The 72,089-nt window shown below is 36.1% G+C and overlaps 1 protein-coding gene across 1 annotated transcript; it reads left to right on the forward strand.

The window, feature by feature from the left end:
• Nucleotides 1-21,904: 21,904 nt before the first annotated feature.
• On the forward strand, nt 21,905-50,129 carry LOC129728574 (innexin inx1). The gene is made up of 6 exons (XM_055687022.1): nt 21,905-22,083; nt 40,921-41,249; nt 41,307-41,414; nt 42,319-42,474; nt 49,287-49,639; nt 49,699-50,129. The coding sequence occupies exons 2-6, from the start codon at nt 41,001-41,003 to the stop codon at nt 49,958-49,960; spliced, it is 1,128 nt and encodes a 375-aa protein (XP_055542997.1). The 5' UTR covers nt 21,905-22,083; nt 40,921-41,000; the 3' UTR covers nt 49,961-50,129.
• Nucleotides 50,130-72,089: the final 21,960 nt, after the last annotated feature.

The following is a 72,089-nucleotide window of genomic DNA, read 5'->3' on the forward strand; positions in this document are numbered from 1 at the left end:
TATATTTACTTTCAGGTCCCATTCTACCAAAACTTAAAGTTTGATATGTCGCAAGCTAGGTTTCAGAACCATTGTGCGTATAGTCAGGTTCACCGGAGCACCCGATTTTTGCTTTAATAACCTCGGCAAGAGTGAAAAACTTGGCTGTAGAGCGTGCTCATAGCGGTTATCAGGAATGTCTGATGGTACGCTTAATTTTAAATGATGCGCCGATAATTCTTGATTCTTTCGGAAAGCTTCATGTTTGAGAACTAAACATTCGTACACATTATTATCATTTTTCGGATGGCAGCACCGTACAGCCGTCCACATGGATACTGAAAAAATTGATTCACCTTTCAGCAGTCATGTCTTAGCCTTGTCGTCAGTTGATTTTGACGTTAAGTATACATCATATTAACAGTGTATAAATTAGTTCGACTTTTGCTCACGCGCAGCGATAATCATGTCCGATGAATTCTGCAAGAATCAGGTATCTTGTTCTAGTCATCTTTGAAAAAATGTAATAGTGATGTGCGGTTTTCACAGTCGAGCAAGCGTGGACTAGGCTTCAAGATTCTTATATCTTGTTCGAACTGCGGTGATGCCGGTATTTTTAACTGTCCTCTAATACATAATCATGCTCTTGGGTTAACCGTTGGACCGAACATGTACGAGTTTTGCGTGGGATTGAACGCCAACCGCGTCCAAGTTACTGAGCATCGCATGTCCGATATCGCGAAAGAGTCTAGGCGCAGCCTTACATCAGAAAAAAATGGAAGAAGAGGCAAATAAGGCCCACGAAGGACCACTTTACGACGCAGGGATAGCCGACTAATGGTAAAAAAATTATTAGGGGCTTTATTATTGCGATTCTTAAGATTTAAAGCATTTTGAACTTTAAACGCGTTTTTCTCAAAATCATGTTTTGAAAATCGGCGAGCAGTCGAACTGAAAAAGTTTACGTCCGATTGACTTGAAATTTTAACTGTAGCTTAGCTTCATTAGATTATCTAGTGAAGTACACACAATTTTAGCGATTGATTAACAACAACAAAAGTTATAAGCAATTGAAGTCGATTTTTTTTGTCGAAAAAGAATTTGTTCTTCTAAACCGTTGCCATTTTGCGAAGAAAAATTCTAGAAATATAACCATGTGTACTTCACTAGCGACACTTATGTAGATAGTGAGAAATTTTTTGTTTTGGTGATAGGTGGAGTTGGGCTCGCCGCGGAACAACTTAAAAAAAAGCGGTTCACGGCAATCGCTGCAAAGCCGCCATTTTGTAAAAAAAAACATAGCAACAACAATTTTTTTCCAACTCTGCAAGAGTTGCTTAATCCAATGATATATCATTTATATACCTTACATCTCAAATTTTCTTTAAAAAAAATGGAAAAAGCCTTAATTTTTGAGCGTTTGGTGGAAATTACCCCTCAATCGGCCAGAACCGGCTAAACCCCCATGTTTAAAATATTCCTAACTATCCTATGCTGCCTATGTCATTGAAAACTATCGTTTTCTGAAGTTTTAAACTTTATAACATTACTTTGCTGTTGAGAGTGAACTTATTTTTGTATTTCTCAAATAACTAACTATTATTGTTGTTTTTATATATCTCAAAATTCACAGAATTCGGTTGGTATGCGACTGGCATGAATAATTTGGGTGAATTTCAATAGTTTATGTAGAAATGGTTCATCTTGCCCGCCCTGTCCGTATTCCCCGTTGTTCAAAACACGTTTTTTTAAGAAACATGTTTTTTTACATTTAACAAATTCGTAGATAATAAGGAAAAGAACAACTTAGCCAATTTAGTTTATATCAAGTTAAAGTAAAAAAAAAATCTATCGTGATAATTTCTCCAATCCCCCCGCGCTCACTTCACAAGCATTCGAATTACTTTCTGGATACCAATAAAGAAATTTCGAAAGAAATTTACACACTAATGAAAATAGTAAATATTTTCCACCTGAACCCTTACTTGATTTGTAAATAACCCTTCAGTTATTGTCGAATTGTAATACAAACAGCGTACTGTCACTTGTCAATAAATTAAATAATTTGAATGTCTTAAAAAGTATGATTTTAATGGATTTTTAACACGGTTTACTTCTTAACTTTCGAACCACACCACATCAAGACTTCAAACTAGGATGAAATGTTTTGCAGGCTTGTGCTTTAACATACGCAAAATCTGATAATCCGACGGGTTACGGTCCGGACTGCTAGGAAGACACAAGTTTTTCTGTCAAACCTGAATGATTTCCATCAGCCATCGTTGGGTTCAATTTGAGGTGTAACATAGCGCTTCATCCTGTTGTAAAAGAACGTATCCTAAGATTGACCTTCGCCCTGCTTCTCTGGGTTTAATAATAATAGTGGATATTTCACACTTAAACCCTTACGTGATTTGTAAATAACTCTTTAGTTCAGTAATAAAAAAGTGTACTGTCACTTTTTAATAATTTAAATAATTTGAATGTCTTGGAATATATGATTTTTGAAGGGTTTTTAACACTGTTTATTTCGTAGCTTAGGCCAATACAAATACAATCGATCCTTATCACCCACCTCTTTGCTTCACTGTGATTTGTGAGCCTTCTGTTTTATTTCACCGAGATAGCGATCTTACTGAACGTGACTTTCGTTGAGGCGACTACGACACTCTGAACGAGTTGCTGTCCGAGGTTGATTGGGAGTTGATTCAAAATTCTGACGTCGACTGTGTCGTTACCTTTTTAATCGGACTATTCAGAATTGCATTGTTCAAGCTGTACCGCTAGAAAGACCGCCGAAAAATCCTTTATGTTCGGAAAAGCACCTCCGCACCCTACGTCGACGGCGTTCCAACTTGCTGAAACAGTATTGCCAGCATAGAAGCCTGTATGCGAAGCGTCATTTTGACGAGGCGAGTCGAACCTCCCATGGTTATTACCGTTTCCTATACAAAAGGTACGTGAGGCGAAGAGAGGAGGATCTCCGGTGAAACCCTAAACGTTTTTGGAGCTTTGTAAACTCGAAGCGTCTCAGATGGTCTTGAGGTACGATGCTGGCCTAACAAGCCAGTTGTCGTAGGTTCGAGTCTCGGCTCGGGAGAGACTGTTAGCGCCAATAGGACCGTAGCGCTAGCCCTGCAATTGTCCCGTACACTAAACAGTTGGCTGCGAAGTCCTTGTATAATTAAACAGAAGGTCAAGTTCCGAATCACATTCGTTGTTTTGCTTTCGTCTCGATTAGACGCAAATTGTTTATCTCCGTTTGAGTTCGCAAAATAACAATACACGAGTTATCGTACGGGTGTTTTTTTGTCGATTAGTTCTTGTGCTGCGCGATAACAATAGCCTGTTATATATCGGCAGAAACATCTGCACACTGGTAGGGGCAGGCTACCCCGCCAGTGGTTCGATACGCAGCTGATATATCAGCAAGAATAATTCTCCCGCACCGCTGTTACCCCGCTAGCAGCACGGACCACCATACGATCGAGCGAGTGGAAGTCAACTACAAGTGGCATCTACAAGGTCGCGTGTAGGACACGGCCACTGCGTCTCAACACGAAGCTGGATCGTCATTGTTTGTTCTGCGGAGACGCTCGATTAATTCTACTATCAGCCGTGAGGTCGTGACTTAGACGTTCGGTGAAGTATTACCTTTAGAATTTTTACTATTATTATCAATATTATTACTATGTTATAATATTATTATTAATATTATTATTAATATTATTATTGTTATTATTAATATTATTACTATAATTATTATTATTATTATTATTACTATTGTTATTAGAATTAGTATTACTGTCTTTTTTTTATTTGATCCATTGTAGATTGAAAAATTGTTTTTAAAATTTAACATCAACTACTTGAACCCCCCCCCCCCCCCCCCCCCCCATATTCGAATATTTATCGTTTGTGTGCGGTAGAGCGTAACGCTCCCGCAAAATGGACGACATGCAGGTGCAACTTTTCCTGGAGGTGGAAACAAACGGGGAAGAAATTGAAATTCCTCCCATCAGCTCACCCCTACCTTCCCTGTGCCCTTCCCTTTGCCAAGTCCTGTACCAAGAGTACCAGAAGTACGGGTAAAAGCTTACCCAGATGCCGCTGGCGGTCCCTACGTTGTTTTTTTCCGGCCCATAAAGAAGCCATTGAATATTATTCAAATTGGCAAAGACCTGGCAAAACATTTTTCGGCCGTAACCGAGATTACGAAGGTGAGGCCGAACAAACTGCGAGTTGTCGTGAGTAGCTTGAAGCAAGCAAACGAAATTGCTGGCTACGAGCTCTTCACGAGAGAGTATCGCGTGTACATCCCTGCCAAGGATGTAGAAATCGACGGTGTGGTTACCGAGGGGAATCTCACTGTCGATGACATTTTGCGTCATGGAGTTGGCTGTTTTAAAAACCCCTTGATGCAAAGTGTAAAGATACTGGATTGCAAGCAATTGCATTCAGTATCCATCGAAGAAGGGAAGAAGAAATTCCTCCCTTCGGATTCCTTCCGAGTAACATTCGCCGGATCCGCGCTGCCGAACTACGTCCGCTTGGACAGGGTTCGTCTACCTGTACGCCTGTTCGTACCGCGGGTCATGCATTGCCAAAACTGTAAGCAGTTAGGTCACACAGCCACCTACTGCTGCAACAAGGCACGCTGTAGCAAGTGCGGAGGCAATCATGCTGAGAACGCTTGCAGTGGGGATACTGAAAAGTGTCTTTATTGCGAGGGAACTCGGCATGACCTTCCGGCATGTCCCGCGTACAAACAGCGCGAGGAAAAAATTGAGCGTTCCCTTAAGGAACGATCAAAGCGCTCTTTTGCAGAAATGCTTAAGAGGGCTGAGCCACCCTCGACAGGAAACATCTTTTCCTTTTTGCCAACCGATGAGGGTACATCTGACGATCCCGTCGAAGGGTGTTCCTATGCCTTGCCAGAGGGATCTAGGAAGAGGAGAATGCTCAACTCTCCTAATCTTTCTCGTAAAGGTCGTAAGATAACCCCTAGCGGAATGACCAATAAGACAACACAAAAAGGAAGCGGTGAAGAAAAACCGAAGCAAGTACCCCCTGGTTTTAATTTCAAATCAAACCAGGAGTACCCACCGCTTCCTGGGGCACCAAAACCCCTCGTGCACCCATTTCTCGATCAGAAGACATAAAAGAAACAGGGTTCATAAAATTCTCTGATATTGTGGACTGGATATTTAAAACATTCAACATACCAGATCCCCTTCAAAACATTCTTCTTGCCCTTCTCCCAACAGTGAAAACCTTTTTGAAGCAACTCACAGCAACTTGGCCCCTCATTTCAGCTATCGTATCTTTCGATGACTAATACGTTGAAAGAGGTTAGGAATTTTGTCACTGTGTTACAGTGGAACTGCAGAAGTATCATCCCCAAATTTGATTTATTTTCACATTTGATAAACACATACAATTGTGATGCGTTCGCGCTTTGTGAAACTTTTCTTAATTCAAATGACCAACTTAATTTCCAGGATTTTAACATCATTCGTCGAGATCGAGACTCACACGGTGGAGGGGTACTTTTAGGGATCAAAAAGTGCTATTCTTTTTTCAGAATCGACCTCCCCTCGATCTCGAATATTGAAGTTGTTGCCATTCAAACGAATATGAATGGAAAAGACCTTTGCCTTGTTCCGTTATATATTCCCCCATCCGTGCGGATTGAACAGAAGCAACTCCTTGATATAGCAGAATTGCTTCCCGCACCTTTTTTGATTTTGGGAGAATTTAACTCTCACTGTTCGCTATGGGGGTCGCTGTACGACGACAACCGATCTTCTTTAATTTGTAACTTGATCGACGACTTCAATATGACACTTTTGAATACTGGGGAAGCGACACGTGTACCTAATCCTCCAGCACGTGAAAGCGTGCTTGACCTATCCCTCTGCTCGACATCACTTGCGTTAGATTGCCAGTGGAAAGTAATCAACGATCCCCACGGTAGTGATCATCTTCCAATCGTTATATCAATTGCTAATGGTTCAACTCCCCCGAACCCAATCAATATTTCCTACGACCTTACACGTAATGTTGATTGGAGGCGTTATGAGTCTATTATAGCGGAATCTATCGAGACTCACGAGGAACTTCCTCCGGAGGAAGAATACGCGTTCTTAGCTGGCTTGATAATCGACGCCGCGACGCAAGCTCAGACGAAACCGATACCCGGGGTAACGATTAGACAACGCCCTCCCAACAAATGGTGGGACAAAGAGTGCTCTGAGCTGTACGCGCGAAGGTCCGCGGCGTATAAGGACTACCGGGAGTACGGCACTGTCAACCTACTACGAAAGTACGAGGCACTGGGCAGGCAGATGAAGAGCTTAGTAAAGGCGAAAAAACGCGGGTACTGGCGGCGGTTCGTAAACGCGTTGTCGAGGGAAACAGCGATGAGCACTCTTTGGGATACCGCCAGGCGCATGCGGAACCGTGACGTTTCGAATGAGAGTGAGGAGTATTCAGATCGCTGGATACTCGATTTTGCCAAAAAGGTCTGTCCGGATTCTGTACCGGAACAGAAAACCTTTCGCGACGCGTTTATAGTAACTACGGAAGAGCCTCCATTTTCGATGTTGGAATTTTCAATGGCTCTCCTCTCGTGCAACAATAAGGCTCCAGGGTTAGATAGAATAAAATTCAACCTGTTGAAGAATTTACCCGACTCTGCAAAAAGACGCTTGTTGGACTTGTTCAACAAGTTTCTTGAGCTGAATATTGTTCCGCATGACTGGAGGGAGGTAAAAGTCATTGCTATTCGGAAACCCGGGAAACCTGCCTCTGATCACAATTCATATAGGCCGATTGCGATGCTCTCTTGCCTTCGGAAATTAATGGAGAAAATGATCCTCTTACGGTTAGACAAATGGGTCGAAACAAACGGTTTACTTTCAGATACTCAATTTGGCTTTCGCCGGGGCAAAGGGACGAACGATTGCCTAGCGTTGCTTTCTACTGAAATTCAACTCACATTTGCTCGAAAAGAGCAAATGGCTTCTGCGTTCTTGGATATTAAGGGGGCTTTTGACTCTGTCTCTGTAGAAGTTTTAAGCGCGAAACTTCATTCGCAGGGACTTTCACCAAATCTGAATAACTTTTTGCTCAATTTGTTGTCAGAAAAGCATATGTATTTCTCACATGGCGATTCGACAACTTCCCGAATTAGTTACATGGGCCTTCCCCAGGGCTCATGTTTAAGTCCTCTCTTATATAATTTTTACGTCAATGACATCGATGAATGTCTTGCAAATTCATGCACGCTAAGGCAACTTGCAGACGATAGCGTTGTATCCATTACTGGTAGCGAGGCTAGCGATCTGCAAGGACCATTGCAAGATACCTTAGACAATTTATCTGAATGGGCTCTTAAGCTGGGTATCGAATTCTCTCCGGAGAAAACTGAGTTGGTCGTTTTTTCTAGGAAGCATAACCCAGCTCAGCTGCAGCTCCTACTAACGGGTAAAACGATCTCTCAGGTTTTAGTCGCTAAATATCTCGGGGTCTGGTTCGACTCTAAATGCACCTGGGCTTGTCATATTAGGTATCTGACACGAAAATGCCAACAGAGGATTAATTTTCTTCGTACGATTACCGGAACCTGGTGGGGAGCCCACCCAGGAGACCTTCTAAGGATTTACCAAACAACGATATTGTCAGTTCTTGAGTACGGCTGTTTCTGCTTTCGCTCCGCCGCGAACACGCACATTATAAAATTAGAGAGAATACAATATCGTTGTTTGCGTATTGCCTTGGGTTGCATGCAGTCGACCCATACGATGAGTCTTGAAGTGTTAGCGGGTATTCTTCCGTTGAAACATCGTTTTTGGAATCTCTCTTACCGGTTGCTAATTCGATGCACAGTTATGAACCCATTAGTAATTGAAAATTTCGAGAGGTTGGTCGACCTTCAATCTCAATCCAGATTTATGACTTTATATTTTGACTATATGGCTCAAGATATTAATCCTTCTTCATACGATTCCTCCAATGTCGCACTTTTAGATACTTCTAATAATGCTATATTCTTCGACACCACCATGAAACAAGACATTTCTGGTATCCCGGATCAATTGCGACCCCAAGAGATCCCTAAGATTTTTTCCAATAAGTTTAAACATGTTAGTTATGATAAAAGGTTTTACACTGACGGATCTAATCTAGATGAGTCCACTGGCTTCGGTGTTTTCCACGAAAATTTTACCGCCTCCTACAAACTCGATGCTCCTGCTTCCGTGTACGTCGCAGAACTTGCTGCTATTCAGTACGCTCTTGGAATCATCGAAACCCTACCCACAGACCACTACTTCATCTTCACAGATAGTCTCAGTGCCATTGAGGCTCTGCGATCGATGAAGCCTGTGAAGCACACCCCGTATTTCCTGGGGAAAATACGGCGGTTTTTAAGTGCTTTAACAGATAAAAATTACCGGGTTACCTTAGCGTGGGTCCCTTCTCATTGCTCGATTCCGGGTAATGAAAAGGCTGACTCTTTTGCTAAGGTGGGTGCTATTGATGGCGATATTTATGAAAGACCAATTGCTTATGATGAATTTTATAGCATTTTGCGTCAGCACTCAACAGTTGGCAATCATCATGGAACTCAGATGAACTGGGACGGTGGCTACATTCCATTTTTCCTAAGGTATCGACGAAAGCATGGTTCAAGGGGTTGGATGTAGGTCGGGACTTCATTCGCGTGATGTCCAGACTTATGTCCAATCACTACACGTTAAACACGCATCTCTTTCGTATAGGGCTTGTAGACAGTAATCACTGCGTTTGTGGCGATGGCTACCATGACATCGAGCATGTTGTTTGGTCGTGTACCGAATTCTGTGGTGTTAGGTCTGAGCTTATAGATTTCCTTCGGGCCCGAGGAAAACAACCGAACGTACCCGTTAGAGACATTCTGGGAAGCGGTGATCTCCAGTACATGACACAGCTATACTGCTTTCTGAAAAACGCTGACATTAAAATTTAAAATTTTCTTTGTCTATTTGTCAGATTAAGGATACAAATATGCTATGCTGAAGACACGGAAACGAAGAGCCCGCATCTATGCTTACACAAATATTTTGAACCCACAACAAACAAGAATACAATTGCTCTACCAGTTGAAAAACAAAGTTCCAAAATAGTTTTAAGTCAAAATTGTATCTCCCCTCCTCTCACCTTAAATCCCCACTAGCTCGTAGTCGGCCGCGAGAATAAAGAAAAGGCCTCCCTCTTTTCCCTGCTAACGTAAAATTAATACGAATTGTACTTAGCTCAGTAAAACAGAAAATGTATCGTGCCGTGTCAAATAAACTAATTTAAACCAAGTTCCGAATCGGAATGTAGCACCAAGGCTTTGCTTTTAAACTCGAAGCGTAAAGAGAATGGTCTCCCATTTTGATGCACCTAGAGAATGTTCATGCCGCTTCCACGGATACCAAACGGGGTGCCCACTGCGGAGGAAATAGACATCGCTGTCAGTCTAGTACCTAGAGACGTGATAGATCTCGACGTGTTAAATATAAACGCTACGATGGTTGAAGCTGCATTAAAGAAACTGAAACAGTTCTATAAGCCAGGCCCCGGGGAAATTGCATCTTCAAAAAGTGCAGCGCTTCCTTGACTGCTCCCCACCAGCCGATTTTTAATACATCACTTCAACATTAAATATTTTCCTCGGAATGGAAGATTTTCCATATGCTGCCGGTGCAGAAGAAAGGCGATAAGACATCTCTAATTATCGTGGCATAACTTCCTTATCAGCTGGATCAAAATGCTTCGAAATCATCATGAAGAATATGCCGTTCATCTCTTGTCGGAGTTGTAGTCAGGGATCTTGGAGTATTGCTTGATTACCAACTCACATTCAAGCTGCATTATTCCGCTATAGCTTAGCTTAGCTTAGTTCTGACTGTACATATTAATGGTTGCTACTCCGTGATGGGTCCGAGCCACTCAAGATGCACAATGAATCAACTGAGAGAACGACTGGGAGTGGTAATTCCTTCTCACTGTGCATCATTCAATAACCCGATTTTTTATAGACCAATAACGGCGCCGCACAGTGGTCCAATAAAGCAAAAAGTGGCACCTAATTCCTTAGCGCCTTTCACCTTCATCCTAGCTTAAGGGGTATACCTTTTTGGTCGAGAAAAATTAGGGAAGTTTGAATTTATTTTAAAGTGCATAGCACCATTTTCATTGCATCAAAGTGGTATTTTTTTTGAAAGTACAGTTTATCAACAACAAAAGAATACGTTTGATTTTGAGATAATCCAATAATTACTGGAGTAATGGCCGTTTCCCCGAAACGCTATTTTTTGCAAAGGCTTGCGGTGATCCTGATAGAGACTCAGCGGGTCAACCGAAATCAAACAACTCATATTATTTCATTAGTTTAGAAATGTGCCGGGTCCTTGAACGATCGCTTTTATAAGTATTTTGTTTTCAGTGCAAACGGGAGCATTTTCCCCAAAACATGCACATTTTGAGCGCTAAAAATTGCATTAAAAAATTTTTTTTTGCGGCCAAATGTAACAGTATGTTTCAAAAAGCAATCGTTCAAGGACCGGCAAATTTAATAACGAAAATTTAAAAAAAAAAGCTGAAGGAAATCGCTTCAGTAGTTTTTCCGCAATCAGGATCACGGCAAAGTCATTTTTCGAAAAACGCTATTTCGAGATAATCGCGTGTAAAGTTTCAAGTTAGCTTCTGCGGCCGTGGCGAGGTGCACTGCAAATTGCTCTAACTTTCTTCCTATTGCTCAGATCTTTATGAAAATTTGTGAAAATATTCTCAAGATGTTGTATTTGAAGATAATGCAATAATTTTTTTTTCGGTTTTTTGAAAACTAAAAAGGTATTTTACCCCTTTAAAAGTGTTTTCGGAACAATTGATTGTATGACGCATAATCGCAAATTGTCAAACGCATAATCGCAAATTGTCAAAAAGTATGAAAAGTTTACTATACTAAAAATAAAAAAATTACTTTTTTGTGTTAAGAGGTAGAAGAATAATTAATTTAGCAAAGTTGTAGAAGATTCAAAATCATGAAACTTTGTTGAACAAATGAAAATCCTATCTTCTTTCGGTACAAAGTTATGAGGTATATTACATGGAACTTACTTGCAAGTTAGTATTTTGTACTTAACTTTTGTTAGTCACAATTTACACGAAAGTATTTTTCGGAGGAATTGTTTGGGCACACAAAACACACATTTTTGCCAAAGGTCATATATCTTCAGAACTTTTCCTTACAAAGTTATATAATATTTTAGCTTATTTTTTTCGATTTTCGACCTAGCTTTTAGTATTTTTTACAGAAAATACCCTGTAACTCTGTACCGAATTTTGTTTGTTCAGCAAAGTTTCATATTTTTGCACGTTTTGAAACTTTGCTGAATTAACTATTCCTCTATCTCTTAACACAATAAAGTTAGTATTTTGGATATATGAAAACCTACTGTAACATATGCTCGCCGTACTCTAATATGGGTGGATTGGGACAAATGGAACCTTGAAGAGTTTATAGCACTTCAGCTTAACTTCAAGAAAAAGTATTGACATCATGATTCCACTTGCCCCTTTTTAACCCATACGTTTTTGAAATTATTGAAAAAAATAGCTAAAATATGATATAACTTTGTAAGGAAAAGTCCTGGAGATATATGACCTGTGGCAAAAATAAGTGTTTTGTGTGCCCTAACAATTCCTCCGAACAACACTTTCGTGTTAATTGCAAATAACAAAAGTTAAGTACAAAAAACTAACTTTTAAGTAAGTTCCATGTAATATACATTATAACTTTGTACCGAAAGAAGATAGGATTTTCATTTGTTCAACAAAGTTTCATGATTTTGAATCTTCTACAACTTTGCTAAATTAATTTATTCTTCTACCTCTTAACACAAAAAAATTATTTATTTTTGCCTTTCTCCTAGAAAAGTATAGCAATCACTGGAAAACAGAAGGTATAAAAGTGGTCCCAATGGCCGAATGTCATATACCACTCGACTTCTTTCGACGAACTGAGCATTTTCTGTATGTATGTGTGTATGTGTGTATGTGTGTGTGTGTGTGTATGTGCAACTTTTTTTTCTCACTCACTTTTCTCAGAGATGGCTGGACCGATTTTCATAAAATTAATTGCAAATGAAAGGTCTAGTTGTCCCATAGGTTGCTATTGAATTTCACTGCACTCGGATTGTAACTGTGTCCGTTGTTCATAAAAATGTGAAATCACATAATGAAAGTAAATATGTTGACTTTCTTCTAACGGTCACTGGCTAATTAAAGGGTAGAAAAGTGATCCAAATGGCCGAATTTTATATACTACTCGACTTAGTTCGACGAATCGAGCATTTTTTACATATATGCATGTATAGGTGTATATGTTTGTGCGTGGGTTTGTACGTGTGTATGTGCACTTTTTTTTCGCACTCACTTATCTCAGAGATGGTCTGACCGATTCTTTCTATCTTGGTGTCAACTGAAGGGCCTATTTGCCGCTTAGGTTGCTGCAATGAAATTAATTGCAAATGAAAGGTCTAGTTGCCCTATAAGACCCTATTGAATTTTATTGTAATCTGATTTCTAGTTTAGAGGTTATGTATCAAAATGTAAAAATCACCGACCGATTTCCATAAAATTAGTGTCATATGGAAGGTCTTGTTGCCCCATAAGACCCTATTGATTTTTTTGCAAACGAATTATTACTTTGCCTGTTATGTTTAAAAATGTTAAGTCCAGCTATGAAGAGAAACATATTACGAAGACTACTTGGACTCACTCACTTTTCTCAGAGATGGTTGAACCGATTTCCACAGAATAGGTATCAAATGAAAGGTCTAGCTGCCTCATAACACCCAATTGAATTTTGCTGTAATCGGACTGTAACTTCGTCTGTAATGTATCGAAATGTGAAAATCACGAAACTTCATTATCTTAGAAACTACACAACCGATTTGAACAATATTGGTATCAGATGAACGTGCTAGTTAAGGGTTAGCTGATGAATTATGTTTGAACACTTGGTTTCAAAGTTTGGCTGCCCTATACGTTACCTTTTCATTTGATTGTAATAAAACTTGAGCAACCGTTATGTTTGAATTGGTAAAACAATGAAAGTCTATTATCTCAAGTATTACACGACTTATTTGAACATAACTAGTGTCATACAAACGAGTCATCTCTCAAACTTACAAATAACAAACTTTGCTTTGATCAATATCTATGGCCTCAACATGATTTAAATGCGGTATCGTACTATCTAAACGTTCCCGCATCGCTCGTGATTAAATTGTTCAAAATTTAGAGTCGTTTCTTTTATTTCGCTATTTCTTAAGCACTAACATTACGTCAAATTTCATATTTTATACTTTAATAACAACTTCAATATTTTAGAATCCAAAGAGTGAATATACCTTTATTGGATTTAAGCATTCATGTAAATCTATTTTTACAAATAATAAGTTTGAATGAGAAAGGCTGAGTTTGACCGCTAGGTGGATTAATTTAGGTTTTTTATTTTTAGTATAGTCAACTTTTCATACTTTTTGACAATTCGCGATTATGCGGGTTATTTATACAAACAATTGTTCCGAAGACCTTTTTGAGCTAGGATTAAGGTGAAAGGTGCTATGGAATTAAGTTCCACTTTTTGTCTTATTGGACCACTGTGCGCCGGCCACGTCCTTACAGTCAGGTGGGGATATCGTCGGTTACGAGGAACACCGGCACAACTGAAGATTTAACCATTTCGAAATTTTGATGTCAAACGATGCCAAATGCGATTGAGTTTTTTCAAAAGACTTTTTTTAAAATTCACAAAAAAGCTTGAGTTGTAAGCTGATGTGTCCTTGGAATTCAAATCAAAAGCATGCACCAAAGAAGGTAAAAAAGATATTTCAACTTGTTCATAGTTGTTGTGGATGTGATAAAGGTAGTTTTAAAAGCTAATTTTTCAATCCCGTTTCTCTTGAAGCTATGAATTTCGAGTTGTGCCAGTACCGCACGAAACCTACAATAAGGAAGGAATGTTAGAATGCAGTCTTTGCTTTGTTAGAGACCGAGTATACCTCTGCATCCCTAATCATATCAATCATATATCATAATATCATATAATATAATATAATATAATATAATATAATATAATATAACAATATAATTGGATTAATGTAATAATAAAGATATGATTCATATAATGTGAGATTATTGAAAATGAATTATAACAATGAGAAGTATTTATTTATTTATTTCGTCAAGCAAATGTAGAGTACAGTTATAATAATACAATGTTTTCTTATATTCTATATATTATTTCCAGTAGTTAGTCGTTTCACCTTTGTTATACTGAACAAAGGTTATAAAATCGGTCGAAAAACGCAAAATACATCCATGATCCGGAGGGCCGAATCGTATATACCATTCGACTCAGCTCGACGAACTGAGCAATGTCTGTTCGTGTGTATGTGTGTGTATGTGTCTGTGTGTATGTATGTTGTCTGTATGTATGTGCCGCAAAATACTAACGCATCTTTCTTACAGAACGCAATATCCGATTTTAATGATCTTATACGCAAACGAAAGCGACTGTGCTCCCACAGAATGCTACCGAGTGGATTTTTGATTAGTGTTGTATACCAATTTACTCAGATCGACGAATTGAACAATTTATGTTTGTTTGTGTATGTGTGCCTGTACGTATGTATGTGTAAAAATGTTGTTTATATGTGTAGTATATCAAAATAGACCCAAAAAAGAAAAATAACAAAAAACACTTTCAACAGAACGCTTATTCCGATTCTGATGTTCGCATGCTCAAATGAAAGCCCCAGAGATCTTTGAAAATCATACTGAGCGCGATCTTTTATTGGTTGCTTGAACTGTCGAGTTTTGACCAAAGTATATTTTAGACATGGGATATTTTACTTTCTGGATAATTTCTCTCTCTCACTGCTTTTTCCTCTTCTCTATTGGTTGCTTGAACTGTCGAGTTTTGACCAAAGTATATTTTAGACATGGGATATTTTACTTTCTGGATAATTTCTCTCTCTCACTGCCTTTTCCTCTTCTCTATCCCTCTCTTTTCGTATCGCTATTTATTTCTCAAAGGAAATCAACAATCATGAACAACTTTTTATAATCTTTATAAATACTCTTCGTAGTGCGTCTTAACTGGTGTTAATAAATTACCCTTAAGCTTTTTCTTGGAAATTTGAACCAGATTTTAGAAGAAACTGCAATGCTTACTTAGTTCCTTTCGTATTTTTTATAAAGTTGATAATTTTGTTGGAGATGGAAGTTTTGTATTAACATTGCAGCAGTATGAGAGCAGACCGTAAGAACTTGGAAGAGTTGGATCTTATAGACCTGCTAGCTAAAGCCCGTTCTTTCTTCCCTGCGACTGAGAAAGCCGTTAAAATTGCACTTGCTCTACCATGGAAACATGCACGATTGAGCGCTCGTTCAGCATATTACGTCGGCTGAAAACCTGGCTGAGGTCAACAATATTTGAACAGCGGTTGAGTGCTCTCTGCTTACTGAGTGTTCATCAGCAGATGGTCAACAACAATCGTGAAAATACACATGAACCGCTTCCGGAACGTTTGACGTTTGATGCCCGAAGATTTCATTGAGAATCTTGACTGTGTCTTCAATCTTCACGTCCTTGGGAAGCTTTGACAGGATGTAGTTGAGATAGCGGCTGTGCGAATGGGTGTCCAGCTTCCGGAGAAGTAAACGTACCTTCGGCGCATCATTCAGCTGGCCTGCATCGTTCTCGAAGAGGTCCTGGTAGCGGTTAAACAACAACGTCCGAAAGTAACTCCGTTTTCTTCGTCGAAGACAAACTCGATAATGTTCCACTCTAATGTCAAGGACAACTTTTCACTGGTTGCCTTGATGTAACAATCACTAAAGACTAGTATTTATTTCTATTTTTCAAAACACACTAAAGTCGCTTTTTTCGCGGGGTATACGTGCCGCTTAAAAAACGCGTAAATTCCGGAATCCGCGTAAAAAACTGCGTAAATTTCGGAATCCACGTAAAAAAAAGCCGCATAAAAAACCCGCGTAAAAAGCGACCTTAGTGTACCATTTTTTTTACTTATAAAATGTTGATGAGCTTACCCCCCCCCCCTATTTGAAATCTGGCTACGCCCATGTACTAAATTATACGTTGAACCTAGATTTGCGAAGAGTAAGAAACATTTATAGCTTTCGGGAACCAAGCATTGTAGCAAAATCTGATCCCACAGTTTGCACATGTAACACAATTAGCGATGCAGATGTTTTGAAAAGCTTTTCCAAAAATTCATACCCGCCACCCGTTGAAAAAAACACAAATAAATCGCTGTTTTGTTTGCAATGCTACGTTTTGAACAGCTGGAAATTTTTTCAGTTGTATTAAATTTGTGACCATGAATCTAAAGTAGCTGGTGAACGTAATCGGCAAAATTAGGAAAAGTTGTTGAAGCAACTCTTCATGGCTATACACGTTTACTAGTGTGCGCAGGTGGAAAGTCACTTATCTCTATGAATGATACAGTATGCTCATGTAAGATATAAATATTGCTTTCTAATTTAAGACTAAGTGCAAACAGAGTATCCATGTTATTCCACTTCCCGTTATCGCAGCAAGATTTAAAAAAGATCGGATTTTTTTATACAGCCTAGGCCTTCGAAAAGAATAATGTTCTCGCCTACACTCTGAAAATCTAAAATTCTCAAAGATCGTGGAGAACCTTCATTTTCAGATAATGCATTTGAGATAGAATTAAATTGACAACACTCATCAAAAGCTTTATTTTTTCCCTGTATAATTCTAAACTATATTTCGAGAGCAGTTTTGTACAAGTTTGCTTCAATTCGTAAAAAAATTTTATTCTGATTCATAAATCAAGGTCCTGCAATTTCTGAAAATAAAGCGAATAAGTAGAACCGCATTAAACTAACATACATGTTTGCTGTTCTAGTATGAAATCAGCATCATTGTTATCTATTACTTTTTCCCCACGTTCGATTATCTCAAAAAAGAAACAAATACTTCTAGCCAGCATTTAAAAATTGGTTTGTGATCGAAAAAATAAGACTCATGTACTCCAGTGATAACATTCATATTATTTGCAAAAACCACGTCAAGCTTTAATTCAATAATCGTCTTTGGTTAACTCTCTGAAAACTATTTTTCAAATCCATTTCATTCATTATCGAAATTGGACTTATGGTGGTATACGATTTGTAAGTGACTGGTCAAATATGTATAAAGTAATAGTTAGTATAACAAAGGTTTCTGCACCACTAGGTGGATTAATTTAGGTTTTTTGATTTGACTTCTGCCCAAGGTGATGTCGATATTTTCGCAGTGCTGATTATAGTGACGCATCATGTGATTTATTGGGCCATTTTTTGAGTAGTTACTTCTGTGAGAGTTTTCCGAAAATATTTTACGATATCCTAATTGACGACTGGGTGCATAAAAATTTAGTTGTGATAATAATTTAGTACATTGCACGCGTTGAGAAATAATGTCATTGATAAAATAAAGCATTGAAAGTTCGCGGCGTTCTTTAAGTGCTTGTATGTCTATAAGCATGCAGCGTGCTTCATATGATGGTGAGGGAAATGAAATTTAACTTACGAAGCGCGTACAAATGAAATTGTTTTTGGACGGATTCAATGCGTTCTTCATGTGTGACAATATAGGGATTCCATACAATGCTACAATATTCCACAATTGGTCGGACGTATGTAATATTGATTGTGTATGGGTCTTGAAAATTATGGCCGAAGCGTTTTATAAAACCCAGCATACGATTTGCTTTGGTGATTATTGTGTTATAATGTTCTATGAATGTATGTTTGGAGTCTAAGACTACGCCTAGGTCCCTTACGATTTTGCATTTTTCTACTGGTTGGTTTCCTAAGAAAATGTCTGTTGGTGGTGTTACTGTTTTTCTGATAAAGGCTATTGAATTACATTTTTTAATGTTGAGTTGTAATAGACTTTTGTTGCACCAAGTGTAGAATACATTGATTTCATTTTGGAATATTTCGAAGTCTTCTGCATTGATTATTTCTATAAAGAGCTTCATGTCGTCAGCATATACAAGCACATGTATTGACTTAAGAAGAAAGGAAATGTCATTGTCGTATAATATAAACGTATAACGTATTAAGTATAATATTAGGGCATGTAAAGAAGATCTCGGTTGGCTGCCTTCCATAGCTGAAATATTAAATTTTTGAACGTGCATAAGATGCAAGAATAATAATAATAATATTTGAAAAACATATGGAAATTGTCCGTTATGTTGTGCTAAAATAAAATAGTTGAATTTATATTAGTCTAATTCACGACATATCAATAGTTGTTATTGTGCTGCTTTCTGCGGCTGAAAACATAAATTGAAATGAGTTATTACAGCAATATTGCAGCGCTACCATTCACCGTGTAAAGTCATCCAAACAAAATAGATATTATTATTTAATCAATGATGTACATATAGTGTGAGAATAATAAAAATAAATTATAAAATACAATAAGAAGTATTAAGGCATGTAACGAAGGTCTCGATCGGCTGTCTTCCGAAGCTGAAACTTTCAAATTTTCAAAGTAGAAAACGCAAAATATAATAAAAATAGATTCGATAAAATATGGAAAGTGTCCGTTACATTGAGTTCGCAAACAAACACATGACATATCCATAGTTGTCCTGAAAGATATTTAGTCTGAAAAAAAGCACGTCGCAACCCTTCTTGAGCAACTCTACCGTTAGCTGTTCTATTCGAAGGTAGATGGCGCACAAAATCTCTTCAATCAGCACAAGACACAATCCCATAAACGATATTTTTCGATCTGTCTGTCTTCAATATTTTGAAGTGCGACTCAAGAACAAACAAAACACAACGAATAAAAATGCCATTTATCTGTTTCACGAAGATACACTGGCACATTTCTTTACTTTTCCGGATAGCAGTAGAACCTAAACTTAACACTTTGACCAATTACACTATTTTTTTCGCGAAAAAAACAAGTTTTTCACTAAAATTATACAAAAAGCAAAACCGCGCACGTCATCCTGTTGGCCTTGTTGCCCGTCTTCGAGCTGCATTATTCCGTATAATTAACAAAGTCAATCGTCAACTAGGTTTTTTTTTTGAAAATAACAAACGACTTCATTAACCCCATCTGCTTACGTGCTCTCTATTGTTCCCTAGTTCATTTGATACTCGAGTTCGCATCGGTCGTTTGGTCACCATATGAAGCTGTGTGAAATCCAGAATCGAATCTGTTCAGCATAAATTTGTCCGTCATGCGCTAAGAAGACTTCCATAGCTCAATCCTAACGACCTGCCCCTTTACGAACATCGATGTGCCCTATTGAGTATAGAGCCGCTGGAGTCGAGATTATTCTGCCAGAACCAAGGAACACCGTATACGGTAATAACGATCCGTCAACACTATACACACACGTTTTCAAGAAGGCTATCACGTCTTCGACTTTAATATTTCTTGTGTTCTTCTTTTTAAACAACGCTTGCGAACTGTATTTTTAATTTTAGACCAGTTTTAAAATCATATCATTAAGACCACGATGTTAGATGAAATTTAAAATAAATAAATAAATAAACTAACTTCGGATAACATTCACCTGCTCAGCCCCGCTAATGATCTATGGAATTAGACGTAGTTGAAAGTTTAGAAATTCATAATCAACATTAATCTACGCTTCTTAACAAAAATGTAGGTAACCACTCTTCATGGTTCTTCAATCTCCTTCCAAAAAACTTCAGAAACGGTATACAACCAACCACCTAATGTACTACCTAACCTTAATCCCTCTATTGTTCAGAATCATTCGCTTACTTTTTTTGTACCAAGTTCATCTTCTTAGCTAATAAGAGTAGGTTTCTCGCTATGCTCTTTATCAGTCCATATATGCACTGAACAAGAATATATCGTCAGTTGAAATCAATACGGCACAACTCAAAATTCACAGTTTCGAGAAAAACATGTTTGAAAATTTTGGTTTTCATTTTCGTGAAAAAATCGAATTTTAAGACTTTCCATTTTTATTGACCTTGTTTGGGTCTATCATGTGTATGAAATAAGCAAGTTATAAGAGTTGTAACCTCATTTTTCCGTCTTTTTAGGGATATTTTAGATTTGTGCTTTAATGTGTCCACATTTACTTATATTTTTAGAGAGATTGTGAATTTTGAAACGGGTCTTTGTGAGATGAAATTTTATAGTATTTGGCATCGTTTGCCATAAATAACTCAAAACTCTAAAATTTTGAGTTGTGCCAGTATTAAATCCAACTAACGAAATGTCGCAATTGAAATACGTATGTGCGGACGAATAAACATGGGACTTGGAAATGTTTCAGATGGAAAACTCCCTCATCTCAAAAATTTCCAAATCCTAGAAAGTCGATTTTTTGCAGTTATTTTTTATAACACAAGATCTCGACGATATATGTATTTCTAAAACATTTGGCATAAAAAATTTCGATATCAAACATTTCATGAACTATCTGTACTTTTCTACAGCAGTCGAAAAAGTGAAACTTTAATTGTTTGTGACAACTTTTCCCGATGTCCGAATAAGCTGAAATTTTGTACGGAGTCATTTTTCGAGAAGACGCTTCTGCTAAACGAAATTCGAAAGTCTTTTGTTTTCATGCGTTCCATTGGCTCAAGGATTTCTTAGTCCCAGAAAATTTTTCCAATAAAAATTTGAGATGACATCAAATCTAAACGTTTAAAATATAAAATAAAAATAAAATTTGTAAAGGCCTTATATGAATTTACATTTTACGCCAGAGACATCGCATTGTGAAATTTTCAACTCGCATCTAAAGTTTATAATTTTTTTTGTCATGAGATACATTCAGAAACACTACTTTTTTTAAATTTTATGCTCATTTTTGTTATAAGAACCGTACACGTTTCGAATCGTTTCACTGTGCAGTGATTCGAAATTAACTTTAACATAGCTGTTGTGAGTAAATTCCAAAATATAGCTATACTGATGGGCGTAACTTACGACTAGAAATGTGAATTTCATAAAGAAATCATATTAGTAAATTAAAAGTTCAATCTGTGTTCCATGGTGACCCACCAACAGTCTTGAATTTACTTTTAATTCGAACCGCCCAAAAGAGTGCGGTTTAGCAAAACACGTTATCAATTATTTCGCTTAATATGCATACAATTTTGTATTGCTGGCTTAGTGCGCGTCGATCTTAAAACTGGACTGACTGTTTTTTCGACATGGTCTTCGAAGGTTCCTCAGCCGTGTTTCGAACATATCATTAACGAATTAGCGTGTTGGACTAGCATGTGTCGTTACTTGAGAGAACCTTTTACATATTGTCAATTGCAATTGTTTCTTTTAAAAGACTCGTTACATTTATTTGTCTTAACTTTCATAGATCTTTTATTATATATCTATAAATCGTGAATGTATTACTCGTAACACTATTGGGCATACATATTATTTTTCTATACCTGTTGGATTTTAGTAGGCAATTTAAAAAGCTATCCCCAATTTGTACTAACTGCCTAGGCATATGAAATTAATTATGCCGAGGATGGAACGAAGGTACAGTGGTCTCAATTGTTCGCGATGGAAACGGGTATGTGTGAGTAAAATTTTTGATGTATAAGAGAGGTATAGAGCAGTTCATTCTCATTGTTCAATTGATTCTACTTCGCACTACTGTACGCGAGCGTTTACCGAAACGTTTACAACAAGAGTAAAGGAGCGTATAAGCATTAATTTTTTAGCAGTACAAGTATCATCAGCCATATATTTTGATGTCAGTGAATGCTACGATACGGTAGATGTAAACAAAACAGAGACATACGTACGTCAAGGGACCACATCATGAATGGCAATTCTTTATTATAGTTGTACCACACCGCTCACTGAGGTAGGTTGGTTGTACGTGGAATGCTGAATAAAATCATTAGAGATCACTGGTGTCTGTTTGGATCTAGCGATTGAAATACTTTTATGAAATTAATGCAACATCACAGTGTTGATATTGAATAAAAGCAAGTTAATAGACGGAGGTAAGTCACATTTAATTAAGTACATCGTTGTGCTTAATAAAATTATAGAACCTAACTCCAATTAGGCAAAGCTGTCCCTATCGTATATCGGCATATTTTCTGTTCTGCCATAATGCTTTAACTGTCCTCAACATCAATATACCGTTAGTTTTCGAGGTTTTAAAATTTTTATTCTTATAAAATATTTGATAAACATTGTTTAGTACATCTGAATGTATTTTTTCATTAAAATCATTTCGGTTTTATTAACATAAATTGTATATTATGTAAATCTGAGCTAAATGGATTACAATTTTTAGTAAAGTGTAAACAACAAGCAACAATATCGCATGCTAGCCTGGAGGGCAAATAGCGGTCTCGATCTACTATGATGAGTTGAGAGAATTCGTTATCGATATTGTTTTTGGCAAATTTTGCATGTTGTAGGATAAGTACAACGATACACCGCGTCCGAGTGCTGAGTCGAACCCGACATCACAACCGTGTGTGGGAAAGCCATCTGAAATCGCAAATCCCAAAATCACGGGGATCAACATTCACATTATTATTGGTTTAAATTATATTATGATAATAAATTAATTCCCAGATAGTTTCGAGGTACGATGTTGGCCTAACAAACCAGTCGTCGTAGGTCCAAGTCTCGGCTCGTGAGAGACTGTTAGTGTCAGTAGGATCGTAGCGCTAACCCCGCAATTGTCCTGTACACTAAACAGTTGGCTGCGAAGCCTGTGTATAAATAAACAGAAAGTCAAGTTCCGAATCGGAATGTAGCACCAAGGCTTTGCTTTGCTTATGATAATAAATAGTTTTATTACGTGAATTGATACAGTTTTAATTTTTGATATGATGAAATTGATCATATTTTAAATGTGTGTAAAACGAGATTCACAAGTATCGTTTAGATGTGAAAAAAATCGTTTATCATTGAATTTAAAAAATGAATATACAAATCAAAAGAATGAAAAACATATAAGAGATTATAAATGCTTTAATTTTTATTATTTATTTGTAAAAATCACGAACCATCATTATCTCAGAAACTACACAACCGATTTTAACAAAATTAGTTTTAAATGAGCGGGCTACCTTAAAAATCCTTAACTTTTGAATTTTATAAAGATTGAACTTGTGATTCAAAAGTTATGAAAAGAAACGTGTTCTGGAGACTGTTTAATCTCATGTTTCTCAGAGTTGGCTGGACCGATTTTCATAAAATCAGTGTCAATTGGAGATCTAGTTGCCCCATAAGACCTTATTGATTTGTTTTGCAATCGGACTCTAAATTTGCCTGTTATGTTTAAAAATGTGAAATTCAGCTATGAAAAGAAACATATTTCGAAGAATACTTAAACTCACTCACTGTTCTCAGAGATGGCTGAACCGATTTTCATAAAATTAGTGTCAAATAGAAGGTCTAGCTGCCTCATAACACGCTAATGAATTTCATTGTAATCGGACTGTAACTTTGTCTGTAATGTATCAAAATGTGAAAATCACGAATTTCATTATCTCAGAAACAACACAATTAATTTGAGCAATAATGGTATCAAATTAACGGGCTAGTTAAGATTTAACTAAGGAATTTTATAATGATTAGGCATGTGGTTCAAAAGTTGTGAAAAGAAACAAGTTTCGATGAATTTTCAAATTCACTTGTTTTCCCAAAGATGGCTGAAGTATTTTCAACGATCTCAGTGTCAAATGAAAGGTTTGGTTGCCATTTAATTTAATTATAATCGAACCTTTATTTCAAACGTTATGCATTGAATTCTGAAAACAACGAAATTCTATTAACTCAAAGGTTACACGACTTATTTGAACTTAACTACGGACTGTCTCTCAAACGTACAAATAATAAATTTCATTACAATTTGATACGTGGTACAAAAGTTACGGAAAGAAACGAAATTGATTGATCAAAATATATTGTAGAGAAGAGGGGGGCAGTTTCGGACACTTTTTTTACCATGAATTTCAATGAAATTTTTTTGTTATCTTTTAAAAAAAATCTGAATTTATCCTGTCTGTTGCTTGTACATCAGAGTATCATATAAGCGTGTTAGAAGTGTACGATTGATTTCGATCGATTTATTTGAATCTTTCAAAAATGATTTTTTGTCCGAATGTGCCCCGTGTGTGGGGTAGTTTCGGACAGTCGCGCACTTTTGGACAGTGTTGAAAAACATTTTTAGATTAATGAAAATTTTGTGTTTTTCAACTATTTCTTCCATATAAACAGAGACTGAGATCAGATGCTTTGCAAACTTCGAAACTCATCCTTTTGTTTCAAATTTATTTCATAAAAGAAAAATCGAGCAAACTGGCTTCGAGGGGGAAAGCATACAAGAACTATGCCATTTTCTTGGCACTTATTTCTGGAATCTTATTTAAGTGTTCCAGAACATTGAGAAACAATTTGTCAAGCGCTTTGGTATACGGGACGTCAATCAAATCTCAAATATTTCTCTAGAAATGTTTCTTCCACGTTCGTAAATACTTGTTGATCTCAGTTTTTGGACGAGAAGCTTTCTGATTTTTCCGTTTTTCCGTTTCTTTGATTTTTCAGACGACAGACCAAGGTACTTCTTTTAATTCCGCAGGTATCAGAAGCGTGTCTCAAAGACATTGTTCCGTTAGAAACTCTTTCCAGCTCATCTTTGTTGATACTTGCTCTATCGGTTTTCCTTTTGTAGTTTCGAACCATTTTTAGGACTGAGAATCAGTCTAAATCGCTATTTGTTAATAAACAACAATCAAACACAAATTTTTTAGGTGTCCGAATGTGCCCCATGAACGATTTGCGAATGTACCCCACCACCATCTGAAGACAAATCTTAATTTTATCTCATAAATATAATCTTTGTTTCCCGGATGTTATCACGTTTTTACATTGCATATTAGTTACGAACTAAGGTGGTGTACTTAAATTTTTAAATCGTTCACGAAGGAATTAAAGAAATACATAAAACTTTTAACTCAAACGGTTGAAAACATAATAAAAAGTGGCACTGTGTTGTTTTCGTAAGTAATAAACAACCAAAAGCTATCAAACTATATGGTAGATATTGGCGAAAGGGCTTCCAACTTACTCATATTTTTAGTTTGGTTGAAAATTGCACCATTTGTTCTTTTTAAGCTCTGTCCGAAACAGCCCCCTTCAGAAACTGCCCCCCTTTTCCTTACTATTTAGACGTTCCCGGTATTGCTCGTGATTAAAAATCAAATTTTACATTTTATACTTCAATTATTACTTCAGATACAACATTAGTATATTTTTATTGGATTGAATTTGGCAATTTAAGGTTGTTTTCCAGAAACCATAAATCGCAAAATCGGATTTCAAAATGAAGTTGATTTTTGGCCTCTGGGTATCATACTGTTCCACAAATTCTCAGATTGAATTTTTTTTTTAATAGGGGGGAATGTTTGTAATGACTTATTTATGTACTAATATCTATTCAGAATTAGTTTTGTGTGTTCTGCCACAAATGGTGATATTTCAACACTATTATATACATATATATATATATATATATATATATATATATATATATATATATATATATATATATATATATATATATATATATATATATATATATATATATATATATATATATATATATATATATATATATATATATGTTTGTACGCTTTTTTATATTATTGAATGTTATTAGCTTTCGCAGTTAAGTTAATGTTATTGTAGGAAAATTATTAAACCTACTTGTCAAAGAAAAAAAAGGAATAAAACAAAACTTAAAATAAACTTAAAACTATCTTACTGACTATAAAGTGAGCTAATCGTTGCAATTGAGGATTGCAACGATTTTTGTCGGAATTTGTTGATAATTTGACTTGACAAATTTTCTAATGTTTCTACATTAGTGAGCCTATGTAGCTCGTTCGTGCTTAACCAGGGAGGACGCTTCAAAATCATTTTCAAAAGTTTATTCTGAATCATTTGAAGTGTCTTCTTCCTGGTTGTACAACAACTTGTCCAGATGGGAACTGCATATAACATTGCTGGCCTAAAAATTTGTTTGTAAATCAACAGTTTATTCTTGAGACAAAGTCTAGAATTCCTGTTGATAAGAGGATATAAACATTTGATATACTTATTGCACTTTGACTGGATATTTTCAATGTGCTCCTTGAAAGTAAGATTCTTATCATAAATTAGCCCTAAGTATTTAACTTCATCAGACCAATTTGAGACCACACCGTTCATCTTAATAACGTGGTTATGGGTGGGTTTGAGAAATGAAACTCTTGGCTTATGAGGAAAAATAATTAACTGTGTTTTAGAAGCATTAGGGGAAATCTTCCATTTCTGCAAGTATGAAGTAAATATACCTAAACTTTTTTGTAGCCGACTGCATATAACACGAAGGCTATTTCCTTTTGCGGAAATGCTTGTATCGTCACAAAACAGAGATTTCTCACAACCTGGTGGTAAATCAGGAAGATCAGAAGTAAAAATGTTATATAAGACTGGGCCCAAGATACTCCCCTGGGGCACACCAGCTCTAACAGGCAAACTGTCAGATTTACCATTTTGATAGTAACTGCTCATTTGCAAAAATTGAGTTCTCATTAATATATGTTATCATTCAATCGAGAATTATTCTTTCAAAAAGTTTGCTAATAGAGGAAAGTGAACTAATTGGACGATAACTTGGTGCCTCAGCTGGATTCTTCTCGGGTTTTAAAATTGGAGTGACTTTGGCATTTTTCCATTTCGTAGGAAAATGTGCTAGTGCAAAGCTTCTGTTTAAAATTTTTATCAAGAAATTTAAAGAGTTTTCGGGAAGTCTTTTAATAAGGATATAGAAAATCCCATCATCTCCTGGTGCTTTCATGTTTTTGATTTTTTTGAGAATAGTTCGCACCTCATTCAAGTTTGTTTCCAATACCTCTTCAGGAAGAAATTCTTGGGTGGTGATCTGATCATACTTTTGGTTTACTTAATTTTCAATAGGACTTACTACGTTCAAATTGGAGTTATGAACGCTCTCAAACTGCTGAGCAAGTTTTTGAGGTTTTTGTTCATTCGTTAGAAAAATGCAATCACCATCTTTAAGGACTGGAATGGGCTTCGAAGGTTTCTTAAGAACCTTCGAAAGCTTCCAGAAAGGTTTTGAATAAGGTTTTAGTTGTTCAACTTCTCTCATGAAATTCTCATTTCGCAAGAGAGTGAATCTATGTTTAATTTCCTTTTGCAATTCTTGAAAAATAATTTTCAAAGCAGGATCACGAGATCTTTGGTATTGACGTCTCCGTATGTTCTTCAAACGTATAAGAAGTTGAAGTTCACTGTCAATAATTGGTGCATTAAATTTCACTCGAGCCTTAGGAACTGATAAATTCCGGGCATTGAGTATTAAGCTGCTAAAATTATCTAACGCTCTGTCAATGTCAGAACTATTTTGTAAAATAATATCATCATTCATATTTTCTTCGATCGTAGAACGACATCTATCCCAATTAGTCTTGTGATAATTTAACACAGATCTAGTGGGATTTAAAATAGTTTCATGGGAAATAGAAAATGTTATGGGAAGATGATCAGAATCAAAGTCAGCATGAGTTAATAAATCACTGCATGAATGACTTTGATTTGTTAGTACCAAATCAATTGTAGATGGATTCCTAATAGAAGAATAACATGTAGGACCATTTGGAAATAAAACTGAATAAAATCCAGCCGAGCAATCATTAAACAATATTTTTCCATTGGAATTGCTTTGAGCATTATTCCAATCGATGTTTCGCATTAAAATCACCGATGATTAAAAATTTAGATATATTTCTTGTGAGTTTTTGCAAATCTCCCTTGAAATAATTTTTTCGCTCACCAGTGCATTGAAAAGGCAAATACACTGCGGCTATAAATAAAGTGCCAATACTTGTTTCAATTTCAATTCCCAAACTCTCGATAACTTTGGTTTCAAGATGGGGTAAAAAACGATGTTTTATTCGACGGTGGATAACTATTGCAACTCCACCACCGGCAACATCAATTCTATCAAACCTATGAACCATGTAATTTGGGTTCTTTTTTAGTTTAACATTTGGCTTTAAAAGCGTTTCAGTCACAACTGCAATATACACATCGTGGACTGTTAAAAAATTGAAAAATTCATCCTCTTTCGCTTTTAAAGAGCGAGCATTCCAATTTAGAAAATTTACAGCATTATTTAAAATCATTGCTGAATTTCAATTTCATAACAATATTAGTTGTAAATTTTATACCTTCTTGAACAGCCTCGTACATCGAGTTACAGTTCAACAAAACGGACATTAGCTGCAGCATGGATTGTTGTAGGTATTCAATCTTTTCTGGAGTTGGACTCCCTAAATCAATACTGGCTGACTTTTCAGCACCAAACACGAATGGTTTGTTACTGTTTGAATTTGAAATATTACCTGTAAGGACACTGGCATATGAACAGCCTGGTGTTGCCTGAACAGGATTTTTTGTCTGAAGTTTGTTATCTGAATTTAAATTATTACCTACAGACACACCTGCTAATGAAAGTGCTGGTGATGCCTGAACAGTATTGAAAGTCTTTTGTATACCCACATTGACAACAGGTTGCTTAGAATTTCTACGTTGTCTGGAAGCAATAATTTTTGACCTTACAGGACAATTAAAGAAATTAGATTTGTGATTTCCCCCACAATTTACACATTTAAAACTATTAGTGGTCTCTTTCACGAGGCAGATATCTTTCGTGTGACCAGTGTCACCACAAATCATACATTTTGCCGCCATATGGCAGTTTCGAGTTCCATGACCATAGGCTTGACAATTTAGACATTGAGTAAGATTATGGATTTCTCCATGTCTCTTGAATTTTTCCCACTTTATTCGTACGTTAAATAAAACACGTGCTTTTTCCAAACATTTCAAATTATTTACTTTGGTACGATCAAAATGTACTAAGTAATTTTCCTGGTGTATTCCAGTTTGATTAATTTTGGCATTTACCTTTCGTTTCATCAAAATTACTTGGTTGGGAGCAAAACCAAGTGATTCCGACAAACATTCTTTAATTTCCTCAATAGTTTGGTCATTTGAAAGACCTTTTGAAACAGCCTTAAACGGTCTCTCGTTTTTGGCATCAAAAGAATAAAATTTATACATCTTTTCAGTCAAATACTGTAAAAGATGTTTATGGCCATCAAGAGATTCGGCCAAAATACGAATTTCGCCTTGGCGGCCAATTTGAAAATTAACTTTCACATCCGACAGAAACGATGAAAGCTCTGATCGAAATGCTTTAAAATTGGCTACAAATACCACAATAGGTGGAACTTTAACCTTCTTCATAACGGCTTTATGCTCAATATGAGAAGTTTGAATTTCTTGATCCACAACGGAAGAAAGAATATCATACTTGTTAGTCGAAATTTCAGTGTCACTTGGAGGAGATGCCTCACGTTTTCTTGAAGCCGCATCAAAGCGAGCTTTTTTATTTTTTCCAGGCATAACTGGAAAACTTCACTACACTTTCACTTCACTATAGAATTTAAGTAGAAATATCTCAAACCAAATTTACTCACTAAACACTCGTTAACGTTAAAAACAAATTAATTAATTTGCGTTTCAACAGGTAGTCTTTCAAGAAGATTGCCTGTTGAAAGCGAAAAACAAAATTTCAATATCTCTCGGTAGTCTAAGACTTAGCCTCGAGCTGTTGGTAAATGCGACCGTACTGTAGGACAGTTCAAGTCGATCTGTGATTCTCAGATTAAATGATATTTGGTCTGCTTAGGCTATTGTTCATCAGGGAAAATTTTCCTATATATTTATATATATATATATATATATATATATATATATATATATATATATATATATATATATATATATATATATATATATATATATATATATATATATATATATATATATATATATATATATATATATATATATATATATATATATATATATATATATATTTATATATATAACTGAAATTTGACATTTTTTTGGTTCAGTTTGGGACCCCAAACAATCCTGAATTTATTGCAAGTCGATTGGTTTTGTCTCCGCTTGGCGCATTGCATTTTAAATTTATATGGAGATTTGTATGGAAAAACCAACTTTTTTGCATTTTCCATTCTAAAGAGCTCAAAATGGCTCAAACCATAGGTTTCATGACTTCAAACGGTAGGTTTTTCGATGCCTAACAACTTGGCCGAAGACACAAAAAAGCTAGGGTGAGCCAAAAAAATACGAGAGCTGTTCAAAGTTGAGTATGTCGAAATATATGTTGCAAATAATTTTTTCTGCCAACACTGCCAGTGTACCGGCGTCAGTCAGATTTCCATCAGAAGTTACCTCTGAAACACGTTGTAGATTCTATCTACGCCTAGAATATTGACTTAAATTTGTTTACTTGATCCAGCTGAGTGTATAAACTCGTTACGACAGGTTACTTCTGATGGGAATCCTACTGATGCCGGTACATTGGTAATGTTGGAAGAATAGAAGATTTTCTGCATTTGAATCGACATACTCAACTTTGAACAGCTATAGCTCTTCTTATGGACGTCCTAGCTATTCAGTGTCTTTGGCAAAGTTGTTAGGCATCTAAAATACTATACTTTTTCATAATGTAGTGCATTATTTGAGTATTCTTGAGCTCTCTAGAAAGGTAAATACAAAAAAGTAGGTTTTCCCATATAAATTTTCATACAAATTTGAAATGCAATGCGCCAAGCGGAGACAAGACCAATCGACTTCAGGTAAGTTTAGGGTTGTTTGGGATCCCGAAAGGAACCAAAAAAACTTGGTTCTGGAAAATCGATTATTTTTCCCCACCCTAATACTCATATATAGGTAGTAGGAAAATTTTCCCTGATGAACAACAGCCTAAGCAGACCAAATATCATTCAATCTGAGAGTTTGTGGAACAGTATGATACCCAGAGGCCAAAAATCAACTTCATTTTGAAATCCGATTTTGCGATTTATGGTTTCTGGAAGACAACCTTAAATTGCCAAATTCAATCCAATAAAAGTATAATAATGTTGTGTCTGAAGTAATAATTGAAGTATAAAATGTAAAATTTGATTTGTAATCACGAGCAATACCGGGAACGTCTAAATAGTAAGGAAAAGGGGGGCAGTTTCTGAAGGGGGCTGTTTCGGACAGAGCTTAAAAAGAACAAATGGTGCAATTTTTAACCAAACTAAAGATATGAGTAAGTTGGAAGCCCTTTCGCCAATATCTACCATATAGTTTGATAGCTTTTGGTTGTTTATTACTTACGAAAACAACACAGTGCCACTTTTGATTATGTTTTCAACCGTTTGAGCTTAAAGTTTTATGTATTTCTTTAATTCCTTTGTGAACGATTTAAAAATTTAAGTACACCACCTTAGTTCGTAACTAATATGCAATGTAAAAACGTGATAACATCCGGGAAACAAAGATTATATTTATGAGATAAAATTAAGATTTGTCTTCAGATGGTGGTGGGGTACATTCGGACATTGTTCATGGGGCACATTCGGACACCTAAAAAATTTGTGTTTGATTGTTGTTTATTAACAAATAGCGATTTAGACTGATTCTCAGTCCTAAAAATGGTTCGAAACTACAAAAGGAAAACCGATAGAGCAAGTATCAACGAAGATGAGCTGGAAAGAGTTTCTAACGGAACAATGTCTTTGAGACACGCTTCTGACACCTGCGGAATTAAAAGAAGTACCTTGGTCTGTCGTCTGAAAAATCAAAGAAACGGAAAAACGGAAAAATCAGAAAGCTTCTCGTCCAAAAACTGAGATCAACAAGTATTTACGAACGTGGAAGAAACATTTCTAGAGAAATATTTGAGATTTGATTGACGTCCCGTATACCAAAGCGCTTGACAAATTGTTTCTCAATGTTCTGGAACACTTAAATAAGATTCCAGAAAGCAGTGCTGAGAAAATGGCATAGTTCTTGTATGCTTTCCCCCTCGAAGCCAGTTTGCTCGATTTTTCTTTTATGAAATAAATTTGAAATAAAAGGATGAGTTGATTGTATGAAGAACAATGGGGATGAGGATGAGAGATTGTATGAAGAACAATGTTTGGGAGTAACATTTGTACTAATCTGAAGATGAAGTGGGCCTGATGTCATCATTGCTGGCCACGCCCATCTTTAACGTAGCTTGAGGATATTGGAAAGGATATTGTTTATGTGGTACTTAATGGAAGGCCACCGACTCAGTGACACTTCCGTAAGTACTTCGGAATTGGATTGGGGGTTGTGTAGGGATTTGTTGACGTAAAATCTATCTATCAAAAGTAACAAAATGGCAAATTTTCACGCATCCAGAGCCTATAGAATTACAAAATGCTAACACGCGCTTAACCAAAACATATTCTTATCTTCATTGTTAAACTGCCGATTTTGTCATAGTACCGTTATCGTTATATCGTATACCGCTGTAACAAAATTCGATTGTAGTAATTAAACATATCTTTATACAATACTTAATCAAAAGCTTGAAAAATCAAAAAATAAAAGCATTGAAGTTTAAACAGATTACAGTATTCAATTGATCGCAATATTTTTTGTGAAATTGTCGCTAATCGACTGAATATAAATTTGACTTCACAAAACTCTCACGTAGATAGCTCGATTGCTGTGATACGTCTATTCGCCAGTAGACGGCACCTGTTTACGCCATTTAGACAGAGCCAGCTGTTAGTTAAGCTCGTGTCTTTATATCTCAATGTACCACCATGTAAGTGACCTTTCTGTTTCCTTTCCATCGGGCGCACTCAACTCGACACCATAAATTACACACAACATATACAAGTTTCGGATTTTTTTCCTTTTTCCTGGTGCGGATAGTTCACAATTTTTACAGTTAATTGCTTATCGGTCACTTGAATTTTATGATTTCTCGTCTGAATCCACAATTGCAGGGTCTATTTTTGCTTAACCAGCAAGTTTACCTTTGATTTGATTCGATTTACGATTCCATTTATGAAACACTATCCGCAAACAATAAATTTAAGAATATTCAAAGAGAAAACAGGAAATAATCGCGTCCGTGGTTTACTTCGATCTCAATTGCTGCACAAATTATCAAGGTGTATTTATTTCTAATTATTGAAGGTTTCATGCAAATCTATTCAAACAAATAATAAGTTCGAAAGAGAAAGGCTGGGTCTCACCGCTCGCTAGGTGGAATAATTTGCGGTTTTTCCTGGGACAAGGTTTAGCATTTCTATTGATAAGAGTATATAGATGTTTTACAATATATTGCACTTTGATTGTGTACTCTCCATGTGTCCCATGCAAAATAATATTCATACAATGAATTTGCCATAAGCTCTCATCTTGATAACGTGATTATTTGTGGATTTTAGAAATGCAGCTACCTACTTGCAATCTGGATGTGTGAAGACCAAAATAGTAGAAGAACTAATTAGACACCGGGTAGCACAAACTATCAAGGCGAATATATTGAATTGTTTTTTGCTGAGCGCTCAACAATCACGACAGGCACAGTGTCGAAAAACGGAACGATAAAACGATTTCATTCGGGTGTTGTAGAATATATTGTGAAGGAAGGAAGCTTAAGAATAAACATATGTACATTACTGTACATCGAATGGTTCATTTTTTTTTTCAAAATTTGAATCTGCGATTACACGATATTCAAAGCGGACTTTGTAACCCAATAACCAAGAAGCCCTCTAATCACATGGTTTATTCATTTAGCACCGTTTCATCCATTCTTTAAAAATTTCATTCAAAAAAATAAATAAAATCAATATTATTAAGAAATTTATTAAGAACCACTTGGGTATAGAATTCAAGCCGCGAGTTAGATGTTAAAAGAAAACCACTGCTGAAGACGTTCGATACCCTACTTGTACTACACCACCTCTATTGTTTACCAACTGCATCACGCATCTTACGTATCCTCCATATCCTTTCAACACTTGTTTTCTTAAAGGTTAGGTTTTAGAAATTAAGTTTGGAGGTCAAGTTAAAAGATTTAAGTTGTAATTTTAAATCTCGGTGATTTACGTTCCAAATTCGTTTGGTTTCGATTTATATTATATTTATATTTAAAAAATTTCAATTATTTACGAAGATGATGTTTACATGTCCTCAAATACAACTTTTACCAAATTTATCCGCCTGTTGTAGTTAACCCGTGAATTTTATATATTTTCGAAAAATTTCTTCAACTCTGTCAAAACTCAATCAAATCGAATAAGTTTAAATAAGAGCAATTCTCGCTGAAACTAGGCCACTAGGTGCACAAGGTCTTTCAAATCTTCTACTATATAAAAATGGAATTCCGTAACGCTTGATCTTATTGATATTATTCACTCAGTCTCTGAGGTGTACAGTAATCATCATCATTTTGAATCGTTCTGAATCAAAAATAATTAGCGGTGACATGTATGTTTTTTAACATGAAAATGTTCGCTGATGTTCAGGAAAGACATTCGCGAAAAAATAATAGGTATCTAATTACTAAAACTTAAGATATTATTCACAAAACTACGTAAAACATGCAAAATTATGACTTTCTGTGTTAAATTTGCCTCTAAATCAAAATTCTAAGCGATGACATATGATTCTTTTTTCACTAAAATGTTTGTTAATGTTCAGGAAAGACATTTGAGGAAAAATAATTAGTATCTGATCACTAAAACTTGAGATATTATTCACAAAACTACGTAAAACATGCAATATTATGACTTTTTATACTTAATTCGTCTCCAAATCAAAATTCAAAGCGATGGCATGTGATTCTTTTTTCATTAAAATGTTCGTTGATGTTTAAGAAAGACATTTGAGAAAAAATAATAGGCACCTAATTACTAAAACTTGAGATATTATTCACGAAGCTGCGTAAAACATGCAAAATTATGACTTTCTGTGTTAAATTTGCCTCTAAATCAAAATTTAAAGCGATGACATATGATTCTTTTTTAATAAAATGTTGGTTAATGTTCAGGAAAGACATTTGAGAAAAAATAACAGGTTTCTGATTACTAAAACTCGAGATATTATTCACAAAACTATGTGAAATATGTAAAATCATGACTTTAATGCTGAATTTGCCTCTAAACTAAAACTCAAGCAGTGATCTGTGATTTTTACTATAATAAAATGTTCGTTGTGTTTAGGAAAGATATTTGAGGGAAAAATAATAGGTTTCTGATTATTCGAAATTTAAATATTTTCCACAAAACCACATGGAAAATGCAAAAACATAACTTTTTAGGCACAATTTGTCTCTAAAATTCTGATTTAAAGCGACGACACGTGATTTTTTCAATAAAATGTTCGTTGATATTCAGGAATGACATTCGAGAAGAAATAATAGTTATCTGATGACTGAAAATAAAGATATTAGTCACAAAACTAAGTGAAACATGCAATATTATGAATATTTTGGCTCAATTTGTCTTTAAATCTTAATTCAAAGCTATGATGTATGATTTTTTTCCATTAAAATGTTTGTTTATGTTCAGGAAAGACTTTTGAGTAAAAATAACAGATTTTTGATTACTGAAAATTGAGATATTATTCACAACACTACGTTAAACAAGCAAAATCATGAATATTTTAACTCAATTTGCCTCTAAATCGAAATTCAAGGCTATGATACGTAATTGTTCTTTATTGAAATATTTGTTAATGTTCGGGAAAGACATTTGAGGAAAAATAATAGGTATCTTATTGCTAAAAGTTGAGATATTACTTAAAAAACGACGTATGTTTGAAGATGATTTTTTGCATACAGAAAAACACATTAAAATATTCTTTTTTAAATTTATATATATTATACATATAATACATGCAAATTTTTGACTTTTTGAGTATGAGCTCAATTCGCCTGTAAATTAAATTTTTGTTTTAATAAAATGTTCGTTGTTTCTTCAACATCGTGCGAGCCGAGCAGAAAAAAATTACATTTCTGATGTTTTCTCAGTTTCGTGAATACATAGTAACACATTACGGGATTCGAAATACTTTTTTACTTTTACCAAAACTAGATCTTGGGACATTTGGCTGGAGGAAAGGCCGTATTTCATTGGTTTAATTTTTTTTAATGTCTACGTAGTTATGTGAATTAAACCGTTAACTTCTTCTCAGACGTGTTCCTTGGACATCAACAAACATTTTCGTTATATAAAATTCACATGTTATCTCTTTAGATATGATTATAGAGGAGAACTAAGCATGAATGGTCACGCTAAATTATTCTTACTTTGATTTCTTACTTCTAAAAGTTACATAAAAATAGGTTTTACTGTGAACGATTGACGAATATCCGGTTATCACCCGAGTGTGGTATATTCGGAACTGGGATGACCCCACATAACATTTTCCAAAATAACGACTTCTGGTTTCAGGAAAATAATCTGAAGTGGTATTTGGCCAGCCATTTCAATACTTCCGAAACTTCCGAACTCCATACGTCATTTTGAAATCCGAAATAGCGATTTCCAGTTTCTGTAAATCATCCCCAAAATATCAAAATATGCAATCCAATATGGGTATTTCCGTTCTGTGCGTTCTCAGAATGTTAAAGTACTTAAAGTGATGATGGACGTATAAGATGTGAAATATTTTTGAAGTGAGTTGTGCTAATAATGCAATGAATTATAAAAAATGATTCCTAATTTTGAAACTTTCGATCCCGAGCATCGCCGGGAACGTTCAACTAGTTTGATATAAATGCACATAGTTGTTAGAAATAGAAAAAAAATGATAATACCATTTTTGTTTGATCGAATTTGTTGACCCCTTGGTCACCAAGGGGCGGAACAGTTCTCAGAAAAGTTAAAATTTTTGCAAATCTTGATGTATTATTTGAGCTGTATCTCTAAAATTCGTTATGTAAAGTACTAAAAGTAGCACTATTCTGTAAAGAGGAATGATAGGGCTTTCATTTGAAGAGATAAGAATTCAGGCCGCCATTTTGAATTTGGCCGCCATCTTGGATTATATCAGAAAAATGCAATTTTGACCGTGTTCGCAACTACAGATTTCCGATCTGAGACCAGAATTGGAAAGCTGAGAAAAAAATGCTATAAGATGCAAGAAAAAAAAATAGGTGAGCATCTGTGTTAACCCATCAATTGAACCTATTTCCAAGCTGAGTATTAAAATATTCAACGTATACCGCGCGATCAACGTAGTAACCTGTCTACTGAGACCAAGTGGATGCACATGTTATAACTCTACTAGCTCCATGAATCATAATCGATTGATACTACAACTAGTACGCAACTACTGTTTTTTTTTGAGTCTGGTGAGAATAATGAATACAGCTATTGAAAATGCTATTTTGAGAAGGTATTTATGATTATAAATATTTTTAGGGCCAGAACGGTTTGTTTGATCGGTTTGACGTCTTCGATAAAGTTGTAGATAATTATTTTGTTTTTCCGAAAAAAATATACACTCTATAACTTTTTCTTTGGTTGCATTGTTTAGGTAATCTTTTGTAGTTTTTATAAAAAAATAGATTTTAAAAAAATGAGCCTTTTTAGATAGGTATCGACTCTATTATCGTCAGGTTTTACCTATTATCGCCCAGGGGATAAATGATGACCTAGAGCGTTAAATTTTTGCATCTATGTCTTCATTAACCCCCGGGCGATAATAGGTAAAACCTGACAATAATTGTACATTTTTCTGTTACCTCTTTTTCAAAAAATAAAATCGTTTTAAAGTGTATAGTTTTTCGGAGAGACAAAAATACTAACTACAGCTTTATAGAAGACGTCATACCGATCAAACAAACCGTTTTGGCCCTGAAAATATTTGTAATCATCAATACCTTCCCAAAATAGCATTTTTCAATAGCTTCTCAAAAATGAGTCGTGTTGCAAAAAATTAAACCAGTACCAGAATGGCATTTTTTGCCTATGCAAAGTTTCAGCCAAATTAAAAATGACAATATAAATAAAACATTAAATCTGGGACATTTTTTGTGGAACTGCTCAGTAATAAAAAACCTATCGCTTTGTTAGTATCAAACATGTTAGTGTTGTATTCATTATTTTCACAAAACTCAAAAAAAACAGTAGTGGCGTATTAGTTGTGGCACCAATTGATTATGATATGGTCGGCGTGCGTTCAGACCGAACCAAGCGCCAAAAACATTATTACGAGTAATCGGCGATCAAAGTTTAACCACCCAGTATGTTTCCTGCAAGCTGCTGCAGAGAAATTTTGTTATAATATCATTACGAACTGTTCAGATGATTTCATTTTTTCATGAAAGATAAATTATCAATTTTAACATCCACTGGTATTAAAAACTCAATTTTCAAAAAACTGGCGCTTGGTTCGGTCTGGTTGCACGCCGACCATATATGGAGCTAGTAGGGTTATAACATGTGCATCCACTTGGTCTCAGTAGACAGGTTACTACGTTGATCGCGCGGTATACGTTGAATATTTTAATACTCAGCTTGGAAAAAAGGTCCAATCGATGGGTAAACACTGATGCTCACCTTTTTCAGGCATCTTATAGCATTTTTTCTCAGCTTTCCAATGCTGGTCTCAGATCGAAAATCGGTAGTTGCGAACATGGTCAAAATTGCATTTTTCTGATATAATCAAAGATGGCGGCCAAATTCAAGATGGCGGCCTAAATTCTGATCACTTCAAATGAAAGCTCTATCATTCCTCTTTACAGAATGGTGCTATTTGTAGTACTCTACATAACGAATTTTAGAGATACAGCTCAAATAATACATCAAGAATTGCAAAAATTTCAACTTTTCTGAAAACTGTTCCGCCCCTTGGTGACTAAGGGGTCAACAAATTCGGTCAAACAAAAATGGCATTATCATTTCTTCTCTATTTCTAATTCATATCAAATTTGAAAGACCTTGTGCACCTAGTGGTCTAGTTTCAGTGAATTTGCTCATATGCAAAAAAAAATTAAGAATTTACTTAAGGAAAACTGAATTCAGCGAAAATTGAATTAAATTTGGAGAACTATAAATAGTTAAAGTTTAATAAGTAAATAAAGTTTAATAAAAGCTTATAAAATATTATTTTCAGCAATAATTGTTATATCCCGTTAATGCAATACAAATAATTTACCAGATAATTACAAAAAAATCCAGACTTAATTTTTGATCTTGTGCAATAAACCAAATTGAAATCGGTCGAGCGATGATCAAATGGAAGCAAATTCAGTAAATTTCATATTGTGAGAATAAAGAAAAGATTTTTACCTAAAATAATGTTATTTAGGTTTACAAAGTAGCAGTGGTTGATAATTTTTAGTTCAAAAACCATCACTCACCATATACATATCAAGTATTTACACTGCATATTTCAAATAGAATGCATGGATTTCATAGGTTGCTAATTTTACCCTGATTCATCTTATAAAACCTTGAAGGATTTTTAGATTTATCTCATGAAGTAAATAATGAAAATGACATATATTCATTTATAGTGGTTTTCTTGGGCACATAGCAGTACTCATGTTAAATTATAGTTGTTTCGGAAAAAGCCAATATATAAGGATACCAACCGTCTGGATTTAGCAGGACATGTGCTAATTTCAAGATCCTATTTGGGCGTCCTGATTTATTTTTCATATTGATTCATATGATTTATTTTCATATTTCTGAATTTCTTAAAATAGTCAATTTTGTAGCGTAACTTTTACGATTTCGGGACACAACGCTCACTGTGAAGGAATTTTCACTTCTGTTGAATCTCAGTCAAGTAACGAGAGAAATCTTCTAGATGTTAAAATCGTTAAACAACGAAATTTGACCTTTTTGTTTATTGGACACAGACTTTGCGGCCAATTATTAGTATACGGGGCTAGCGCTGTGATTTTATCAATACCAACATTCTCTCACAGGGTGGGTTTTAAAGCTATGACAACTGGCTTGTTAGACCAGCATCGGAGACGAGTTAGGGTTTAGGCTTAGATCAAATTTGTGCCGAAAAAAAGGGTGTCCTGATTTCTACCTTCGACCAGATCGTATTCTCAAACCAATATCAACCGAATTATTTGGAAAGTATTGTAGAAAGTGATCAATTTCACCCCGTTCCAAGGTACTCAACATTAAACAGCTATAGCTTTTATAGGGATATCCTAGCTCTTCAGTATCTTTGACAAAGTAGTTAGCATTTTAAATACTACACTTTAACGTAATTTAAGGCATTAATAAAGTATCACTGAGCTCTCTAGAACGGGAAAAGCCAAAAAATTGGTTTTCTCATACAAATTCCAAATGCAATGCGCCAAGCGGAGACAAATCCAATTGACTTCCGGTGAGTGTTTGGGGCCCTGAATGGAACCAAAAAAACTTGGTTCTGGAAAATCGATCACTTTGACCCACCCAAATATATATTTTTCTCAGTTGTCGCTAACTATTCCTAGTGCACACGGCTAACGCTGAATAACATCTCTATAGATCATTGCACGAACCGGCCTAACCTTACTTCATGAAAGTTTAGAAAGGTAAATTGAATTTGGAGCGGAAAAACATTTTTTTGTGCTTACTAAATTCGGGGCCGACACCATTAGGAAGCGTATGAAAAAACAGTAATAATGAACATATATTTATTGCAGTAGGTCAACCCTTAAAAGCATTAGAAAAAAATGTTCTTTCGACGCCATCGAAAGGTTACCCTCTTGAACTGTCAAAATCCCATTGGTGACGTCATTGTGCAATGATCTATTAAAACTGAACAGTTATTTAATTTAAAATTGAATATATAAAATTGAAAACAGTTGTTTTTTTCTCATTTGTCAATAAATTACTCATCAATGATACGCGTACTAAAAATATATTTTTCTATTTCAGAATTGTCTCTAATGGTTTTGTTTTAATAATGGTTTGATAAGTTTCCTATTGAGTAATTTTCTCCACCTATAGTTTCAAACATGTATAAATTACTCGGTGGTTTAAAAGATTATTTCAAGAGGCAGGACATCTACATTGACAATGTAATCTTCCGGTTACACAATACCTTCACAACTGCTCTTCTGCTAGCATGTAGTCTAATCATCACTGCAACTCAATACGTTGGACAACCGATTAGCTGTATTGTTAACGGAATCCCCACGCATGTTGTCAATACGTTTTGCTGGATTTCGAGTACCTTTACTATGCCAGATGCTTTTAGGAGAGAGGTTGGTGATTGTTATTTGGTTCGAATCAAAAACGGGTCAATATATTTTTTTAATCAGGTTGGCCGAGAGGTTGCTCATCCAGGTGTAGCGAATGATTTTAATGATGAAGAGGCGAAAAAATACTATACATACTATCAATGGGTGTGCTTTGTTTTATTCTTTCAGGTTTGTATTTTTCCTAATTTGTACGTATATATTTTTTGTAGCTCAAAACATCGTGTCGTATATGAGCCGTTCCGGAACAGAGTGGTCTATGTGCTGTCGAGCAAATTTTTCTGGAGAAGCAATTGTCGAAAAATCTCTGAATAAAATTTTGTTCAACGGATTCTTCCAAACAAAATGTTCTAATATAAAGGTTATGAAGTGGTTTGACATTGGAATACATAAAATTAACAGTTTCTTTGCGAAATAAGTGATTTTGTCCCACCAATGTACATAGACCACTCTGACTTCATATATATATTCAGTGGAATCCTCGAATCGTTTCGAAACAGAGTGGTACAGGTACAGAAACCTGGTAAATGACAAAGAAAATGACGATAATTCGTATAAAATGGCTAGTGTCACATGTTATATGATACACATAGCATGTCACATGTAAGATGTCACGTGTAACACTTCATGTAACACAACATGTTACATATTACATATTATTTCACATGTTACATTTTTCGTGTTACATTATGTGTAACATGTTACATATCACGTGTGAAGTTACATGTTACAGAACAAGTGACATGTTACTTAGCACATATAATATGCTACATATTACGTGTTACATGATAGTATTACACCGTATTTTGTACATAGACCACTCTGTTCCGAAACAGAATGGCCATTCTGTTTCGGACGAAATTTGAACACAGTATAAATCCACTTTAAAGTTCGTTGTTTTGAAATTTTCTTAATCTCCCAACTTCAGCTTTTTGAGGAGATGCGGTTTATGCAAAAAAACTCATTTTCGAAAAAATGGTCTTCAGACCACTCTGTTCCGCAACGGCTTTTACATCGTATATGTTGTATATTAAAAATATCAGAGCCTATATAACCGTTCTCAACAATGTTTTAGGCTACCGCATGTTACCTACCAAAGGTATTATGGGAAGCAACAGAAGGTGGACTTATGCGAAGTATTGTGATGGGCTTAAACATTGGAATTTGTAGAGAAGAAGAAAAATGTGTGAAAAAGCAGGCGCTTATAGAATATGTTTTAAAACGATTAAGAGTAAGTATGCGTTACAGTTGTTTAGATGAGCCAGCATGATAGCTTAATAGTTTCTTTCTGTTTACATTGTCAATCAGTCAGTTTTTGACCAGTCTAAACAGTCTGGTTACTGATTACCAGTTGTTACTACTGATTGCCGATCGATGTTTGCCTCTCTTTTATAAAGGTATAACAGTTACTGAATGTCAAAGTTCTATGTAGGTCCAACAGCACAAGTTTCATTTATCCCTCGGCTCGGTTTGACGAGTTGCAGAAAAATTTATTTCTAGATTTTTAAAAAAGCAGTTCAGCAATGAACGAAAATTTTAAACTGCATTTCAAAACAAACATTTTTTTTATCATTTTATTCGTGTCAAATTGACGTCACATGTTTTATTCACTATTGATAAAATCATCGCAGCCGAAGCAAAAACCAAACCACCAAAATACAAGACTTCCGACCGTTGGAAACCAACTTTTAAGACAAATACGACACAACTAAAGTGAGTGACTATCTATGTTTTATACTCTATTAGTAACTTTTAGTAACTTTTTACGTTGAATACAGTTTTCCCTTGAAAAAGGCCACCAAAACGGCCGAAACGTCGGGCAATTTTGCTAGATTGTCGTGTATTTTCTTCATAAAGACTGAGAAAGCCAAAAAACAGACCAACCTTTGCATAACCATTAGCAGCCGTTAACATAAAGATAAAATGAATTTCAGCTAGCAATAGGATCATTCTTTTAAAATGTATACAAATGGTCGTTGCACTTCCGTTTTTTCTAAAAATTGGGAAATTCGCGATCAATGTACATTAAAATAACGTCTTTCAAAGGTTATCGAAATGCATATCATTATGTTTCGTCAAGAAACATGAATATACTGGCAAGTGTTATGAGATTTAGGAGGAAAACAGTACACCACGAGACGATGAACATAGTAGCTTGTGTACTACTGAAATACATTTATCCTCAATGAAAAAATCTTCAAAAGTCATTAATGATAATGGCAACTTTGCACAGTGGTCCAATAAGGCAAAAAGTGGTACTTAATTCCATAGCGCCTTTCACCTTCATCCTAGCTTAAAAGAGTCTTTGGAACAATTATTTGTATGAATGACCCGCATAATCGCAAATTGTCAAAAAGTATGAAAAAGTTACTATATTAAAAATAAAAAAATTACCTTTTTTTGTGTTAAGAGATAGAAAAACAGTTTATTCAAAGAAGTTGTAGAAAATTCAAAAATATGAAGCTTTGTTGAACAAATGAAAATCCTATCTTTTTTAGGTACAAAGTTATAAAGTGTATTACATGGGACTTACTCAAAACTTAGTTTTTTGTACTTAACTTTTGTTAGTTGCATTTTACACGAACGTGTTGTTCGGAGGAATTGTTAGGGCACATATAACACACATTTTTGTCAAAGACCGTATATCTTCAGGACTTTTCCTTATAAAGTTATATCATATTTTAGCTTGTTTTTTCGATAATCTCAACAACGTATAGGTTAAAAAGGGGCAAGTGGAATCATGTTGTCAATACTTTTCTTTAAAGTTAAGCTAAAGTACTATAAACTCCTTTAGGTTCCATTTGTCCCAATTCACCCATATAAGAGTACGGCGAACATATGTTACAGTAGGTTTTCATATATCAGAAATACTAACTTTTTTGTGTTAAGAGATAGAGGAATGGTTTATTCGGCAACGTTTTAGAACGTGAAAAAATATGAAATTTTGCTGAACAAATGAAAATCCTTAAAGTTATCAAAAAAATAAGCTAAAACATGCTATAACTTTGTAAGGAAATGTCCTGGAGATGTGTGGTCTTAATCGAAAAGGTGTGTTTTGTATGTCCAAATGCTTCTCTAGAATAATGTTTTCTTGTAAAATGTAACTAACAAAAGTTAAGTGCAAAAAATTAACTCTGAGGTAACTTTTACAGAAAATACTCTGTAACTCTGTACTGATAAAAAATAGGATTTTCATTCGTTCAGCAAACTTTCATATTTTTTTACGTTCTAAAACTTTGCCGAATAAATTATTCCTCTATCTCTTAACACAAAAAAGTTAGTATTTTTGATATATGAAAACCTACTGTAACATATGCTCGCCGTACTCTTATATGGGTGAATTGGGACAAATGGAACATAAAGGAGTTTATAGCACTTCAGTTTAACTTCAAGGAAAAGTATTTACATCATGATTCCACTTGCCCCTTTTTAACCTATACGTTGTTGAAATTATCGAATAAATAAGCTAAAATATGATATAACTTTGTAAGGAAAAGTCCTGGAGATTTGTGATCTTTGGCAAAAATGTGTGTTTTGTGGGTCCTAACAATTCCTTCGAACAACACGTTCGTGTAAAATGCAACTAACAAAAGTTAAGCACAAAAAACTAACTTTTAAGGTTCCGTGTAATATACTTTATAACTTTGTACCGAATAAAGCTAGGATTTTCATTTGTTCAACAAAGTTTCATTTTTTTGAGTTTTCTATACTTTTGCTGAATAAATTATTCTTCTATCTCTTAACACAAAAAAGTTATTTTTTTATTTTTAGTATAGTAAAAATTTCATATTTTTTGACAATTTACGATTATGCGGGTCATTCATGCAAACAATTGTTCAGAAGACACTTTCAAGCTAGGATGAAGGTGACAGGCGCTATGGAATTAAGTACCACTTTTTGCCTTATTGCACCACTGCACAGTGGGGCGACTCCATACAAAGGCTGGCCAAGCAAAAAAAGTGTCGTTAAATGCGACAAAAACTTGGTATTTACATAATTTTGGGGCGCTGAACACGAATTTGGCATCCATTTTTTGTTTGGTACCGTCCATAAAGCACGAAATCCAATTTTTAATATTTTTTTGGCACTTTTGTCCTTTTTTATAGAATTATATAATCTTTGACCACAAATAGTGCCATCGGGCATCCTACCCATTGAAAAAGTACGTAATTTATGGACGACCCCTCGAACTAAACAAATTTTGCCTAAATATATATATATTTTTTTATATAAACTAAAACAACATAAGTAATACAAACTAATTACTAATTAAAAAAATCATCATCAGCATCATCATTTTTCGCTGTGATCGCTTAAATCTCGTGTTGAATTGTTTCCAGAAAATTTGAAGTTCATTATACTTATCAGCAGGAAAAATGTCTTTCGCTGCAATTTTCATTTCTTCTAGTAATTTTCGATGTTTCATTGTTTCATATATATTTTATCTTCCTAATCCGGTTTCCATGGTTGAAAGAGGACATTTAAATACATGTATAACACCATGAATTGACAACTTACTAGACATTGAAATAGGTGTTGCCGCTGAAATTGAAGACTCCATAATAAAATTCAACGAATTTATGAATTTGAAAACCAAGACACTGGAATGACACAACGTTCTAAATGAATACGAAAAGATGTGGAGGGCGACGACTGTTTTTTGTTTTTTTTTTTTCTCATAAAGCAAAGTGCGTGCTTTACTTTTGTATGCCAACGAGTGCGAAGCAAAAGCAATCTTCAAACGGGCTATTGTTAGCCGGAGTTTGATGGTATGAATTTCCTGCTAGTATTTAACACTTCAATCAGTTTAGCGAATTCCATGATCATAAATTGAAAAGGGCTGAATGTTTTTAATATTGTTTTAAATTTGCAGAAAGTGATAAAGTTTGACATAATTAAAAGTTTCATAAAGATTTGTTTACTATTTTCTTATTTTATAACTTTTAATTGATAAATTTTGTAATTTTCGCCCAAGTTTTTATTTTATTCTTACGGATTGAGTTCGATATCATAAATTTCCATAATTGGGGTATCATGGTTATAATTAAAATTAATCCTGGATGAAATTTCAAACTCAAAAAAAAAGAAAAAAACTACTATCGCTTTTTTCACTAAAGTGACAATTTGCGCAGTTTTGCGCAGCAGCGGACAGTATGCATTTGAAAGCTTACGTTTTTACCTATATTTTGAATGTGGTCACAACCGTGGCAAACTGCAGCAACTAAACTTTTAAGCTACTTTTCTACAAAAAATCACGTTTTTTTAATTTTTTTCTAGTGTCAGGCCTATGATGACCAAATTTTACAATCTCTAATGAAAAAGGTTTGTTTTGCACAATATTTACAACAACTTTTTCTTTGACGTCAAAAAAATCCAAGCTATCATTGAAGCTACAGAGCGTTTCAAAGTAATGTACTTTTTTTCAAAAAAAAGACAAAAAACGTCAGTTCGCCAAGCTTTGAAAAGTCATAAAAAATTCAGATTACATGATATTGCGCTCAAATTTTGGATTTAGACACTTGAATGTCATAGCAATAGAGGAAAAATATTATGAAACAGCAACCGAAAAAAAAAAATTTTTTTGGCTGATGGCCAGCGATTCCCCACTGTGCACTGTGCATTGTGACTAAATGTGATGACGACAGTGGGAGATATGATATTTTGAGTGATTTGACAAACATAAAAAATGCTCATTATATGTTTCTTAGTCGATAACGAATAATCAACCCAGCTTTCCAGCTTTGCATGTATCCCCAAATGTTAAAGTCCAATAGATAAACACGACAAATTTTCGTTGCACCATTTCCGAATAACCAATGCATTATGCGCTGGATCTGAATCCTGCTGAAAGTGTGAGCATGAGCATGATTGACCACCCACGGTGTTACTTCGTTATTGCTAGATCAGCTCTAATTACACAGAGAACCAATGGATGATGCTTGGGACTAACATTCATCCTCAATGTGTAAAAACTGGTGATCTTAATCTTTATGTTATGCAATACCAGCGCCGGCCGTATCCGAATGCAGGTCAAATAAGGAGTTTGTATATAAATATGTTGACGTGATACTCGCTTTATTGGAAGCCGAGAAAAACCTCTGCACTTCCACGAGAAATCACTGGGATGTTGAAGAATAGAGTAGGGTTTGCAGCAGGTTTCGTTTTGGTAAACAATGTGCTGAATTTGAGTACCGGGTTCATAATAACAAATATCGCGCCTACAAGTTCATGATAACCTCCGGGAAAATTATTACGCGATTCGAACTCGTTCTGTTTGATATACCACCGAAAAAAGGGCACGCGAGTTTACCGGACCTGCGACTTAATTAGGACGGACTAAGTTTTTCGAACATTCCCTTATCAAATCAAATCATTGATGTATCTCAGCCGACCACACAATGTTACGAAAGCTACAAAAGTTCTATCCACGTTAACGTCTCGCCACTTTTATTGTTTCCTCGATGAGGTTAACGCTGGTGCTGAATCCTGTTGAAAGCTGAAACTTTTTTCTCCAAATAATTCCTTGCCACAAGGTAGCAAATGGTTCTTGATAATGTGTTGTATTCTTTATTAATTTTATCGATGAATAACGATGGTAACTTTTCCTTTGTTGGATATTGCGCTCCAAACCGTTACGACTGCAGAAGCATCCTGGAATCGTTCCACTTCTCTTTTTCTCGCATCCTGGAATCGTTCCACTTTATAGGAATATCACTAAGATATGCTCTATATACACGATCATTCTGCTGGTCAAAACAGCCACCAGCGTGACAATGTTTCATCTGAAAAAAATATGTTGTGAGCAGCGTGCGTTATTTTTCGACTGGGCTGGATTTCCAGGATGTGTTTTTTAACCACTTTGATCACCGCTGCACTTCGCACGCTCCGTTTTTACCCGTTTTCTGGTTGGGGATCACCGTGATGATTTTGAAAGATTCAGACAGTCAGTTAAATTCAAAAAGCTCTAGGTTGTTAAGATATTAAATGTATCGGTTTTCGAGTAATTTTGAATTTAAGGTAAAAAAATTGGAGAAAAAAGCTGGAAAATAAACAAAAATATTTTAGTTCTTATTTTTTAGATGTGGGTGTTGAATAGAAAAGCCTCTTTCCAAAGAAAAAAAAATGCAGCCGCAACTTTTTTTTCTATAAACAAAATTGCTTAACCCCTATATCTCAGGACCAATTTTCGCAGTGTTCTACCTCAACTAACGCTCGTGATAGAAATAATGACCCAATTAACAGAAAGAGGAGTCGAAATAAGGGAACGGTTCACACGTTGTTAACAGTACACGATGATTAAGTTTCTTTTAATAATATTCGACTTCGACTAACACTATATCAAAGAATTTACAGAAAAAGTAAAACCATTCGGCTCGGCAGGCAAATTGTGATCAAAGCGGTCAAAATTTCTCAATCTTTAACCCGAAGGTACTAAATGTTTTTAATAGAAAAAAAGAATAAATCATAAAATTTAAAAAATTTAAAAAGTCCAAAAAAACGATTGGAGTATCGCTAGATCTTTTTGTAGTGTAAAATAACAATATGACAGATAATAAGCAATTTGCATTCAAATGGAAAATAACTAAAAGTTAAGCAATGCGACCAAAACTAAGATTCATCATTTTCTTAAGCTTCATGCCGAACACATTGGAATTGCTTTCTGGGAAGGCAAAGATATATTTTGAGGATGGTGTTTATATTGAACATTATACTGCTATGGTATTTGTGTGATCAATTTTGAAGAGAAAGTGATTTTGATTACGTACCTATAAACACGAAAGATTCTAGAACATCATAGATTTTAATTCGTAGATCACAGAACTCTCTGTTGTACTACTTTGCCAACTTGATGTCCAGCTAAGTAATACGTGCAGCAACAATAACCGCATTTTAAAAGCTTTATATTTTTCACTTATCTGTTTTTGAACCGATACTCTACCCTTGAAGGTCCAAAATTTACTACTTTGTTTTCATTATTCATGAACCATAACTATTTTGCATGAAAAATAAATGTATGTTTTGAGAAATTTGTTATATTTTCAGAGACACAAACTGTACGTCCTACGCTACTTCGCCTGTGAAGCAATGTGTCTAATCAATATCATCGTTCAGCTATGGCTAATGAATCGTTTCTTTGATGGAGAATTTTATTCATACGGCTGGAGAGTGATGCACTATTCAGAGTTACCACAAGATCAGCGATTGGATCCAATGGTATACGTATTCCCCCGTGTAACAAAGTGCATTTTCTACAAATATGGTGCCTCGGGAACGCTGCAAAAGCATGACTCTCTATGCATCTTACCACTCAATATAGTAAACGAAAAAACCTACATATTCATCTGGTTCTGGTTCATTATTTTAGCTATTATGCTAGGGTGCCTATTGATCTACAGGTATAATCTTCTAATGTAGGTAAATTGCATGAAATACTAATCTTGTTCCTATTCTTTAGAACTGCGATAATCTTTTTGCCATCATTTCGTGTTCGTTTACTAAACACAATCAACCGCATGGTGCCACGTGAAGCTGCAGAATCTATTTCTCAAAAAACAGATCTCGGTGATTGGTGGATTATTTACATGCTCGGAGGAAATCTCGATCCCCCCATTTTTAAGGATGTCTTAGCCGAGCTAGCAAAACAGATTGAACCACCGAAAAAAATGGAAAACATCGCTTATAAGATCAGTGACAATTTGATAAGACCTTGGAAATAAGTAAGGAGCTAAACTGCCATACAAAAACACAAATTCATACTCGAAATATTTAGACAATCTCGTACTCTTATCACGTTCCTGAATCTATGAATTTTACACAGATTAGAAATTATACATTCCAATAGGAGTATATTTTAAAGCGTCCAAATAGATCCAAATAGTTTTTTAATTTTTTTTTCAATTGAAGTATATCACATATATCTCTCAAATTTCACAAACTTAAGTGTTGGTATTTGCTTTATTTTAGCTCAAAAATACATTATTCAATTGAAACATGCATAGCATTAACTACAATATATCTAACTGATGGTAGCAGCGGTCATAGGCTCCTACAAGGAACATGCATAGCAATCGATTTTGAACATTCAAATCAGACAAACTGTTATTGTTATGTAAATGGAGTTTATTTTGTGAATAACTATCATGATTAAGAAATTTGTAATGTTCTGATTAGCCAAGAGTTGTTAGAACTATATTTCTTCATTACTTCCTTTTTGTTGCGAATAGAACTGATTTTTTGTTCACCTTATGTTCACCTATGTTACCGCCGTACTACGAACTCGTCTTTTAACTCTGATAATCAGGGTATGCTTTTGCACAGAGATGGACGTTGTTTTTTCCTGAAAATAACAACTTCCCTATTGGATTTAAGCTAGGAACAACCTGATCAATTGAATTAATTAAATACATACTAATTTAGGTATTAGTAAAAATCGCAAAATACGAATTTCAGTGAATTTTGCCGTGATTTTTTTTGTTTAGGGGTAAGCAGGGTAAGACTGTCCTCTTAAGCTTTCTTTCTTCGGAGAACAAAATTACTACAGTCGAATCCCTTTATAGCGACATCGCAAGGGACTGTCGTTTTAGCGAAATGTCGCAATAATACGAAGAATGTTTGCATATGTAGAACAGAAGGTACCGTTGAGAATGTGGTTATAGATTCAGCAATGTCGTTATAGAGAGATTCGACTGTACTATTGTCGCAATAAAGAATGACAAGTATTAGTTTTGGTATGCCATTACAGAGGAAGGTCGTGATAGCGAAATGTCGCAATAAAACGAAGAATTTTAGTATAAAACAGAAGGGACTGTTGAGAATGTCGCTATAGCGAGATTTGTCACTATGAAAAGTGTCGTTATAGAGGAATTTGACTGTATTTGAAACTTAACCAACGATTCTATACTAATCGAACAAACCGTGAATGTTTCTTTACAAAATTTTAGCTATTAAAATTTTTATTGCTCCATGATCAAACAACTAAAAAAGTTTCGCTAACCTTTTGTGTCGAGCTTCGTAGCCGCAAGGTTACAGAGTCCGCTTTGATAAGCGAATGGTGATAGGTTCGAATCTTAGTAGAACCAAACCATTCGTTCGCAAAAAAGGACTTTAAGTATGGGTTTATTCTCAGGCTCTTCCACACAAAATCTTATCTCCAGATTTAATAACCTCTCGTCTAAAGCTTCGATAATATCATAGACTATAGCACGTTATATGCTTCAAAAGTGATAGCTTGCAGTAGGATATAATAGAATCGATAAGGAAGAAAGTTGGTTACTAAATCTGAATGAGAAGACAAAAAGTACTATAACTTCCCTCCAGACTTAATAACCACTGATCTAAAGCTTTGATAATATCATAGACTATAGCACGTTATATGCTTTTAGAGTGATAGCCTGCAGGAGGATATGCTAAGGTCGATAAGGAAGGTAGTAGGTTACTAAGTCTGAAGGAGAAGACAAAAAGCACTATAACACGGAGCAGGTTACTTCTCAATAAGTAGCACTGCAAAATGGTAAAAAAAAACAGAAATGTGCAAACAGCAAAAACGTCCGGACAATGCCACAATAGTTCAAACAACTACTGGTCGCAGTGGGGTCCACACAAAAAAAACCTTTTGTAGATTTTGCAGGCAGAAACATGATTATTTTGAAATAAGTTTCCGAACGATAAAAAATTAAATTAAATTCAATTTTTTATCTTTCCTTTTAATTTTTTTACAGTGTTTATTTTTTCGGAAGCACAAAACTTCGTTTGACGTTGACTAACGTCTATATCGAAGTTAGACACCTGAATTTGAAAATCTAGTAATTCAACCAGGGAAAAGTGGTCAGGTTTTTAGCGCTTATTTTGCAGTCATCTATAATCAGTTCCTCGAGGTTTTGGCATCAATCGATCAGAAATTCGTTTACTGTTAAATTAATGTAACAAAAACAAACTATTGTTTGAGATACACTATTGAAAAATTGGTAATTAATATCGATTGTCTAAATCATACCGCGCAACCATTCACTACCTCTCTTCCCATGCACAGTCGACACTAACGGATACAATCGATCTGACTTTGTTGTTATTGTTGTTGTCACTTTCTGTTTCCGATGTTTATTTGCGTTCCTTGTCAATCCATCCTCTATGTAGCCCCTCTTTCTTTCTAACTAACTAACGAAGCCTTGGTATAAAACTTACCGTTCGAACATTTCACCCCATCAGTTTCATTACTAAACCGTATCGATTACATACGGACGCTAGGCGTTAGAAGCTGAAAGGAGAGAAGACAAAATAGTACCGGTCATCTCGTGCCGGTTTACTAAAATGGCTGGAATTCTGGACGGACTAACCAGTAAACAAGAATAATCGGCAACTGCACCTTTTGGTGCCTCGAAGTTTTGTAAAAGAAACGTTGCAATTCCCTCTACTATTTGTTTTAATGGAATATAAGAATACGGTAGTCAACGTCATGCGGTCGTGTCTTGAATACCACCCTCCTACTATTTTCAACTCTGCCGAAGACGTCATACCAACCAAACAAACCGTCCTGGCTCAAAAAATATTTTTGTTCAATAATACCATTTTTACACAAGTTTACTTTTTTCAAAAATTAGTCGTAATTAAAAAATATTACTAGAAAAGCTTCAACCAAATCGAAAATGGTTGATTAACATCGGTGTCTTATGTGGCTTGAAATTTCTTTACTGATCCTGTCAATATTCTCTTTGTAGTGTCGAGGCGTCTGAGTCTTGAAGTGAAACAACAAACAGTTGTATACGTGGCGGTTTCACCCCATGTATAGTGATCGGCTTTACCCTTAGTTTAAATTTTCATATTCCGCCGAAAAAGTAGTTAAACTTACAAGAATTCTCACGGCTTTCGCTATTTCCGAAAGAAGATAGACTCAGGCAACCGCTTAAACGTATATTCTTAAACAAAACAATAGATTTTTAGACCGAAAACCTTAAGTCCCGTAGCCGCAAAACAATTGCGCATTAACCGATTGTCAGCTGAAAGGTTGGTTTCGTTTATTTCTGTGACCGTTCGCGCACCATCATAGCAGAAAGGGGTGCAAAATAATGTGTAATTATATTGTAACGTTTCTATTAAGGATTTTTTTCAATTATAATATAACTTGTCAGTAAAACTACGGTGGGTGGTCTTACCCCGCTAAGCGGTCTTACATTCCTGTTTACCCCTAAATTAATCATGTACATAAGATCATTTTGAAGTAGAATACTTTCTCTCAAGAGGTTCGGCTACATAGGGATGTGAAATGAAAATCTAAAACCGAAAAAAGTGAAAAAATGCCCAATTTCAAATGCTAATAAATCGGTTAGTTTTCGATGGATTTCCTCCGTTTTTGCAGCAATAGATTGGAAAATCTTCTAAGATTCTTCCCAAATGAAGATAATTGTAATTTTATTATTCAAACTATTGTACTATTGAAAATAGTCAAGCCTTGTCAAAACGAAAAATTCGACCTCTGATTGGTCGTTATAAAGGGTGATTATTTTTAGAATTTGTTTTTTCTTTCAAAAAAAAAAACGCATAAAAATTACAAAACTGTATGAAATCTTTATTTGAACCGATAACTTGGTTTATGCCATTTACTTTTTAAAGATAATTGCATCCAAATGTTGGCCACGGCTACGTTTTAAATGGTCCATACGAAAAGTACAATTTTGGGTCACTTTTTCGAGCATTTCGGCTAGTATCTCGCGAATAACGCGTGTAATGTTGTCTTCCAAGGCTGGAATTGTTGTTGGCTTATCCGCATAGACGAGAGACTTAACGTAGCCCCACAAAAAATAATCTAGCGGTGTTAAATCTAGGCGGCATGATCTAGGCGGCCAATTCACCGGTCCATTTCGTGAGATGAATTGCTCACCGAACTCAATCCGCAATATGTCCATTGTTTCGCGCGATGTGTGGCACGTTGCTCCGTCTTGCTGAAACCACATGTCAACAAGACCCAGCTCTTCTATTTCCGGCAAAAAAAATCAGAAATCATCACGCGATAGCGAGCGCCATTGACCGTAACGTTGCGACTTTGATCATCTTTGAAGGAGTACGGACCAATGATGCCTCCGGCGTGTAAACCGCACCAAACCGTGCATTTTTCTGGGTGCATTGGCGATTCTTGTATTGACTCTGGTTGCTCTTCGATCCAAATGCGGCAATTTTGCTTATTAACATACCCATTTAACCAGAAATGAGCTTCGTCACTGAAATGGTCGTAATGCGCGAAAAACATTTTTCACAGAGGACGAATTTTGGTAATAAAATTAGATTATTTGTAAGCGTTGTTCAGGCGTAAGTCTGTTCATGGTAAAATGGCAAACCAAACTGAGTACATTACAGCTTTCAGAATTCCCGCGTGAACTGTCAAATCTGAATACACGAATAACCAAATAGCAAAAAAATCACCCTTTATGATTGCTTCCCAAGCACGGTCGACAGAATCATATACCTTGCAATTTAAAATATGCTATTTGGCCTATATAAGAGCCTGTTTCAGCCGAAGCCGCTCATAATAGTTCTAGACAGCGAAAACAGCAGTCGTCCTCCCTTAACAGCAGCAGTAGCAGTGCAGTGGATACCAGCGATAGCGGATAGCGGCCAGAGCTGTGGCATAGCAATGGATAGCGCACTGGTTGCAGCGGATCTCAGCATCGATAGCAGCTGGGCCAGCTGATGCAGGGACTGCTGATACCAATAGCAGCGTATAGCGGCTACAACTGTGGCATGGCTACGGAAAGCGTAGCAGTTGCAGCAAGTTTCAGCATCGATAGCAGCTGATGCAGTGAGGCACTTGAGTGAAATGCAGTCTCTGTGCGATAGCGGGCACTAGTAAATGCATTCAATGAAAAGTTGACTCATTTTTACAACACATGAGCCGTCTAGTTTTGAGTGTTAAATAAGCTTTTCACTGTTTATTTTATCACAAGGAATACTTCATTCACACTGTCAGTGATAACGCCAAGATGTGATCGGTATCTTATCCGATAGTGAATTGAACAACAAATTGTCCTTTTCAGAATGAAATAAAAACCTGATGATTGAAGAGTTAATGTTTTCTCTTGAGTTCATTTACATTTTCAAATTTGTAAAAGTTATAAATTTTACTTTAGCTCCGTGTCTCAGAACGTGCTGAATTACCTTTTCCTTCAGTCATAAGCAAGACATCCGAAAAAATTTAATTATCTCAAAATTTAAAAAATGTCTAGCCCCAACCATGACAAGCAACTTACTATATTATTGAAAATGGTCAATCCTTGTTGAAGCGTAAAATTCGATTAAAAAATAGTTTTACATTGATAACTGCCGGTCTTGGAGATATGAGAAATTAGGAAGTCCAGATAAAAAATAGCCAGAACGCCAGAAGATAATATATACCGTGAGACAAACAGTTTTTTTTAGAATAAAAAACACAAAAATATAATTTTGAATTCAATATCTCAAAAAACTCACATTTTATTCATTTGATTTTTCTTCTACTTCATAAGCTATCCAAAAATAATGAGCTGAATTTGGAGAAACAAAAAAATAAAATTCGTTTAATAAGATACATTTTTTTCATATTTTCCTTAACAGTACATTTTTTGGCAAGACAATCAAAAAAAATACTGGCAACACTGGATATTCATACATATCATCAATTAAGTCACAGGAAAATTAAACTAAAAGTGTTTGAAATATTGAATATATAAATCACTAAGATTTGGTGCTCGAAGGCAAGACGTGGTTGCATTCGACCAGCTGCAACGTTATCTCGGTCAACACAAGTCTCTAAAACGTGGATTGCATGAAACAAGTTTGTCACTATAAGTCTGGTAACTATAGCCATTCCTTAGTCATATTAGAAGATCACCAATACGTCTATCATTTCACAACCATTGTTTGCGTGCACTTACAGCAAAAATGATAATTCGATCTTGATATCTGTCACTGTCACCGCATTTCGGCGACTATTAAAGTGCTGTCTATTCTGTAAGTTGTGCTGCTCGCTGTATGATATTTTGAATACATGGCGACGAAACAAACTGAAAAACCTTCGGTCTGTGCTACATGTCGTGCTGAAGAAAAAGATTCGCAGAAAGTTATCGAGTGTGCCTATTGCCACAAGTGTGAGCATTTTAAGTGCAAAAACATCATCGGAAGTGCAGTTCGTAAATTGTAAAACCAATTTTACCTCTGCTCTCCAGAATGCAGCAGCATTTATCTACAACTTACTCGGAATGCAGAGTCAGAGTCCCAGATGCTGAAGGAGCTGCAAAACGTCTTAGTTGAAGTGCGAGGAACACGAGAAGAACTGCAAGCTGTGAAGAATACTATAGGTGAAATAGAAAAGTTCCAAAATTTCCTATCGGAAAAAGTGGATTCCCTGCTGAGTGAAGTAAAAATTTAAAGAAAGATCAGTCTGAATTAAAGAACAATTTCGAAGCGTTGCGCGAAAAGCAACTGGAAACATCTGATACAGTTGATCTGTTGGAACTAGAAGTGGACCGACTCAACAGAGCTACAACATCCAAAAACGCTATCGTTCTAGGAATCCCCATGAAAAGTAACGAATCAGTACGTCAATTAATTTACAATATTGCTGCTGTTATCGGATGCCAATTGCCTGATGGTGCTATTGTATAAGCGAACCGCCTAATAAACAAAAATAAGAACGATACAAAACAACCGCCTATTAAAGTGTCGTGCTCCGAAGAGCGGTTCAAAGAAGAATTGTTCACAAAAAAAAGAGATTCGGTCAACTGTTATCTTCGGCCATCGATTCGTCGCTCAAACAAACAACAAGTATAGTAATACTGCGTGATGAGCTTACTGCGTACGAAATGAAGCTGCTTAAGGAAGTGCGAGATGCTCAGGACCAATTGGACATAAAGTTCGTTTGGCCAGGACGTAATGTTGTGATACTTACCAGGAAAAGAGAAGGATCGAAAATTGAATCGCAGGATCGAAAATTGAATCGCAGTCGCAGTCGCAAGGACATCGAAAAGTTGCGAAGCCTCAGCATGAAGCGGAAGCTTAACAACTCCGGTAGTAGTCTTCGAAACGCCAACAATGATTGATGTGCAATATGCTAGGTCTTAATGTTATAATTGAATAAAAATGTCTATGAATTGTAATTATAAATATAAAACAGTTGAAGATTGGTTGAAAAATAAAAACATTACTGGAAGAGGTAATTTGCTAACAATTGTCCAGTTTAACATCAGAGGAATGAGTGAAATGTCAAAGTTTGACTATATTGGAGAAATATTACACAGATATGGAAAGCGGGTCGATACTATTGCACTGGGAGAAACGTGGATAAAAACAGATCGCACAGGTTTATTCAAAATTGATGGGTACAGTGGATTTTTTTCATGCCGAAAAGAATCTCATGGAGGGTTGGCCGTTTTTGAACGAAGTGATTTATGTGTAGACGGTTTTCAGGTTGCAGAAACGGATGGATTTCACCACGTGCACCTTCAAGTGAAATCACAAAGCAAACCAATTGATTTCCATGCCATCTATAGACCTCCTGCCTTTGAAACTGGGAGATTTTTTTTGTAAATTAGATGAGATACTATCGAATGTTCAAAAAGGGAGCGAATGTCTTATTGTAGAGGACTGCAACATACCAGTAAACCTACCGCAGTCAGCGAATATTTGAGATTGCTTACGTCATACAACCTGTCTGTCACCAATACGAACGTTACGAGGCCTGCCAGTAGTAATATATTGGATCACGTCCTGTGCACAGAGTTTTTAGCCAGCACGGTTGTGAATGAAACAATAGAAAATGATCTGAGTGACCACTGTTTGATCGTCTCAAGCATGAAATCAGCTTGCTCAATGTTTACGAAAGACTTACAAAAGCAAATTGTTGATCACAGACGTTTGAGTGAACTTTTCACTGTGGCTATAATGAGCTACCGCCAGCCATGACAGCATGTTTCAAACTGCACCACGTGATAGACTTGTACAAGATGCAACTTTTTGAATGCACTAGGACAATTACCGTGCGAGCTAAACTGAAAGGGTTTTGTCCATAGATGACAGCTGACTTGTGGGAGCTTATTCGGATGAAAGATAAACTTTTGAAGCGAAGTAGACGGAATACCGCGGATGATCATTTGAGTCAACAATTGATGCATGTGTCGATTTTGTTGCGTAGGAAAAAGGCACAATGCAAACGAAACTATTTCGCAAATCTTTTAGCAGGCAGTAGTCAGAAAGAGGCTTGTGAACAATGCTTTGGGAAAAGGATCCCGTCCAGACAAATCATGACAATTCAAAAAGGTGAGACGAAGATTACTGATATGGCACAAATTTGTTCATCCTTCAACAACTACTTCTGCAGTATCGGGAGCAATCTAGCTGCTACTATCGAAAGCAACAGTGTTACTCATCAAATAGAAACTGCAAACCCACAACCAACATTTATGTATATAGATCCAGCTACTAACATCGAAACCATTATTCTGATAAACAATCTAGAACGCAAAAAGTCTCCTGGTCCTGACAGCATACCTCCCAGCTTTGTGAAAGACCACTGCAGCATATTCGCACCGTTACTAACAGAAGTCTTCAATGAAATTATACTGACTGGACAGTATCCAGAAGTTTTGAAAATAGCTAGTGTGGTCCCAATCTTCAAATATGGTGAACCGAAAGACAGCAACAACTACCGGCCAATCTCGTGCCTATCCGTTCTTGATAAAATTATTGAAAAAATGCTTGTTAAAAGGATCAACGATTACATTCATCGCTACAAATTGCTATATACCCATCTGTACGGGTTCCGTGAAGGCTCTAGCACACTTAGTACCACCTGCGATCTTGTGGAAGATTTATACGCTTCTTTGGATAACAGGGAAATAGCAGGCACCCTGTTCATTGATCTTAAAAAAGCCTTCGATACCATTGACCATAGACTGTTGATACAAAAATTAGAACTTCTTGGAATACGAGGGTCAGAAAATGCTTTGTTGAGCAGTTAGCTCAGTAATCGTCAACAGTATGTTACAATTGGTGAACACCGAAGTGAATTGTGTCCAATATCTACTGGTGTACCACAAGGCAGTAATCTGGGGCCTGTGCTATTCTTGTTGTTCATAAACGATATGTCCACCCTGCCGTTGATAGGGAAGCTTCGTCTTTTTTGCTGACGACACGTCTGTGTCTTATCAAGGATCATCAATGGACGCAGTACAGGAACAAATTAAGCATGATCTTCTTCTGCTACAAGACTACTTCAAAACCAACTTGCTTTCGTTGAACTTAAGCAAAACGAAATACATGCTATTCCACTCACCGTACCGACAAACACCACTCCACTCTACTCTAGAGATCCATAGTGAAACCATAGAGGAAGCGACTGAGTATACCTTTTTGGGACTTACTCTGGACTTAACGTTAAGCTGGTCAGCACACATCAATCAACTTAAAAGCAAACTGTGCTCATTTTGTGGGTTGCTGCGTAAAATTTCTGCGTTTTTCCAAGTAAATGTCTGGTGAAATTATACATCGCGCTGATCCACTCTAGACTGCAATATCTAATAGCAATTTGGGGCCAAGCCAACAAAACCCGACTGAAAGAGCTTCAAGTTATACAAAACCGTTGCCTTAAAGTAGTGTTCAGGAAACCGTTCTTATCTCCGACTTAGTCGCTTTATATGGACCCCAGTAACCCAATCCTGCCGATAAGAGCCATACACTACTAACATCGCCAGCTACCCATCACAACATACAAATAAGGAGAGTCCATTCTGAACGTGCCTCACGACAAGACGGAAATCTAGCCCAAGTTAGATGTAAAACCCAAATGGGAACAAGAAAGTTTACTTACATCGCCAGTAAAATTTACAATGCCCACTGCAATTAAGACCTCCAGAAACCACGAAAACTTCAAACTTCAGATGAAACGTTTCATCAAACAACAAATTCGCCGATTCCTCACATAACCACACTGATACGCCTTTTTTCTGCTTTTTCTCCGTCTCCACCCAGGTCCGCCACCGCCCGCCGCCCGCCGCCCATCGCACCTCAACCCATCGATAATCACAACCATCATTATCACTAATATGTGTTCGAAAATCCAGTGAAAATTATGTTATAAAATGTTACGTTTTAAGCATACCTCCTTAAAAGAGCATTACTTGCTTACTGGGAGATGCTACTGTAATTGTAATTATTATACGAATAAAATTATGGGTTTTTATGCCTATTGAAGAAGTAACTCGAAAGGAGTAACACTTCAACAGACTTTTTCCTAAAGAAGAAGAAAAAAAACCGTTAAGGTGCTAAAACGTATTTGTAATCATCAATACCTTTTTTACACAGCATTTTATATAGCTTCTCAAAAACGACTGATTAAAAAAATAACCAAAAGAAGGCTGTCCAAGTCCACGTGGACAGAAAAATTGTTATTTTATTATATCACTAGCTGACCCGGCAAACTTCGTCCCGCCAATTTTCGTGTTTAATTTAATAATTTTGAACATTCCAAATTGCTATTTGTCTATATCGTTTGAAATGATTGGTTTTATCGGAATGACAACAGGCTCGACTTTTGGCTATTTTGCATCCGAAAATACCCGTATTGGGTGGTACAGATCGGACTCGGTTATCCGGAATTCGATTATCCGGAATTTTAAACTCGATTATTCGGAATTTAATTTTTTTGGTGTCCGTTTTTACTTCTGGCACATTTGTTACCATTTATGTTACTTCCCCCCTTCTTTGGGACGTGTTCGAATTAAGTGAAAATCATCAATGTCCAATTTAATTATTTTGCTTCTCAAGATTTTACCCCTTTTCGCTTCAGAAATATTTTCTGGCTACGCCACGCACTGCATCATACAAAGTAAAACAAAATAAAAGAAATATTTATTTTATGTTCGTAAATAGCAAATTTGAATATTTTCTCTGTGATTCGATTATCCGGAAAACTCGATTATCCGGAATGAAAAAATCGAATTCAAAATGGTGTCCAGAGTCAGTGCTTGGCTTCTATACTTCATTTCGATTACGGAAATATCCATATGTAGTAGTATTTGGTTATTTTCGGCTGTTTCCTACAAGTTGCGATCTTATTATTCAAAATAGTGTCTGAGGTCAATTTTTAGCTTCTTGCATCATTCTGGTTCTCATGATGATACTCATATTGGGCGGTATTAGGTCACTTTATGCTATTTTTTGGGTGTTATTTGGTCATTTTCGGCTGTTTTCCAGAAACCGGAAATCACCACCTTAGAATTTAAAATGGTGTCTGTGGTCGATTCTAGCTCCCGTGTATCATTCTGGTTCCGAAGATACTGATATTGGATGGAAATCAGCCATTTTGGCTGTTTTTCAGAAACCGCAGGTCGCCATCTTGAATTTTGAAATGGTATTTGGAGACATTTTCCGGATAGAAACCGGAAGTTTCCATCGTAAATTTAACAATGGCGTCTGGAGTCAAGTTTTGGCTCCTGCCCTCTCTTCCAGAAGAGGGAGGGGTGTCGAACCACCATGAAAATTTTTGTTGCTCTCGAAAACCTCAACATATCAAATTTGGTTCCATTTACGTGATTATTTCTCGAGATGTGCAGAAATTTGTGTTTCATTTGTGTGAAACCCCTCCCTTACTAAAGAAGGAGGGGTGTCAAAACATTACGGACATGGTTGTTACCCCTGAAAACAATAACATGTTCCTGAAGAGGAAGGGGTCTCGAACTATCTTAGTCACCTTTCTTGGCACCTAAGACTCCTATATACCAAATTTCACGCTGAACGGTTCAGTAGTTTGCAAGCCAGACAGACAGACAGACAGATTTTTTTTTTTGACAGATTCCCAAGTTTTGGAGAAAAATATCCTGTTGTCCACATGGTAATTATTACCCCCTTCCCCTTTCCGTGAACAAGCGTCGACATTTGTGTACTTTTTACCCTCCATGAGTTGTCTTTTGTCCTATGTTATGTTATGTTTAATTATGTTTAATTTCAGATGCTAATAAATTTGTTAGTTTTCGATGGATTTCCTTCGTTCTTGCAGCAAAAGCTCTTAAGAATCCTCCCAAACGCAGAAATTCATTATTCGAACTATTGGACTATTGAAAATTGTCAAGCCTTGTCAAAACACAAAATTTGACCTCTGATTGGTCGTTATATGATTGCTTTCCCAAGCACGGTTAATAGAATTAAAGATCTAGTAATTCGGAATGCACTATTTGGCCTATATAAGAGCCTGTTCCAGCCAAAACTGCTCATAATGCACGCGTTAAAAATGGACTTTTTTCGAATGGTGGTACGAAATAACTAAGACAGACAAATGAGTTTGACAAATTTACCATGGAAGGTAATTATGTTCGCTTACTCCTTAAAAATTTCTATGCCCTTGCGTGCAAACTTCCGGCAGTTACCCGGAACAAGCGCTATGACAGACGAAAACATGCGTGTTGGTCGCAACTTCCGGCAGACACTTCGTATAATGAATCCCCCCGTTCATGGCGAGTCTGGAGTGAAAGAAAAACAGCTTTGACATCCACTTCTTCCTGATTGTCAGCCACAGCAGCATCTTCTTGGGGAACTTGGTGTGTGATATCAACTTCACCTCGGTGTTCACTTCCTTCGTCGGAGAAGTGAAATACGAAGTGTCATTTTAGTCGATGCCATCCAGGGTGAGACAGGTCTCGTCGTCCATCACCACCGCCACGTCGTGATTTGCCAGGAAAATCGTCTTGACCATCTTATTCAGCCGTTTCCACGTCGTCATTGCCTGCAGCTCCGAGACTAGTGGACGGGACTACTGCTTCCTGACATGTATGCCCATGTTCGCCAGGTACTTTTTCACTGTTTGGCCGGTTGCACCGACCTCCTAGAAGAGCGCATGCAACGAAATAGCCACTTTTCCGTCGGTCTTCCTCTTCAGCAACCTTTGGAGTTTCTTGTAGCTCAGGGTCGTTGGCCGGAACGGGCGTATCCGATGTCCAAGAACTACCGCACGATGCCCTTTTTCGACGTCACGGGGTACCGTTCTTTAACGCGCACACTTCTGAACGGAATAGCTTCACTGTTTTCGCCATCACGGTCAGGGTTCGACTGATAGAGCTGTCAATTTTTTTCTGCTGTCTCATGGGTTAATTTGATAAATGCTTCGTGCGTAGCTTCGTCAGTGCGTGTGAAGGTAAACCTATGAAAAATCGTCAAACGTTATTAGATATAGACGGCGAAAACAGCTATCTTAGCAGTAGCAGTTGCAGCGCATAGCAGCAGCAGCTGTGGAAACGGATAGCATCAGCAGCAGCCAGGGGCTAAAAGTGGCTATCAAATTACATATAAAACAAAGGGTAACGAGAACCACCGCCATGCTAAACTAACCAATGGTAAGTTGCAATTCCATTCGATAGCTTGCAATACGAATGCTCTATACAATCAATAAAAGTGCTGTACAATCTACGAATTCCATGTTTACGAAATGTGCGTGAGTGGAATACTGTCGAATTTGCAGAAACAGTTGAAAAAATATCAGCTGCGAGTCAATCGTTTAAAGCAACGTAACCTGCGGAAGAATCAGCAATGCTGTAAAGTTACAGAGTCCACTTTGACAAGCGAAAGGTCGTAGCTTCGAATTTTAGTAGAACCAAGCCATTCGTTGGCAGGACTTTAGGACTTTAAGTATGGGTTTATACTCAGGCTCATCCACATAAAATCTTCTCTCCAGACTTAATAACCCTTGGTCTAAAGCTTCGATTATATCCCGAGAGCCGGATTAACGATTGTGGGGGCCCAGGGCCCAGTTTTAAGTGGGGGCCCCAAAATAAAACAAAACCGTTTTTCATCGTACGAGCTAAAAACATTTATTTGTTATTGAAAAGTTACCAAAAAATTGTTAGAGTTTTTTCTTACGAGAAAAAAAACTTATGAATTAAATATTCAACATACAACTCCATCAGTATATCGTACTCGCATCTTAACAATGCTGAGTTTGACAGCCTTTCATTCTTCATAGCCGTACGCAACTTATTTTTAATGAGTTTCATCTTCGAAAAAGACCTTTCCCCAGTTGCGTTCGAGATCATAAAACTCAAATAAATAAATAAGAAATAAATCCGTAACGCAATTTCAGCGGGCCAGATTGTTTTGGAAGATGTCTGCAGCTGCTCGAAAACCGGAAATTTTTTCTGATATCTGAAAAAAAAAAAACCTACCGCAACTTGGAAAAAATGCGATCAACAGGCCAAAATTTGCACACAATTTGAGAAAGACTGCTTCAAATATAAGGCGACCCTGACAATTATCTACGGAAATTAGGAAAAAACTACACACATCTGCAGGTCAATAAAACCTGCACACGAACTCTGAAAATCTGCATTTTGCAAAGCACATCTGGTATCCCTGATTCGGACAACGCTGGTTCGATTCAAATGGTGTGTTAATGTGTGTCATTCCAAGAGAATCCAAGGTGAACTCTTATTGGCGCTCGCGTAAAAATAACACTGAAGGAATATTTCAGATCAAAATGGTCTGTTCAAATCGTCTTGCTGTAAGTCGAACTTTTGAATGAATCTCATTTTTGACAGAGAAAAAAACTTTTTCTCGATTTGCGTGGGCCCCAAAGATGTGGGGGCCCGGGTCCCCCCTTAAATCCGGCACTGATTATATCATAGACACTATAGCACGTTATACGCTGTAAGAGTGATAGCTTGCAGGAGGACATGATAGAGTCGATAAGGAAGGAAGTAGGTTACTAAGTCTGAATGAGAAGACAAAAAGTACTTTAACACGGAGCAGGTTACTTCTCAATAAGTAACACTGCAAAAGGATAAAAAACAAACAAAAATGTGCGAACAACTATACTGCTCTCAGCTGCGAGTCAATCGTTTAAAGCAACGTAACCTGCGGAAGAATCAGCAATGCTGTAAAGTTACAGAGTCCACTTTGACAAGCGAAAGGTCGTAGCTTCGAATTTTAGTAGAACCAAGCCATTCGTTGGCAGGACTTTAGGACTTTAAGTATGGGTTTATACTCAGGCTCATCCACATAAAATCTTCTCTCCAGACTTAATAACCCTTGGTCTAAAGCTTCGATTATATCCCGAGAGCCGGATTAACGATTGTGGGGGCCCAGGGCCCAGTTTTAAGTGGGGGCCCCAAAATAAAACAAAACCGTTTTTCATCGTACGAGCTAAAAACATTTATTTGTTATTGAAAAGTTACCAAAAAATTGTTAGAGTTTTTTCTTACGAGAAAAAAAACTTATGAATTAAATATTCAACATACAACTCCATCAGTATATCGTACTCGCATCTTAACAATGCTGAGTTTGACAGCCTTTCATTCTTCATAGCCGTACGCAACTTATTTTTAATGAGTTTCATCTTCGAAAAAGACCTTTCCCCAGTTGCGTTCGAGATCATAGAACTCAAATAAATAAATAAGAAATAAATCCGTAACGCAATTTCAGCGGGCCAGATTGTTTTGGAAGATGTCTGCAGCTGCTCGAAAACCGGAATTTTTTTCTGATATCTGAAAAAAAAAAAAAAACCTACCGCAACTTGGAAAAAATGTGATCAACAGGCCAAAATTTGCACACAATTTGAGAAAGACTGCTTCAAATATAAGGCGACCCTGACAATTATCTACGGAAATTAGGAAAAAACTACACACATCTGCAGGTCAATAAAACCTGCACACGAACTCTGAAAATCTGCATTTTGCAAAGCACATCTGGTATCCCTGATTCGGACAACGCTGGTTCGATTCAAATGGTGTGTTAATGTGTGTCATTCCAAGAGAATCCAAGGTGAACTCTTATTGGCGCTCGCGTAAAAATAACACTGAAGGAATATTTCAGATCAAAATGGTCTGTTCAAATCGTCTTGCTGTAAGTCGAACTTTTGAATGAATCTCATTTTTGACAGAGAAAAAAAACTTTTTCTCGATTTGCGTGGGCCCCAAAGATGTGGGGGCCCGGGTCCCCCCTTAAATCCGGCACTGATTATATCATAGACACTATAGCACGTTATACGCTGTAAGAGTGATAGCTTGCAGGAGGACATGATAGAGTCGATAAGGAAGGAAGTAGGTTACTAAGTCTGAATGAGAAGACAAAAAGTACTATAACACGGAGCAGGTTACTTCTCAATAAGTAACACTGCAAAAGGATAAAAAACAAACAAAAATGTGCGAACAACTATACTGCTCGCAGTGGGGTCCATACAAAAAAACCTGCGGTTGGAGAAAAAATTTAGAAAGTGCGAATCAAAGATCAACGAAATCAAGAGCGTAGGGTTGCTAACCGAGAATAGTGAACTAAAATTTCAGGTAATTTTTCGATGTGAATGATATTAAAACAGTTACATCAGATTTGAGATGATCATGATCATGTGATTTATGGATAGTTCTGCTTTTCTTGCTAAAATTACAGGTAATTTTTCGATGTGAATGATATTAAAACAGTTACATCTGCTTTGAGATGATCATGACCACGTGATTTATGGATAGCTCTGCTTTTTTTTTGTCGTCTATTGTTACAGCGAAAACTAAATGTAATTATATTTTTGCTTATCATTGTTTATTTCAGAAATACGAAAACAACATGTTGCTCAAAGAACAACACCATGGTCGTAATGGCAAACCATATAGCGAAACTGTAGAAAGGTTTGCAACAACGTTACATTTTTATTCGGCGAAAGCCTATCGAGAAAGGTGTTTGGAAACACACTGCCATCCGAACGCACAATTACGGCATGGTTTCAGAGCATTGATGGGTCGCCCGGCATAACATCAGAAGCTCTGGTGGTGCATCGAACCAAGACCGATCAGATGAAAGCAAATGGGCACGAGCTACTGATTAGTTCGTCATTTGACGAAGTCTCAATCAGACAACTGGTTGAATGGAACAGGAGTTCAAATACTACAATGTATACCTAGGTAGCCCTAGGGTTGTGTGAAATGGTGACGTGGGACTAAACACTGAAATTTCAATAATTACAGACATAATAAATTCGTTTGTTCAGTGATTTACGTATTTTTATTCTCAGCCTCCCCTTCATTTTTTCAGAAGTATAATTAATAACACTTTATACACGTGGTGATGTTGTGCCCGTAGTGTTTTTTGTGCAAACAACATTTAACAATTACAACGAAGTTAAAGTTTGAAAAGATTCATTTTTGATTTTTGCTTCAAAATTTTGTTTCATTTAGCAACATTTACATTCATTGTATTACGAAGACAACTAATGTAAGTATATTATTTAATGGTAAAGTTGAAAATAAAAACCTAAATTAATCCACCTAGCGGTCAGACCCAGTCTTTCTCATTCAAACTTTTATTTGCTTAAATAGATTTACATGAACGCTTCAATCCAATATATGTATATTCTCTCTTTAGGTTCTAAAATATTGATGTTGTAATCTAAACATGTAAATATGCAGTCCGGTCTGTTTGTCTGTCTGTCTGTCTGTCTGATCCATATAGGCTCGAAAACTACCGAACCGATCGACGTGAAAATTTGTATGTAGGGGTTTTTGGTGCCGATAAAGGTTCCTATGATAGTTTGAGACCCCTCCCTTTTCTGGAAGGTTAGTGGTAACGAATATGTCCATAATATTTTGACACCCCTCCTTCTTTTGAAAGGGAGGGGTGCCATACAAATGAAACATAAATTCTGCACATCTCTAGAACTAACCGAGTAAATGGAACCAAATTTAGCATGTGAATGTTTTAAGGGGAAACAAATATGTCCATAATGGTTCGACACCCCTCCCTCTTCTGGAAGGGAGAGGTTTAATACAAATGATACACAAATTTCTGCACATCTCGAGAGCTAACCAACTAAATGGAGCCATATTTGGCAGGTGAATGTTTTTAGTGGTAACAAATTTGTTCCATAATCGACCTCAGGCAATATTTTAGATTGTAAGATGGCAACTTCCGGTTTCTGGAAAACAGCCAGAAATGGCCAATTTCCACCCAATATAATAATATCCGGATCTAGAATGCTACACAGGGGCTAAAATCGATCGAAAATGTCTTTAAATGCCATTATGGAATCCAAAATGGCGACTTTCGGTTTCGGAAAAACAGCGGCAAACGACCAAATACCACCCAATATGGATATTTCCGGAATCGTAATGATGCACTGGAGCCACAAATCGACTTCAGACAACGTTTCGAATTGTAAAATGGCAACTTCCGGTTTCTGGAAAACAGCCTGAAATGGACGATTCCCATTAAATATGAGTATCTCCGGAATCAGAAAGATGCACAGAAGCTAAAAATTGATCACAGGCACAATCTTGAATTTCAAGATGGTGACTTCCGGTGTCTGGCAAACAGCCTGAAATGACCAAATACCATTCAATATGAATGTTTTCGGAACCAGAATTACGCCCAGATGACAGAAATTGATTTCATAGGCAATTTTAATGTCCAAAATGATGACTTTCGGTTTCTGAAAAAAACAGCCCAAAGTGACCTTATAACACCCAATATGAGTATCTCTGGAGCCAAAAAGTTGCAAAAAGCTAAAAATTGACCTCAGACACCAACATGAAATGTAGGATGGCAACTTCTGGTTTCTGGAAAACAGCCAAAAATGGCCGATTTCCGTCTAACAAGAATATCTCCGGATCAAGAATGATACACAGCAGCTGAAATCGACCACAGACCCCATGCCAGAAAATCTGCTGAAAATGACCGAATACCACCCAATATAAATATATTCAGAATTAAGGCGATGTACCGAAGCCAAAAGTCGAGGATGTTGTCATTTCGATAAAATCAATCATTTTAAACGATTTGTTATTTGACTTTGATCATATCCTATGGCCGATTCGTCGTGCATTTGCAGATTTTAAACACATCGCAAGGAATCAATGAATTTGGAAAGTTCAAACAGTACGATACAACATTTAAATTATGTTGAGGCCACATATATCGATCAAACCAGGTAACGCTTTCAGTAGCCTTTGAATTTCTTCTCTTTCCAAAACTTTTGAGCCACATACCAAATTGTTATGAAGTTTGTTATTTGTAAGTTTGAGAGATGACTCGTTCGTATGGCACTAGTTATGTTCAAATGAGTCATGTACTCTTTGAGATAATAGACGTTCGTTGTTTTCTAAACAATTTAATACATAACGGTTGCTTAAGTTCGATTATAATCAAATGAAATGGGAACGTGTAGGGCAGCCAAAATTTGAAACCACGTGTTCAATCATAATTCATCAGTTAACCCTTAACTAGCCCACTCATCTGATGATAATATTAATCAAATCGGTTATGTAGTTTCTGAGATAATGATGTTTCGTGATTTTCACATTTCGGTACATTACAAACGAAGTTACAGTCCGATTACAGTAAAATTCAATAGGGTATTATGAGGCAGCTAAACTATTAATTTTACACTAATTTTGTGGAAATCGGGTCAGATATCTCTGAGAAAAGTGAGTGAGTCCAAGTAGTCTTCGCTGGAGTAGCAGGATTTCACATTTTTAAACATAACAGGCAAAGTAATAGTCCGATTGCAAAACAAATCAATAGGGTCTTATATGGCAACTAGACCTTCCATTTGACACTGATTTTATGAGAATCGGTCCAGCTATCTCTGAGAAACATGAGTGAGATTAAACAGTCTTCAAAACACGTTTCTTTTTATAACTTTTGAACCACAAATTCAATCTTCATAAAATTCAAAAGTTAAGGGTTTTTCAGGTAGCCCGTTCATTTGAAACTAATTTTGTTCAAATCGATTGTGTAGTTTTTGAGATAATGATGTTTCATGATTTTCACATTTTGATACATAACCTCTGAACTAAAAATCCGATCACAATGAAATTTAATAGGGTCTTATAAGGCAACTAGACCTTTCATTTGAAACCAATTTCATGTAAATCGGTCCAGCCATCTCTGAGAAAAGTGAGAGAATAAAAATCTGCACATACACACACACATACAGAAAATGCTCAGCTCGTCGAGCTGAGTCGAGTGACATATGCCATTCGGCCCTTTGGAGCACTTTTATACTTTCGGTTTTGCAAGTGATTGCTATACCTTTCTAGGAGAAAGGCAAAAACATTTAACAATTATGAAATGTAAAACAAAAAAATGATTCTGAATAGATCTTAGGCACTCACCGACTATTACTCTTCTATAAATTAGTATTTTAAGTTCGATATTATGTCAGTCACGATTATTTAGTGAAGATCGAAGTTAAAAAATAAATAAAATAACTCATAACTGTTGCAAAAACGTTAAATTCTTGTTGAGTATTTAATGGTTTTTATGGTAATCATATTCATGTGATAAACTTTCAATCACCATCAGTAACAGCATTGCAGTTTTGATTGCACGCGAATAGAAGTCGTGCCCGCTGCAATGATAGACGACGAGAAACTAGCGGCTCTCTGCTCCACATATACTCTACGGTACTGTTGCTTTTACCAGCATGTTTTCTTTCAAGACATCAGCTTCAATAACGCTCCTACAGTAGCTTTAGACATTGTATAAGAAAAGGGGCTGTTTCAAACTTTTCGAAAAACGTTTACCTTCGAGACATCAAATTAGTCTAGGTTCATGGAAGTAAACAAAAAATTACCTATTGGGACATGGAGACTTTGTAAATTTTTTTTTGGATATTGATACAGCGAATATCAGGAAATGGTTGGTGTCCATCCATGTCGTCTGTGCTAGGAATGCTCGCATGTGATTGGTAAATTTGTCCTTTGCAATGAAAGAACAATAATAACTAGCGTATTACACAATTGTTCAACATTTTATCTATCCAACAACACATGAGCCGTTGCGGAACAGAGTGGGCTAAAGACCATTTTTTCAAAAATGAGTTTTTTACATAATCCGCATCTACTCAGGAAACTAAAGTTAGGAGACCAGAAAAATTTCGAAAAATAGAACTTTGAAGCTGATTTATACCATGTTGAAATTTCGTCCGTAGCAGAATAGCCATTCTGTTTCGAAACATAAATCGAGGTAATACCATCGTGTAACATGTGACACGTAACATATTACATGCGATATGTAACTTGTCACTTGTCCAGTAACATGTTGCACGTGGTTTGTAACATGTTACACGTAATGTAACACGAAAAATGTAACATGTCAAATATCATGTAATATGTAACATTTTGTGTTACATGAAATGTTACACGTCACATGTTACATGTGACATGCCATGTACATCATATAACATGTGACACTAGCCGTTTTGTACGAGTTAACGTCATTTTTATTTATGTTTATGTACATAGACCACTCTGTTCCGAAACGATACGAGGATTCCAGTAAAATATATATGAAGTCAGAGTGGTCTATGTACATTGGTATGGTAAATTCACTTATTCCGTCAAAAAAATAGTAATTTTATGTATTCTAATGTTCAACCACTTCATAATCTTATATTAGAACATTTTGTTCGAAGGATCCGTTGAACAGAATTTAAATTCAGAGATTTTTCGAAAATTGCTTCTTCTGACAAATTTGCTCGATGGCCATAGACCACTCTGTTCCGCAACGGCTCACACAGGTTTTTGTTATCCATCATGTGGTTATGCTGTTATTATCGTTTGAAATCTGACGCAACATTTGCTAGTTTCATTTCCAGTTTTACAGAATACATACCAGTATAGCTTAGCTTAGCTTAGCTTGACTGACTGCACATTTCAATGGTTGCACTCCGTGATTGATCCGAATCAGTAAAATTGCACGGTAAATCATTTTCATGGGACTGGGAGTCACCGACCATTCTCATTGTACAAGTTTTAGTGACTCAATACTTTAAAGGATCAATAACGACGCCGGCCACTTTCTTGCAATCAGGTAGGAAGAGGGTAGGGATGTTAGTGTGACCCTTGCTATTTGAAG

The sequence above is a fragment of the Wyeomyia smithii genome, chromosome 3 (assembly GCF_029784165.1).
Source record: "Wyeomyia smithii strain HCP4-BCI-WySm-NY-G18 chromosome 3, ASM2978416v1, whole genome shotgun sequence".
Taxonomy (NCBI): Eukaryota; Metazoa; Arthropoda; class Insecta; order Diptera; family Culicidae; genus Wyeomyia; species Wyeomyia smithii.

Bases quoted from the DNA above. Each gene is read 5' to 3' on its own strand.
- LOC129728574 (XM_055687022.1), top strand. From the start codon at position 41,001: ATGTATAAATTACTCGGTGGTTTAAAAGATTATTTCAAGAGGCAGGAC. The intron at 42,475-49,286 runs GTAAGTATGCGT...TTATATTTTCAG, and splicing joins ATGTTTTAAAACGATTAAGA to AGACACAAACTGTACGTCCT. The intron at 49,640-49,698 runs GTATAATCTTCT...CCTATTCTTTAG, and splicing joins GGGTGCCTATTGATCTACAG to AACTGCGATAATCTTTTTGC.